This window comes from Odontesthes bonariensis, chromosome 7 (genome assembly GCF_027942865.1).
Source record: "Odontesthes bonariensis isolate fOdoBon6 chromosome 7, fOdoBon6.hap1, whole genome shotgun sequence".
NCBI classification, from domain to species: domain Eukaryota; kingdom Metazoa; phylum Chordata; class Actinopteri; order Atheriniformes; family Atherinopsidae; genus Odontesthes; species Odontesthes bonariensis.
In genome coordinates this window covers 27,687,949-27,747,027 of record NC_134512.1, presented here as the reverse complement: position 1 = coordinate 27,747,027, position 59,079 = coordinate 27,687,949, and the positions used below count along the sequence as shown (strand labels likewise).

Sequence of the window (59,079 nt, the reverse complement as noted above, 5' to 3'; positions counted from 1 at the left end):
GGTATTACAAGTTTATTTATTGTACAAATAAAAGTACAAATGAAACCCTATCCTCTGTCTTTTAATCTGCCGAACAACATAAAATCATCCACAGCATCACAGTGCTTTTTAAAGAGACTAACAATTATTAAATATCATTATTGAAGGAATATGACTGGCAGGGAAAATGGAAACCTGTTGTATTTTATCAAGTTGGACACCCATCTGTGTGTCATCTTCGTTGTGTAATCTATGAATTTAAAACTTGCAGAATGATTTTGCATTGGTTTCCGTGCACTACTAATGTATTATATCGAGGTGATCTCAACATTTCTTTTCAACTTTTTACAAAACATTTTATCTTTATCTTTGTTTTGGGAACCACTGAGTTAAACTACCCAGCATGTTTAAAGAAAAAAATAGAAAAAAAAAGGTCAACCTTTACCAGCATTAACTATAAAATACTCACAGATTCACAACCAAAAGTGTCACATATGAGAATATAATAATCACAGGAGACATCTTACTACAGGAGTATACATTCTTTTCAGGGTAGGTGTACTTTGTTATGGATACTTCATTGTGATGTGGTAGTTAGCCCTATTACCTCACAGCGAGAACGTTCCCGCTTCAAATCTTGGCTGGTGCTTTCTGTGTGGAGAATTAACCGCAGGAGTGAGTATGAACGTGCTCGGTTGTTAGTTCTGTTTCTGTCTAAGTTGGCCCTGTGACTGGTGACCTGTCCAGGCAGACCTGGGTTAGGTCTAACCCCCCCCCCCCCCCCCCCCCCCAACAATGCTGAATAGGATTAAGCACATATGGAGAATGGATGGGGGCTGCATGGTGGTTGGCACCGTCGTCTCCCAGCAAGAGGGTTCCTGGTTTAAATCCATGCTGGGGCCATTCTGTGTGAGAGTGGGTTCTCTCTGGGTACTCCGGCTTCCTCCCACCACCCGAAAACGTTAATGTCAGGCCAATTAGTGTCTCTAAATTGTCCCTAGGAGTGAGTGTGAGCGTGGATAGTCGTGTGTGTCGGCCCTGTGGCGACCTGTCCAGGGTGCACCCTGCCTCTCGCCCAATGACAGCTGAGATCGGCTCCAGCCCTCCTGTGACTGTTGGATTAAGCAGGATGGATGGATGTTCATTCACTTCAGAGTAATTTTAGTTTTAATTTATTCTTTTCCAGTACGATTTATTTCAATCTTTCATGTTCAAATTAAAAGATGAGGCTTTACTAACTGAATGGGACACGGTGTTGTGGAGAAATTAGAGTCGAATCCCGCGTTGGTCAGCCGTCCATTGGGGAGTTTATTGAACAAACTGTTACAGCAAATATGCATACAGAATGTACAAAATGTCCGACGAGCTCATCTTGTGACACCCTTTTATACCGTTTTATCATAACAAGTGTACGTGGCCCTCTCTGGGGGCGCCTAGCTTTCGCACTTTATCATAAACACGCTCATTCTAACTATCAATGATCAACAGGCACAGGATGTAACTAGGCCAGAAGTCATGACATCCTTCTCCCACAACGGCAGCACCATTTAGCAGCATGGCTGCGAGATCTGTGTCAGTCCTGCGGCCTGAGCAAACCTGTCTCTCTATCTCTGGTGCTGTGTCCTTCACATACAACAACAACAAAAATGTTTATTTGAATAGATGTGATAAAAAATGAAAAGTGGTTAGAATCAGATCTGACCTCAAAGAATATAAAGTTATGTGATTTAAATTTTTTTAAGTGTAATTGAAATTAAATTTCCTGATGAATGTGGCATGAGGCGAGAAAAAAAGTTAGGGTTAAACATATATGTCAATCACATATATTGATTGATTGATTGTTACCTTTGTGACAACTTGTTACCATAGCAACGAAGAGGAGGAGCTTAATTTCTTCTGATGCTGACATCATCCAGAACTCTCAGAAGTCTTTATGATGTCATGTTCCGCAGCTCTACTACCCTGAGAGGGGACGCTCGTTCAGTTCACATCAACTCGAATACCTGTGACACAGATCTAAGAATCTCTGAAGCTCGTATTTACGGTCAAGTGAATTTTAAACACAACCAAAAGTCTCTTACAGACATCTACCAAACTTTTTATCCAACGTACAGCCTGTTACAAAGATCTTTAAGACTGTGTCCCTGTTTTCCAGCATCGTGACAACATTTGAAAAAACATGGAGGATTCAACCAACGATTGTCGTGCCTGGCTGATTGAAAAGGAGATCATTGATGAACTCCTTTTCGTCAGAAAGGCCTTAGAGCAGTCTCAGTTAGAGAATAGTAGGCTGAGAAGGGAAGCAGACACTGTCGTGATGAGAAACAACGCCTCACCTGAGCTGGATAATCTGGAAGCAGACAGGAAAGCACTGGAGGAGGTGAAGGAGAAAGTTAGAAAGTCCATCAGGAAACTCAATCAGGACAAAAGAAAACTCCAGATGGAGAAAAAAGAATTCGAGGAGCAGAAAGGGAAACAGCAGATTAGACTGATGGAAAAGAGGGAATTTGAAGAGGAGAAAAGGAAGCTGCTGGAGAAAAAAGAAATGGCTGACGAGAGGAAAAGTTTGGAAGCCGTTAAGAAGGAATTGGAGGAGGCAAAGAGAGAGGTTGAAGAGGCAAAAGAAAAGATGGAGGCAGAAAATAAAGAACTGCAGAAGGAGAAAAAAGAATTGGCAGCAGAAAAGGAAAAACTTCAAGCAGCAAAGAAAGAAGTTGAGGAGGAGAACCGAGTGCTGCAGGAGGAGAAGGAAAAGGTAGATCAGGAAAAGAATAAAACCGAGGAAGTGAAGAACAGAGTGAAAGAGGCCATGGAAAAAGTCAGGGAGGAAAAGACAAAAATTAAAAGGGAGAGGAAAGAAATGGAGAAGAGTGAAGTGGCAAAAGAAAAGAAAAGACTGGAGGACATGAAAAAAGAGGTTGAGAAGGAGAAAAAGCAGCTAGAAGAGGCAAAGAAAAAGGAGAGGGAAGAACTCCAAAAAGAAATGGAGGAGGAGAGAAAACAATTAGGGGCCGAAAAGAAAGAAGTAGTACGCAAAAAGACACTACTGGATAAGCTTATTAAAGATTTGGAGGAAGACAGACAAGAAATCGGTGACGTAAAGTTACAGATTTACGCCGAACAAAATGAAATGAAGGCAGAAAAGAATACACACGAGATGGAGAGTAGAGTGTTACACTGGGAAGTACAAAGACTGGAAGTACAAAAGAAAGACGTGGAGAAGGAAAAGAAATGCCTGCTGGCACTAAAAAGTGAACTGGAGAGGAAACAGATTGAGAAGGAGAAAAAGAGGAGGGGCTTCTGGAGGAGGAAAAAAAGTAAAGGCAAGAAGGAAAAGACAGACAGAGAGGAAAGACAGAAGGCCCCACAAGAAAAAGAAAGTCACACAGAGGAAGAGAAGCAGAGGAAGGGAGGGAGAATCAGGAAGTGGTTTCGTAATGAGTGAAAGTAATGGTCTTCATCTTTCCTCATCCTCACCTCTTCACTTCCCCTCTATCTAACATAACTCTATTCCCTCTCTCAGTGGTGGTCCGACACCAATTTACGCCCCGGGCAAAATCCGTTTTTTTTCACCCTCCCGCGATGCCACCCCGGGCGCCTGCCCGGTCGGCCCGCCCCTGCCCTCTCTACCTTTCCTCCACCTGCCACACCACACCCTTCTTCTCTATTCTTCTTTCTTTATTTTCCATCTTTATTTCTAGCTATCTATTATATATTTATCATATATTTATATTTTTATTCATTTATATTTTGATATGGGCTACACGGTGGTGTGGTGGTTAGCACTGTCACCTCACAGCAAGAAGGTTCTAGGTTCAACTCCTGGCTGGGGCCTTTCTGTGTGGAGTTTGCAGGTTCTCCCCGTGTTTGCGTGGGTTTTCTCTGGGTACTCCGGTTTCCTCCCACTGTCCAAAAACATGCATGTTAGGTTAATTGGTGTCTCTAAAATTGACCTGACCAACAGATTCAGCGGTTATCAAAAATGGATATTTATATTTTTATACATTTAGTTATTTATCATATATTCATATTTATTTATATATCTATATTTTTTATATATTTACTATACATTTGCATTTTTATATACTTATTATAAATATTTATATTTTTATATATAGTTATTTATCATATATTTATATTTATTTATTATATATCTATATTTTTATATATTTACTATAAATTTATCTTTGTATATACTTATTAATTTATTATATATTCAAATCAATCAAAAATAAAAAAAATAAAAAAATCTAATCAATCTAACTAATCGGATTCCTATCGTTCTTGAACAGGATTGATCATGTGTAACAAAGGTTGTTGTTCAGTTTGACTGAACTTTATTGACATTATGTGTTGACACTGCATCACTGTGAACACTGTTGTTCAGACAGAATAGTTCCAACAGGTTGGTTCATTCGTCTAAAAGAAGGAGCTCGTCTGTTAATAAATGAATCATCAAATATTCTGATCGGGACTTCTCTGATTTTTACATCATGTCACTGTCACTGGGAACAAAAAAATGTTTCAAAGTTAGCTTCGTCAGGAGGAGCCTGACTATGTGTAGGCATAAAAGCATGTTTCCTTCTACAGATAAAGTATTTAAACAGTTTAGCTCCTGAGAACCTCTGAAATCTACCACTGAGCATCTCGCCTCCCAGCATTTGGTGTCAGAGTAACCACGTGGTGACAATTCGTTTGAAACTGACTGATTGAATTGATTCTGCAACATGTCAGTGTGACCTGAGAAAAGAGTTCTTTAATGAATGCAAGAATAAACTGCGCCATCACGTGGCTTAACTGTGAGAAAGACCTTTGAGATGTTGGCGGTTGACGTTTTCGCCACAATATCTGAATTCAAAGACAATGTAAGAGGGATTTCTTGTCTAAAGCTCTCAATTTGTAAATTATTCAAATTTTCTAAACAAAAGCAAACATTAAGGCCTCAACTCTGACAAAGTTCAAATCCAGGCAGAAAACTCTACTCAGCTGTGCATAGACAACTGAAAGTATTTAATCTGCACTTCGCTTTTAATTAAATTAATTGATGAATATTTTCATATTCTATGGAATGATCTTATTTGCCTTTCTGTGATTTTATGTAGCAGTAAAGCACTTTGAATCGCCGTGCGTCCGAATTGTGCAAATAAACTTGCCCTCGCCTTGTTTATCTAAAGAAAGAAAAAAGCCCCGATGGGAATAAGAGCTCATCGATCACATGGTCACGACGACTGTGATCTGAAATGTACGATCTTTGTGTTTTTTTTTCCCGGTGGAATGAACTGAACCTGCGCGGTCCAGTTTGTGCAAGAAAATGAGAGACCGGGTCGGCTGAAAATCTGCCGTGCGCACACACGCACAAAAGAGCACTTTTTTATTCAACAAAAATGTAAAAAACAGTGAAACATGTTTGGTTCCTTTTCTAAATTGAGAGAGTTATTTTCTCTAACTGTACACTCTCAGAAAATAAAGTATAGAATTGTACCTTCAGGGGTACAATGGCTTGTCACTGGGGCAGTACCCTCAGAAGGTATAGTTTTGTACTGAAGTAGCCTAACACAGACTGTCTATTGTCTATTGTACCCCAGCATGTAGAAAAAAAAGGTACATATAGGTAATAATTAACACTAGGGGGTACATTAGTATAGACTGTACCTCAGGGGACAAAAAAGGACTCGTACTGTACCCCTATTTCTGAGAGTGTAAATTACGACGTTAACCACACAACGTGGGAAAGATGTGGAATGTGTGCATATATTTTTTAATAGCCCATCAGAGAAAAGCTTAAGTCACGAGATAATCGGACGTGGCACATAAACCCCTGAAAGATCTGTGAGGATGCGTTGTCATCGTGTGACAAAAACAGACACAAACGTCTCCAGCACTAAACTCAAATACCAACAAACCCCTTTAAAGTTACTGCTGACGGCGAGGGTCTAAGTCCTCGTGAGCTCTGGTGTAGCTCACCTGCATGCCCGTCTCTGGATTTGTTGGCATTTCTAAATAAGGCAACATAAATAGGCACAGGGAGTTGGGCAGAAAGCACCAGAAACTTCAGAGAACGTTCAAAGCAGCAGTCCTCCGGTCCGCTTCCCTAAGGGGCGTTGGCCCTTCGCTTCTTCGCCCAAAACAAACGTGAGCGATCAGGTGAGCTCGGCGTGTCTGGTTTGCGGGAGCAGCAGAGCCACCAGTCCTCCGGTCAGCAGCAGGGCGGACACCAGCAGGACCGGGACGGCGCAGTTGGTGTCCACCAACTTGCCAAAGATTATGTTTCCCGTGATGGCCGCCACTCGGCCCACTCCTGTGAAGAACCCGAGAGCCGAGGACCTGGAAGGAGGAAAAGAAAGAGCAGGTGAGAGCGCGTGGGCAGCTGTGGCGTCGGACACCTCGTTTCATTCAGTCTACTCATTCCTTTTCAGCCCTCTGACAAACTACCGTAAGTTGGCTTCCTTGGCTTCTCGTACTACAGTGAGGAGTTCATTTTGATCAGAATTTATCATTTGACTCACATATGAAATAAAATTCATATTATATTGGAATTGGATTATTTTGAAAATAATTATGATTACAATGAATTGAATTCCAATTGGCTTGAATCGGACTATACTATTTAAGTGTCTTGAGATGACATTTGTTGTATTTGGCGCTATATAAATAAAAGATCCATCCATTATCTTCCGCTGGTCCGGGGATCGGGTCGCGGGGGCAGCAGCTTGAGCAAAGAGACCCAGACGTCCCTGTCCCCGGCCACTTCCTCCAGCTCTTCTGGGGGGACCCCGAGGCGTTCCCAGGCCAGCCGAGAGACATAGTCTCTCCAACGTGTCCTGGGTCTTCCCCGGGGCCTCCTCCCAGTGGGACGGGCCCGGAACACCTCACCGGGGAGGCGTCCAGGAGGCATCCTAACCAGATGCCCGAGCCACCTCATCTGACTCCTCTCGATGCGGAGGAGCAGCGGTTCTACTCCTAGCCCCTCCCGGATGACCGAGCTTCTCACCCTATCTCTAAGGGAGAGCCCAGACACCCTGCGGAGGAAACTCATTTCGGCCGCTTGTATTCGCGATCTCGTTCTTTCGGTCACTACCCACAGCTCGTGACCATAGGTGAGGGTAGGAACATAGACTGACCGGTAAATCGAGAGCTTCGCCTTCTGGCTCAGCTCCTTCTTCACCACGACGGGCCGGTGCAGAGCCCGCATCACTGCAGACGCCGCACCGATCCGTCTGTCAATCTCCTGCTCCATTCGTCCCTCACTCGTGAACAAGACCCCGAGATAATTGAACTCCTCCACTTGGGGAAGGATGTCATTCCCGACCCGAAGAGAGCATTCCACCCTTTTCCGGCCGAAGACCATGGTCTCAGATTTGGAGGTGCTGATTCTCATCCCACCTCAATAAATAAAACTGAATTGAAAAAAATTTGACGCACATAGAAAACAGGTTTCTAGGACTGCCTTCTTTCACCTTCGTAATATTGTTAAAATCAGGAACATCCTGTCTCAGAGTGATGCAGAAAAACTGCTCCATGCATTTGTTGCTTCACGATTGGACTACTGTAATTCTTTATTATTGGGCTGTCCCAAATACTCTCTGGAAAACCTTCAGCTGATCCAAAATGCTGCAGCCAGAGTTCTGATGAGAACTAACAGGAGAGATCATATTTCTCCAGTTTTAGCTTCTCTTCATTGGCTCCCTGTTAAATTCAGAATATAATTTAAGATTCTTCTCCTCACATATAAAGCTCTTAATGACCGAGCTCCATCATATCTTAAAGATCTCATTGTAAGATATTTTCCTAACAGAGCACTTCGTTCCCAATCTGCAGGTTTACTTGAGGTTCCCAGAGTTTCTAAAAGTAGAATGGGAGGCAGAGCCTTCAGTTATCAGGCCCCTCTATTGTGGAATAAGCTGCCAGTAAATGTCCGGGAAGCAGACACCCTTTCCACTTTTAAGACCAGGCTTAAAACTTTCCTTTTTGATAAAGCTTATAGTTAGGGATGGCTCAGGTGATCCTGAAACATCCCATAGTTAAGCTGCTATAGGCCCAGCCTGCTGGGGGCCTCATCTATCACACCCTTCCTCACTTTACTCCCCCGTTTAATTTCTCGAATGATATTATGTACTTGTGACATTATTGTGGTCATTAACTCGTGTTTCCCTGTTCCAGCAGGTATCCTTTGAATGGTGTTACAGTGTTTGTTGTCCCCTCTTTTCTGTCCTCTCAAACCCCAGCTGGTCGAGGCAGACGGCCCTTCCTGGTTCTGGTTCTGCCAGAGGTTTCTTCCTGTTAAAAGGGAGTCGTTCCTTTCCACAGTCGCCTCAGGCACGCTCAGGACGGGAGATTGGACTCAAGACAAGTTTCGGTGCAATCTGTTGGTTTCCTTAGCTAGGAAATTGTTTTTTAAATTGGCTCTATGTGAATGAATTGGATTATTTTTAAATGACTTATGATTACAATGAATTGAACTCCAATTGGCTTCAATTGGACTTTATTATTTAAGTGCCTTGAGATGACATTTGTTGTATTTGGCACTATATAAATAAAAATGAATTGAATTGAATATAAAACGGTGCGGCTAATGTGTTTTTTTTTCTTCTTTTTTTTTCATGCCGCCAAAAACATTTTGCCTCGTAACATTAGACCAATAAAGTGAACGAATAGTTCACAGTGGTCCAGTGAAATTATACGATAAATCAAACACACTTACACTTCTAAATTGTTGGAAATCGGTCATTGCTACTCACCCTCAACACGGAAAACAAACGAAGAAATGCATAGAATGCAGCTTTTAAATTAAAGGCGATCAATCTGGCAGAACAAGATGAAGAAGGCGGTCAATGACTTTTCCTGGTAGGCGACTGGCTTTTCTTTTTTTTTTAACCAGCCGTTTTACTGGCGCTGTTAAAAAAAAAAAAGCATTTGCAGTTTGTATTCTTTATGTTAAATTACGCATTTTATTAAACGTTTAAAAATCCTCACGTCACATCTTTCTGTGTAAATATCTCACATTACAATGTGGACACCCGTGGCTTATAATCCGGTGCGGCCTTTACAAGATGAATATACAAAATGGATTTTCTTTTTAAAATTAGAGGGTGTGGCTTGTATTCAGGTGCGCTCTATAGTCCGGGGATTTACGGTACATTCTTCACATGAGGTGTTTGGACATGGAAAACCAATAATAATAGAACTGCCTTTGTTGGGAGCCTTTTGGTAAATTTGAAAATAAATAAATAAGAAAGACAGTCTTTGAGACTGGTTACCGTAGATGGGTCGGATAGAGCTCAGTTCCCACCACATCCAGGGCGTTCCAGGCGATCACAGAAACTCCGCTGAAAACGCACGAGAGTCCCAGACTCTGAGCTTTGGTCTGAACCACATAGATGAGGAAGACGCTCAGACTGGACACTGCCAGGCTGCCGGCTGGAGGACACAACAAACAGGGAGACATTCTTCTTTTGTCCAACATTTGAATGGAGCAGCTGTTGATCGAGCAAGTGCTGATGATGCTATGCGAACGACGCCGCATGGCCCGCCGACTCACAAAGCAGCGACTTCCCTCCGGTGCTGTCCATCACGAGAATGGTGAAGATGTTGCCTGGCAAGTTTGACGCGGCAACGACAAAGCCCTCCATGTACACTGCGAGGTGGAGAGCACACACACAACAAAAGGGGGGAGAAGAGCAGGAGTCTCTTTTCAAAACAGGAACTACGGGTGTTATCTGGTACATGTGACTGTAAAGCTCAGGTTGATGATACTTAAACCAACAAAAACATAAAAAAAAAAGAGGAAACTGATGACTTCTAAACCGTATACATAACATGATATGTTATCATATTACTCATTACTCATATTATGACAAAAAAAAAAATCAAATCTGATTAAATTCCAAATGTATGTTAAAAACATGCTTATTAGAAATAGGCTGGCTGTGAATATGACTTGATGAACCTTTTTGAAAGTTCAGAACTTGCATAACTTGCTCAATTCTGCCATTTTTTTTAATATCCAATCTTCTCAATCGAGTTTCTCAATACCCACAACAGCAGGTTGTCTTAATATTTAAAGGGATAGTTCGCCTCTTTTGACATGAAGCTGTGTGACATCCCATACTAGCAATATTATTTATGAACATTTTGTTACCCCCTGCTGCGTAGAGTGAGCCGAGTTCCAGCTGAGTTTTGGCGTGGACGAAGGTAGTCCGGCTAGTTGGCTGGGGCCACAAAAATAAAGCGTCTTGCTTCTCAAAACAATATGCGTTCAAAAGAGGAATACATTTGCCTCACAAAATCTTTCATCCAGAAAATGTCAGACCTCACAATCGCTTGGCGCTATTTTCTCTCCCTTCCATCACTGCGTGCTGCTGCCTGCCGACAGCCGCACCTGTTACGGTGTTTACTGCTGGGAAGCAGGGGACTGCTCGGTCTACACAGCCCGTAGTGATATGAAGGGAGAGAAAATAGCGCCAAGCGATTGTGAGGTCTGACTTTTTCTGGATGAACGATTTTGTGATGCAAATGTATTACTCTTTTGAACACATATTGTTTTGAGAAGCAAAACGCTTTATTTTTGCGGCCCCAGCCAACTAGCCGGACTACCTTTGTCAACACCAAAACTCAGCTGGAACTCGGCTCACAGGACGCAGCGGGGGGTAAGAAAATGTTCATAAATAATATTGCTAGTATGGGATGTCATACAGCTTCATGTCAAAAGAGGCAAACTATCCCTTTAAGATGAGCTACCTGTATAAACAAGCAGAACATTTTTCTTATAGTCCCAGAAACCCACCTGCAGTCTTGACTGGGTAACAGCTCTGGTTGTGGAGAGGAGACGGGAGGGACACGTTCGAACAAGGAGAGCCACCGTCTTCAACTCGCTCAAATAGCTCGGGGAACCACATCCACAGCCCGTAGTAGCTAAACACACGGGGAAATAAGAAATTCTAGCTTTAGATTCAGAATAGAGGACACAGTTAGTCAGGCATCGTCTTCTAAACAGCCAACTGTCCAGAAAAAGCCAAACTGGAGCCTGCAGCAGGTTCACTGTGCTTCAGTATGAGGCCTCTTTCAGAGCACTTTTTACTGTTAAGGAACATATCTGGCTGTTGAAGATAAAATCCCTCCCTAACAGTTATCTCTCACTGCAGAGCTGCCTGATGTAGAGTTATTACATCAGCCGCGTTCGCCCGGCATTTCAGTCACAATCCCTCCTGGCTGCAGGGCGACACAAAGGAGAACCGCCGGGTTCAGGTCAGAGAGCTGAACCAAAGAGTCACGGCACTGGAGGCGCCCAGAATTCTCACCCGAAAGAGATGCAATAGAAGATGATGAGCAGGACGATGCTTCTGGATCTGAGAGGACCACTGAAAATCTGTTTAATGGGCACCAAGACCTGCAAGTTAAGCCAAAGACATTGCCTGCTATTAACACATCAGTGATTCTAACAACAACAACAGGCACAATAAAGGACATTTTCTTATCATTAAGAGTTTCTTCCTTACAAAACTGTTGACGACTTGTTGATTTAACGCAGAATTGACTGAAAAAAAACAAACAAAAAAACTTGCTGGCCTTCTTGCTTTCATGTGAAAATACATCCAATTATCTTTTATTTTAAGACTGCTTTAAAACCTAAAAAAAAAAAAAAAGAGGGGGATGCAGATCTGATGTTGTAATGCATTTACAACATTTACCCTTTTCAAAGTTCTTGTGAAACTTCTTTGTTGCGGGCCTCGAGCTCTGATCTCCTCCAGTTCCTCTCTTCGCTTGGAGCTTGTGCACAAGCCAAATTCCTTCAAAAAGAGATCAAGATGACGGTCTCTGCACAGTGAGTAGATCGATACGCCGCAGCGTGGGGAAACATTTACAGAACTAAAGCAAACCACATACGAACAGATTACAGACACCACTTCCCCTTTGATTTCCCTGCATGTTTCATCTTTTTTTTGTGCGATTCTTTGATTCATTTCAGTTTTGAGGGGGATTTTTTAATTATTTTCGCTAAATTGCATGGTTCATGTAAAGCAAATGTGTGTTCAAAACTCTAGTAACAAGTCATGTACAGCACATCAGCCTGTGTTGCATACCGGGAAAGCCCTGCCTTTCCCCTTTATGTTCAGATCAAACATCAGTCTGAAGACGTGGATCGCCTCTTCCTCTCGGCCGGCCTGGCAGAGACAAGAAACAAAACGTCTCAAAGACAACTCGGACAGAAAGGGCGTCACGACAACCGAGACCTTTTCATACCTCCATCAGGAACTTTGGGCTCTCCGGCATGAGCAGCTTGAAGAGGAGGGCTGAGGTGATGCTGGGGACAGAGCACAGCACCACAAATAACCTCCAGCTCTGGAAGTCCAGAAATCCCAGAGAGACATGGGCCCAGGTTCTGGGAATCACCATCCAGGCCAAACCTGCAGATAAAGACACACCGAGTCAGTCCTAAAGAGAAACGAGCAAAACTGTTTCCATTTCATCATTCTGGTCCATTTGAATTGATCCTGCTCGTGGAATTTAGTGCTTTAACTCAGGGATGTCCAAAGTCCTGCTGTCCTGGAGGTTTTAGACGTTTCCCTTCTTCAACACACCTGATTCAGATGAAATGGATCTCTTCAAAAGATTGTTAAGTTCTGCACAAGCCTGCTTATGATGCATTGATCAGAATCCGGTGTGTTGAAGCAGGGGAACATCTAAACCCTGCAGAACGGCAGCACCTCGAGGACCGGATGTGGACATCTCTGTTCTAGATCCTTGTGTTTGTTATGCATCAAAATCAACTTTTCCACAGGAAGTTCCAATTGACAACAGCTAGTGGTGATACAGTCAAAATTATTACTGAAGAGATGCTGAAGTTCAAATGGATTATGTGGTCTAAAATCTGCCCCGGTCTGAGTCTGGTAGGACCTCAGTAGCGTTATATTTCTTTCTCTCTCCTCATATGCCGTTTTCCCACGTCTGAATCTCACCTCAACATAAACATAGTACCTAATAAAAACAAACGTAAAAAATAGTGGAAATGTCAACAGAATGAGGCGCTCAAATTGTGACTTTTCAGTCCAAGAACATGGACAGAAAAACCCACGGTGAAGTGAAGCTGAAAAAAGTCCATTCCAACCTGAAGCCAGGATGTTTCCTGCCATCCAGAAAGTGGCGAGAGCGCTGATCATCGCGCCTCTCCTCAAACGAGGCATAAACTCTGAGAAGTAGGAGAAGATGACGGGGATCGACCCGCCGACCCTACGAGGAAACAGCGGTGGGAGTATTTGAACCGTCTTTATATTCTGCGATTTTCTGATCTAAAAGGCCTTTCGTAGTAAGTAACATTTAAGCTTTGCAGGAACAAGGACTCAGTGTGTGGGCTTTAGCTCCAGGCCAAATGACTACATGCGAGTATGCAAACGTGCCGATATAAAAACCCTGTGCTCACCCAATGCCACTGATAAACCTCAGCAGCAGAAAGAGCCAAAACCACGGAGCAAAGCTGGCAAGACCTCCGAACAGCCCGTTGATCGTCAGGGACACGACCAAGACCTTGCGGCGCCCCCTCTGGTCAGCAAGATATCCCCACACGTAGCCACCCACCATCATTCCTAAAAAGGGAAACAATTACAAGCAATACAGTTAAAGTGTGGAACAAAAATATCTGTTGCAGTTGTGTTTTCTTTTCAACTTTTTATTCAGACCTTTTCTCCTGTAGTTCTCTCGTTAGCTTGGCAGCATACACGTCATAGCCTACATTTTTCTTTCAGCGCTGCCTCTTTTTGTAAGGAGATGCGTGTTAAGTGGAACTAATTTTTTTACACAAATGTGTTCATCTTTTCACCACCTAAAAATGACTGGTTAAACATATTGGGAATTTCAGTCACTCTTGTTTTCATTTCTCACATATGTCAGCCAGAGGGTAGCTAGCATGTCTTAGCTTAGCATGTCTTAGCTTAGCATGAGACAGGGAATGTGTGTATTCTTATTCTGTTAGTGGGCTAAAAGTAGAAATCCACCAACAAAAACCTTTGAATTGTATAAATGTTAATGTTATATATGCAATAGCTTAGAAGGGCAAGCACAGGGATGCTTGAGATTTTTGGTAATGTTTGCTTCTACACGACTGTAGTCATAAAAGGTTTTACTTGGTCCTTGGCATGCGTTTGGTGGATTTGGTCAATTTGGCACAGTACTTGGTTGCATTGAGCGGTAGTGCATGTCAATAAAGGACATTCAAACAAGAGCAGGGGTTCAAAAAGGTCTTGTGTGCTTTTGCAACACATATTGAGCAACACAAATAACAAATCGATGAAAGAGAAGTAAAAAACTGCCATTCACATCAGAAAGAACCACGGCCTGTTGGTTCAGTGAGAGCATCAGTAAGAAACATAAAGATGTTCGGTTTACAATGATGACACTGTGTGGCAGAGAAAGAAGCAGAATCTCTCGTTTGAACATGTGAAAACCAAAGAAGTGGGTGTTTTTGCTCTAAACCATGAATCAATTTGAAAAATATAGAGGTTTTTCCTGTTGAGTGGAGTTAAAACGTTTTTGTAAATGATTCACCGAGGAAAATGCTGGCGGTGAGCAGGCCCATGTCTGAGGAGCTCAGCAGCAGATCACAGCGTGCTGTTGGCAGGAGAAAAGACACGCAGAGAATCTCCACGGCATCGCTGGCGTTAGCCCAACCACACACCACCAGCAGCAGCCAGTGGAACAAACCAAAACCTGAAAGCATGACCAGAACAAGGAGTGAACAAACAGAGAGGAAATTTATCCATTTTTTCCCCTACATGACCAAAAAATACAATCCAATGTGGCAGAAAAACAACTCTTCAACCCAATATTTTGTTAGCCGTCATATTTCTGGTTGTTTACAAATCTTCTACTAGATGAAACTGCCATTTGTCATTTTACAAACACAAAGCCCCAATGCCTGCTTTAGACTACCTGTTTCTTCGACTGCTTCCTCATAAGTAAGTGTTCTCGTTTTGTTCCCACGGGCTTCACGTTCGACCCCCGATGCCCTCCTGTCGAAAATGACTTCACCTGTGATTCAGGAAAGGATAGATAGCACAGGCAGAAATTTTTGGTGGACATTTTTCATCATTCTTCAGACTGTTCAATGTGGAATCACGTGTCGAGCCAAAACTTGAGTCAAAATTTTTAATCCTGAAAAAAAACAAACATTCGATATCTGAGTTGATTTCATGTTGTTTACATGGTGTATTTACAGACTAATTTGCTGACTATCTTAAATGAGCACAATCATTAACTGATAAATAAAGACAATGATGCTTTACTCTAGAGCTGAAACTGTCACATAATCTAACTGTCTGTAAAACGTCACAAAAGAAGGAAAAAAAAACAAAACACCCATGAATTTACTTGAAGTCAAAGAAACAACGCCAAACAAAAAAGGTGAACAGGTTGATAAAAAGGCTGGTTCTGTGTTGGGGACTCCTCCAAACATCAACATTTTGAAAAAGGACGAATGTTACACAAGCTGTTACTGAGAACTACATAACACAGTGATTAAACAACAGAGGGCCTTCAGGGAGAGGCTTCTTCAGCTCCACACAATAACAGCCAGTACACAAGGTCATTGGGCCTTACACAACAACTCTTTATGATGACCATTTGTTCTCCTCTAAATTACTATTCACTTGTGATTTATACCCTAGCGATGCCCTTTTGGGGATAAACAAAACACTATAAACTGAAAAAAAAACTGAACTGAATGTGTATATATGTATATATATATATACATATATAACAAAAAAGATCAGCTCAAGTGTAAAGCAGTAGTGGTCATGTGTGGTTGTTTTCACTGAATTAAAAACAAACAAACAAAAATAATTCAATCATAATAATGACAAACAAGACGGAAAATTTGATATTTTTGTGAAATCAAGAAATAAAATAAAGAAACGTGTCAAGAAATATCCCTAAGTTTTAAAAACTGTGTCACGGCAGCCACAGAGACACGATGAGAGAGTCTGGTGGAGGTGGAGGGTGAGAAGTATAAAGCAACAGTTAATCTAAACACTTCGGGATAAGTTCCCCGCAACTGAGTAATAATTTCCGCAGACATTTTTTCAAGCCTTAAAGGTCCTTGTCGCTCGGTACACACGATCGCACAGCACTACATTTATTCGCCCATAAGGGTCACAAAACTCGTCCATCACTTACTGAGCTGAGATGACGTAAAGAGGTGATGGAGTTTACCTTCATCTGAGTCCAGGACGCATGGATCCAGCTGTTCCTCTGCGAGAAGAGGCTGCCGCACATCCACATCCCCGTTGCTCATGTTACGGGACATCCTCCCCCTGAAAGTCGGATGTGTCTAATATGGACACTGAGCTGTGGAAAGGTTAGCTAACTTCTACTGGACCGCCACACCAATTACCCCTGCATCGGTCCCATGACTGCCAAGCCCGCTGGCTAGCTAAACGCTGACGCTAAACTGGCAAGAAGGAGGACCAGGAAGTAAAAGCACAGCTGCAGCTTGCACGTCCTGAGCGGCGTCTCTCCTCCGCTCGTCTGTTTGGTTTAGTGCAACGACGTCGAGTTGAAACCACCACCACCACCACAGGGAGTGACGGAGCTTTGGCCTCACCGGGGTTAACGTTAGCAGCTAACTCAAGGCGACGCGTGCGTTTGTGAGCGGAGGAGGTAACGTTTACCTCCCCTTGTGTTTGGAAAAAAAAAAAAAAAAAGACTGAAGATGGCGACGAGTTCCGAGCGTAGTCCTCCTCCTTTCCCCGATTCAGAAGACCAAGATGTGCTGGACTCTGAAGAGGTCGGCGACCGAGACAGTGATGAAGACGACGGGGAGGACCTTTTCATGAGCGCAGTATGTGTCAATGGAGTTTACGCTAGTTCCATGCTAGCTATCCCGCCTCTGATTTGGCTAACTGATAGGAACTCTCTGCACGGGGAGGCAACAGCTACGGTCCGCGAGGAAAGCTAACGAGGCACTTTTTCGTAAAAGTTTTTTTTTTTTTAGTTGAGCAACATTTTAACATGACTGAAAACCTCAGTAACCGCTGCACACACAAGCTGCTCTCTGGTAATGTTAGTCTCGCAGCTTTTATTGTACCTGTGCAGTCAGAGGTTTTGTTGGAGAAACTCTTTCGGAGCTGCCCTCTGTCACTTTGACTGCTTCAGGCTGCAAACGCCCCAGTTTAATGTCTTCCTGAGAGTTGCATTGTGAACCACACAATGCCGTGATTTGGTTTACAAACCGAGTCATATGAAACTTCCCATTTGGTAAATGATACTTGGGTGTTCTCTGTGCGCTGGCTCTGAGTCGGGGCTGTGCAGACTCCCAGGCCATGCATGGCTGAAGCAAGCAGCAGTCTGCTCACAGAAGGAGATTTCTTAGGTTTGACTGTTGGGGAGCGGGATTATGTTATTTGCGTGTTTTGTCAGTGGGTGAAAAAAATTCTGCCTCTCTTTCAATGAGGATCACAAGCTGGCGCAGGCAGCCTGCTGTCATGTGAGTACGCTGTGGTCACATGGTGAGAACCCGGATGTTTTCCCACTGTCAAAGTTCAGATTGGAAAGTTGCTGCCTTTGAGTTTTTTTTTCTTTCTTCTTTTCTTTAGTGCCTGGGAGGACATTACTCAGCAGAGATGTCACAGTTTACAGCTTCCAGCTGAAGTAGTGTTTTGGCAGATGGACGAGTGCCTCTTTTTTTTTCCATTTGAAGCACATGTTGATGTAGCTGCTGCACATTTGATCCATTTGCTCATTTGTGTTGCTCAAGCAACTGCACCCAAAGCGCACTTTGCTGAGAGAAGAAGAGGTGCCTTTGCGTTTTCTTTCTTTTTTTTTTTTGACGGTGTGTGCCCCAGGGAAGTTTGTAGAGAAGTGAAAACTGTCCAAACCGACGTCTCCAAACGAGCTGAACCACTTCAGTTATAATTTCACCGTCTGTGGGTGGCGCTCTGCAGATTTTAAAAAGGAGACATCCCAGCCATAGTGTTTATGCTGATTGATGTCTTGTAACTCATGAAGTTCCTTCCCTAATTGGCTTGTCCTTCAAGAACATACAGCGGGGATGCATGAAGTGTAGAATATGTTCCAGCATTAGTTTAATAATTCTTTAGCGGCTGTTAGTTATTGTTTTTGCTGCTCTCAGCTAAATGGTACGGCTTGGGAGTAAATGAATGATAATAATGATAATACCTCCTCTTTTCTCCAGAGCAATACTCCTCTGCCCAAAAAGGACACCACAGTATCATCCGCCAGTCAATCCAGCGACACCGTGAGCGACCCTTTAATTGAGCCTCTCAGCATCCAAACGCAAAGTAAAGCAGCCAGCGAGGACGCCGGCGAACCCGCTGAAGAATTCGAGGACCTGACGAACAACGTAAACGTCACCGTCGAAAGCTACGCTGCCGCTGAAATCCCTTCGGAAGAACCCTCGGATGATTTTGTCGACATTCTGGGAGGCGACTCTGAAGAACAGAGAGAGGAGGTGAAGGTTGCTGTTGAGGCAGCAACGGATGAAGGTGAAGTTACCGGCAGCGGGACGGCTCCGCCCGCTGATGGGAAAACGGGAGGCGATCCTATACTGGAAGCGGCTTCCTCTGCTCCAATCATCGACCTCGGCGGCGATTCGTCTGGTGATGAGATTGCTGACCCCCTGGTTGACCCCCTGGTTGACCTCCTCGGTGACGCTCCTTCCACTAATGCCACAAAAGCCAGCGGCGCAGTGATGGATCTGTTCGAGGACGACGGCAGCGACATTTTCGCGGGAGCACAGCAGTCTAAATCTGCCAAGCAGCCTCAGAGAAGCCTCTTCGACGATCCCGACGAGGAGCTGTTCGGTGAGCCCCTGGGAGCCTTCTCAAAGAAAAGCGTCAGCAGAGAGCCGAAGGAGCAGTCCGTCCCAGTCAAAGCCGCCGCCGCTGCTCCTGCTGCTTTTGTCGGGGGGCCTCTGCGAGACAGTAATCCCACAGAACCGGCAGACATCTTCACTGAGGAGGCCCTCACCACGGCGCCAAGCGCCAGCAACACCAGTGCTGTCAACTCCAAGACCAATGGAGTCCACTCTGAGGAGGAGACGGATATATTTGCTGGTGGGTCCCGCTTTTTAACTCTTTGGCTACATTGTTTGGGGATTTTTGGCCAGTTTTACTGTCTTTTCCCTGACCTCAGTGCGTTTTATCACATGTTCAGTTCAAGAATGGATCTTTACACACAGATAGGTTTTATATTTATACGTTTCTCAGGACAACCTTAGTGAGATTCAGTAGGGCGTGTTTATATAGAGCAGCTTCGGAAAGATTTGACTCAGAGGTGTTATTTGAGTGTGATTGGCAAGTTCTGAATTCGCATGTTTGGGACAGGACATTTTGGATTTTCAGCCTGCTCTGGAAGTGAGTTATTAGAGATGCTTTATAATTAGCTTTTTTTTAAAAAAATTAAAAAATTTCTTTTTCTTTCCTGTTACTTTTCCCATTTAACAGAAGCCACAGTGGAGCTTTCTCTCGACAGTCCGCGGAACGAGAGAAAAAAAGAGGCAACTGCCAAACCGTCTGCTTCCGCCTCCACCTCCCTCTCAGCAGCTGCCAGCCTGGCCAAGCCACAGTCTGCTGCCCTGGAAGAGGTACACACACACACACACACACACACACACACACACACGTGTGAGGGAAACTCTTAATGTGACTACAGAAAGCAGCATCCGGCATCACTGGCCATCTCTGCCCATGACCTCCAACAGGAGGAAGTTGGAGCCAGTTTTTTTTAACTTTCTGTTTCATATTTGTTTCAGTTGGAAGAAGAGGAAGAGGAAGAACTGGAAGACAAATTTGACATTTTTGTCTCTGTGAAAGATCCTGAAAAAATAGGTGAGGCCGGCGTATTAATCCTGTTGCCAGTTTGAAAGCTTAACTACCCAAGCTTTATTCAATGCATCACAGTGAGGCTGCAAACTGGTGGCTCCTCCGAGTATGTTTGAGTCGAGTATTTATATCATCTGCAATTTGAATCTTGACTTTTCAAATGCACGTAAACATGGAAATCAGCTTCTCCAGAACGCATCTTTTTGTAGAAACGGTAAAGTTTCGGGTTGTACGTTAATTCCCAGCAAAGCTCCTCCCGTTCACGCATTTTTCTCTTACTGTTGTCAGACGGCCGAACGGGTCTTCCTTTAACTGTAGCTCGGCTCATCCGTGCACGTGAGGAAGAAAGAAAAAACAACAGAGGCTCTTTAGAGTTTTGAGGAACTATTTATCGGATGTGGGCTTTGATTTTCTTTCTTTGTTGTTTTCCAGGGGATGGAATGAACGCCTACATGGCCTATAAAGTATCCACGCAGGTAAAAAAACCAAAAAAACTCCCCAGTAAACATCGTTTTACTTGATCCGACGTTCTGAGGAAGTCGCTGCGGTTACCCTGGGCAACGCTCAGTGTGTCGTAGCTCTTCTTTTAGAAGCAGTAATATGAAGTGCGCTGCTTTGAATCAAATATGTGAATTTCGTCTCCGTTCCAAAAGCTTGGAGGAATAAAAATGAAAAATCTGCCCGTTTCAGACCACGCTGCCCGTGTTCCGCAGCAAGACGTTCACAGTGAGGCGGCGCTTCAGTGACTTCCTCGGCCTCTACGAGAAGCTCGGCGAAAAACACGGACCAAATGGATTGATCGTGCCTCCACCGCCGGAGAAAAGCATCCTGGGTAACGCCGACTGGCACTCCTGTCTCTCCTGTCTCCCTCTTTCGTTCGTTTTGTCCCTTCAGTTTTTTTTTCTTACGCAAGCTTGTGAGATCAGCTGCGAGAGTGAATACTGTCCCGTGCAGGGATGACGAAGGTGAAGGTGGGGAAGGAAGATTCCTCGTCTGCAGACTTTGTTGAGAGAAGAAGAGGTGCTTTGGAAAGGTAAAGAGAGGGAGAATGAGTGTGGATGATAGTCTGGTTCTCAAATTTCTACCAAATTCAAACTGCTACGAAGAAGGCCGGAAACATGAAGCTTTTGGTGTGTCCCCCCCCCGTGTTTTCTCAGGTATCTCCAGAGGGTGGTAAATCACCCATCACTTCTCCAAGATCCTGACGTCAGAGAGTTCCTGGAGAAAGAGGAAGTGAGCCATGTTTATTTACTTTCCCGCCCGAGTCAGTGGCCGCAGGCTTAATGCTAGAAAACCACGCAACACTTTACTGAGCAAACTGTCTTCATCGCATCCAGCAGGAAACGCTCAGACGATGCGTTATTTTCCTGCCTTTTAGCTCCGTGTTTCCTTCCATTTACTTTTTTTTTTTTTTTTTTTTTGACTGCTGTGTGACAATGTTTTAACGCGTGTCTTTAGTTGCCCAGAGCAGTGAGCACTCAGGCTCTGAGCGGCGCCGGCTTCCTTAAGATGATCAGCAAAGCGACGGACGCCGTCAGTAAAATGACCATCAAGATGAACGAGTCGGATGTGGTGAGCTCCGGGCGCTCCTGACGCTCCCAGCTGTTTTTCCTACTACATTTTCTCTGATTTTTGTGTCGGAGTCTATGGGTCTGTTGGGCATTTTGTGTTATTTTGAGGCTTCTCGTGCAAAATGTAACTCTTCGTGTAACCCGACTCGCCGTGTGTTTTCGCTGCAGTGGTTCGAGGAGAAGCTGCAGGAGGTGGAGTCTGCAGACCAGCAGTTCAGGAAGCTCCACGCGCTGGTCGAATCGCTGGTCGTTCACAGAAAAGGTGAGTCGATCACGAGCTTGTTATGAAGTGACCAACAACCACATCCTTCAAAAACCAAATGTTTTGAGAATCATGAAACGCGTTTATGCCCTTTTGGCACGAGGGCTGTTTTATTACCGAGCAGCTAAGCGCTGCGAAGGCTTATTGGATTTCACTATTATTATTATTATGCCGGCTTCTTTTTCTTCTCCATGCGGAATCGCAAATGGGGAGGCCTAAACGTATTCAAAAACTCACCAAACTTTACCCAAAATTGTCCCCTGCCAAACTGCTCTACAGCGCCCCCTAACGTGAGATAGTCCGAACCGTACATCATAGAGATCTGAAACGCGGTATGTATGTAGAACGCTTCAAATCAAGAACAAAAGTCTCTTGGAGGTATGCTCTAAAATGTAGAAGGAGGCGGCCATTTTGGGTCAAAGGGCAAATGTTGGCCATTTTTCAGATTTACACACCTCGTATTTTAACGAACTCCTGCTAGGGATTTTGAGCTACGGACTTCCTCTTTGGTCGGTATGCAGTTAAGGGATGGGGGAGCAAAAGTAATCAAAATCTTGAGTTTTTGAGCATGTTTAGGGGGCTTGGCCAAGCGGCGAACTTTGCGTACTCGCCAGCGTAAACGAAACGCTATAACTTTCACATTTAAATTTCAATTTGCACCAAACTTGGTATGAGTCATCCATGTTGGATGCCCGACGATCCTATGTGGTCATATGCTGATGTCATCTAAGCCCCGCCCCCTCAGAACAGGAAGTCACTTGTTTTCCTTGGAAAGCTCGCTTCGCGTTAACGGTGAACTTGTCCGTCCTCCAGAGTTGTCGTTGAACACGGCGAGCTTCGCCAAAAGCGCGGCCATGCTGGGCAGCGCCGAGGACAACACCGGCCTGTCCCGAGCGCTCTCCCAGCTGGCGGAGGTGGAGGACAAGATGGAGCAGCTGCACCAGGACCAAGCTGCGAACGACACCTTCAGCTTTGCGGAGATGATCGCAGATTACATCCGCCTGCTGGGAGCCGTGAGGGTACTGAGAACATTTCTGTCCATTACCGCCCAAAACGAGCCACGTTTCCGTTCCCCGTTGTTGTGACACGAAGCTGCAGCTACAGGTTCTGATTGTCTCTGCGTGTGGGGGGGCCTGCAGGGGTCTTTTGACCAGCGGATGAAGGCGTGGCAGCGCTGGCAGGACGCTCAGACAACGCTGCAGAAGAAGAGGGAGACGGAGGCCAAGCTGCTGTGGGCCAACAAGCCGGACAAGCTGCAGCTGGCCAAAGAGGAGATCGCCGAGGTACAACACGGGCCAAAAGCACCACACAGAAAAGAAGTCTTTTTCAAACCATGTTTGAGTATTGAAGTCTTGTAGAACTTTATTTCTGGGTTGAGACTCTACGATTTAATTCTCTTTTCAGTGGGAGGCCAAAGTGACTCAGTATGAGAGAGACTTTGACAGAGTTTCTGCAACTGTGCGCAAGGAGGTCGTCCGCTTCGAGGTAGCGATCTCTATCCGCGTTTGGTCCACGTCAGTCACAGAGCGGCTGGAAAAAGCCGAAAAATAATAAACCACCTTTTTTTTTCTCTCAACAGAAAGAAAAGACCAAGAACTTCAAAAAGCAGATAATCAAGTACTTGGAGTCTCTGCTTCAGTCCCAGCAGCAGGTGAGCATCTCTTAAACATGAAGGGTCGACAGTTTCAGCGTCAGATACGCTCAAACTAATCAAGGGTGCAAGTAGGAAATAGTTCAGTGCGATTTCAGTTCAGCAACAGTGAAATATTTAACCAGACGGTGAGGGAAGAAGCAGATGCCACCAGATATAAGGAGCCTTTGATGCGCGACTCATCCCAACCGCCATCTAAAAAGCTCTTTGTTGACAGTGATTCTTCTCATCTGTTCAGAATGCGAGCCTCATCCGCTTGTCTCTCTTCTCTCCAGCTGATAAAGTACTGGGAGGCGTTCCTGCCAGAAGCGAAAGCAATCGCCTAATCCTCGCGCACCAGCCCACGGGACGACAAACAGGCTGCCTTCTTCTTATACACGTTACCTCTTTTTGCCTTTAAACCAAGGAAAATGTGTGCATTGAAAAGGGAGATACAATCAGATTCTTTTCTTCTTCTTCTTCTTTTTCTATTCACCCTTAACATATAGCTCTGTATTCTGTTGTATTAATAATTGTATATTTTCCATTTAACCTTCCACAGATATTTTCTTATTAGAGCAAAAAGAGTGTTTGCATATACAAAGATATGGACAAATGAAAAGAGGGAAAGTGTAGACGAATGATTCCATTGATTTCCACGTGAGAGAGGTGGAGTCGGATGCTCTCAGGGTTTTTCTCCCCCCCGTGCGACCGGGAGCTCCTTCACATCAGCAGTGGTTCGGTTGTTTACTGCGCGGCTGCTCTCTGGGCGGATGCTTCTGGGGACCCAGATGAAGAAGGTGGCCAAAGTCTCGCTCTTTTCTTCTTGTTTACTGACTCAAAGGGATTAAATAACAGTTTAAAAGAAAAAATGAAAAAAGAAAAATAGCATTTATGAGCCCTTCCACCAGCCGGGTGGTTCTACCAGCCATCTTTCCCCCTGCCTTTCCTTTCGATTAAAGTAGTGTAACGTTGAGTGGGAGCGGGTGCGGAGTGATATATGGGAGCAGGATCAACCAGCTGGGGTCGGGTGGTGTTGCAGCACTTGTATGTTGTTTAATGTGCTTTCAGTCTTCATGCAAACCATATATATGTCTGTGCCTTGTGGTCACAATGGTGGTTATTTTTGTCGTAAGCGGGTGGGTGCAGCGCAGACGCCTTTGATCGCACCTGAGCGGACACGGTGACGTCACGTAAACGCTCGAGTTGCAGAACCACGCTTTCTCCTTCAAGACCGTTCTCGCCTAAAACCGCTCTCCCTCTTATCAGGCCGCCCTGTAAAAAAAAAACAACTCTGCTGCACAGACTTGAAACAGGTGATCGCGTCTGAGCGTGTTTCTGTTGCGTCACCGCCGCGTGATGTTGCGAAGCAAGCGTTTAAGCTTCACCGTGGACGGTGGCTGAGAAGGGTCCAGTAAACACCAGGCCGCTCGGTTCGGTTCAGGCCTCAGCAGGTGGTTTGACGGTTTAGTCGTGAGATGAAAGCCGCCGGGGTGACCTAGTCCCTCCAGGAAGTGTAGAGAAACAGTTGGTTTTCTTGTGAATTACTCCCAAGGCGGGGACTGTTTTGTCAGATAGCCCAAAGCAGCAGCTATTTCCCGGGACCGCTGTTGTTGTTTTTTCACTTCTGACAGTGGTGTGTGTGCCCCCCCCCCCCCCCCCCCCACGCCCCCGTATAAAACACAGTTTATGGTTTGGGTTTCACAAGTCACAAGCTGTGTTTTAAAGTCTTTTCTATCCAAGATAATCCAGTCCAGAATCGATCATTTTTAAGTACCGTTTTTGTTTTCTTCAGTCAACCTGGTCTTAGATGGTCTGTATGATGCCCCTCCCCCAAATAAAGGCTTTTTCATTTATATTCACCAAGAGCAACAAGGTTTCGTATATCTCCATGTTAAGATTCTTACTATTTAAGAGATAATCGTAGTGTGGTATAAATGTTTAAAAAAAAAGCAGCGAAATGGACCTTTTGTATCCGAAGCCAACTTCAGAGGTGTTCATTTGGATCAGTTACTGTCATAATGGTACGTCATTCCTCACAGATGATAGTGCAGAGTGGCTTAATGGTGATTGCGGCACCACTTTGCATTGTGAGGTTGTTTGCTGAAGCTTCTGCACATTAGTGACACCGCGGGAAGCGAGGAAGATCTCAGACGTAGACGACTGCCAGCTTGAAATTGCTCCTGAAGTTATGGGGAACTTGTTAGACCTCTAAGATGAACATCGACCTTTGTTTACACGGAATATCCACACGGTTTCTTTCATTTACAGTGAATCAATGAATGTTCTTTCTTTTGGCATTTTGCCTTGAACAACTTGCGTGATTGAATTGCAGTCAGTTGTTTCGGGGGGGGGGAATGCAACATGCACGAACAGCTGCGTGGTCAGAAGAGCCAGAAGGGAGTAATCATTTAACTGTCAGACGTTTGATTCCTTTCTTTTCCCTCTTCCAATTGGGCTCATACTTGTTTTTAACTTGCCGTTTCACGTAATTAAAACCGACTGCGTGGCAGCACGTCACCACTCGACAACGTTCACTGTGTCATAGAGATTTTCTTTTAAAACGAATCAATAAAAGTTGCACTGTTTACACTTTGAAACTTCAGTTTGGTTTCTTGTCTCTCTTACCGGAGTCATTTCTCAGGCTGTGTGAAGCAGAGTTTGTGCATGGTTATAGGTTCAAAGGGCCAGAAATGACAACAACCCCAATTGAGAAAAAAATAAGTTAGTGCTGTGTAAAACAGGAATAAAAAAAAAACAATGAACTGATTTGTAAATCTCACACCATTGTTTTATCACTAAAACATGGGGAACATGAAAAAAGGTGAGATTTTGTCGTGAGAAATTGCTCATCTTGAATTTGATGACACAGCGTCCCAACATTTTTGGAACTGGGGTTGTAGAGATATTAGTATTGAGTAAAGTTTTAAATAAGCATCATTTTTTTCTAATAGTTTAACTTGACTAAAACTCCTCAGAAATGCTACTGCCTGTTAGAGAGGGGTCATTTGGATACGACTTCAGATATGATCCAGATGTATGTGAACTAAATCCTCATTTTCAAAGACGGAACACCATCTCTGTTCGAGGAAACGCGAGTTTGAAATCTTAGCGCTGTGAGACTTCTGCGTGTTCCTTCTTTCCATCATTCTGATACAGGTCGCTCTTCATCTTCAGATCCTCAGTTTCATCTAATCAAAGGCTTCCTTCCTTTTTAAAGCGCAGCTTAAACCGGCCTCTCACTTCTTCAGGCGAAGGAATGGTTTGGACCTCGTGGCGAACCCTCAGCTCCAGTGAGGTGGTCCCTTGAAAAACGTGGGGTTTCATATTAAAGAAGTCTATACCTCTAAGCCCTGCCGACAAATGCGAACAGGAGTCTGCGCTTTAAAAAGAACAGAAAAAGATCCCACATGCTGCAGCAGAGAGAAAAAGGTTCAAACTGTTCGTGTGTATACAGCATAAGATCCGTCTCTGGTCATTTCTGAAGTGAGTCCATTACAGAGCCCTGCTGGCATGCAGTCATGTGAAAAAGAGCACCCTTACTAACTGTAGAACGACTGACAGGAAATAGTTTGGAAATGTACCCTCAGCTTCTTCCCTTGTTACACGATGTCCATTTAACAGAGGCTTTTATCCAAAGATTCAGCATCTTCACCCAAGGATGCAGCCATCTGTGAGCTGTGGATGTTGGGCTGCCCCGGGCAGCTACCTGCACTCTGTAGGTCCTGTGGAAGCAGTCGGGCAGGACTTCCACACACTGCTTCTGCATCCTGGCTTAGTTTGTGTGAAATAAGTGTCGACATGTTGATATGTTAAACTCTAAAATAAACAGAGGCGGATTTCATTTCTGAAGCGACTCCATCACAGGACTCAGGCATTCTGAGGGGAATGGAGGCATTTTAATCAGGTTTCTCGTCTTTTTCTGGATGAAGAAAACGTCGCTTTGCACGAGTGCGTCAGAACTTTTGAGACTTTTCTTTTTTATTTAAAAAAAAAAGTCTTAAACTTCAGCATGCTCACATAATCTGACTGAGGTGCAAGCATTATTAAAAAAAAAAAAAAAAAAAAAAGGCTAAGTGTGACCTTCATACAGTTGACATCGGCTGGGTCATTCTCTTAAAGCTTTGAACAGAGCACTTCATACAGACCACAACAGCGCCCGGCTTTGCTTTGGCATTTATTAAAAACTATTTACAATATGGATGCAGCGATGCGAACTCCTCTCGTGTGCAGCGGAAGTGAACCTGTCGCACACGAGAACAACGGTGCACACTTCAGTCCACAATGTTTCGCGCCGTCACTGATAAAAACCTGCTCCAACTAAGAGAACAAACTGAAGGCAGAAACTGCTAACTTTAAACATCCTGTAATATGAAGCGGAGCTGAAACCCACGAGAGAGCTGCGCTTGTTACGATCGTCACGAGGCACCAAAACAACGAGAGAAAACAGAAGCTCGCCCCTCGCTCCACTTCATTTTGGCAGTTTGGACAAAGCAGAAAAAGAAAAGTTTTTTAACTCTTAAAATGATCAACAGCTACGCCAAAGTTTCAGACTGTTCGTGGTTTCAACGTATGACACATTAGAGTAGTTATCAGGAACTCAACAGAAACACAACTGGCAGAATTTCGAGCGGTCTGTGAAATAAATATATGATGTGGTTCCGGTCCAGGCCGAAGATGATGTGAAGCGTCGCACCGGCTGGATGCTTTCATAATGTCCTGCTGGCAGATAGCAGAGCGCATACACAAAAGGAAAAAAGAAAAACAAAACAAAAAAAAAAAGAAGCTTTTATGTCTTCATTTAAAAACTCAAAACTGCCACTCAGCTAAAGCGCTGATAATAATGTTAATAATCTTAACGACTTGAGGAAATGCAGTTATTCAATTTTTTTTTTTTTTACAGAGGATCACGTGAAAAGGTCCACAGCAGTCGTTCAGTTAGCACCAAGACTGGAGGCGGGCAGCCGAACGGCAGCCTGGTGACACTGGAAAGCTGTTCTGACGGGATGCAGAGTGTCGGCCATCTTTATGAGGGCGGCTCACTGACACCAGGCACAGCAAAAGCAACATTTTTCTACAGTGACAGGTGTACTTTCTGTAAAAGGTCTGATTAAAGAAATATTATCAGTAAGATGGCTAATTCTGGTAATATTTCAATATCTCACTTGGAAATAGAGGGGGGGGTAAAAAACTAAACAAAAAGGGCTTTACTGCACCCTGAAAAACTGTATTCATGCCATACAACCAAGCACCAATTTAGCCTTTTGAAACAGGATAAACAGAAAACAATAACACTCTCCTTACATCAGCAACAAGACACAAAAGACAGGAAAAAAAATCTCCGTACTGAGAGAAATCCGATTTTCTTCTTGCGTTTGGATTGATGTTCATGTGAGGTGAAATGCTGCCCTTGCCAGTGCTGAAACATCTGTGCGCAGCAACTTAGAAGCGGCTCGTGTAAAGGTCTTAAAAGTGATGTTCCATAAGTCTGTGGACACTAATCCAGCTCAAACTTACAAGAAAAAAAAAAAAAAAAAGAAGAAATCAGCCTCTTTTCCCCCCCTTCCCCCGTCCAGGCTGAGGACTTAAAGTGAAGACGGCTGCTGCTCATGGACATGGAGCACATTCAGCCGGGTTGAGTCCAGGTCGCAGGCTGGTTTTGAGCAAAGTCCGAGCGACGTACCTAAGAAGCCCTCCGTGCTGGAAGAAAACAACGTCCATCTCGGAGTCGAACAGCGCGGTGACAGAGAAGGACGTCCCTTTGCTGGTCTGCAGGAGGACACGGAAACAGAACCCGAGTTAGAACCCGCTGGCACCGCGTCAGCCCGTCGGCGCCGTTACGTACCTTCACGGTGAGCTGCTGCCTCGGACTCAGGCTCTCTGGCAGGATGATGCTGAACCTCTCCTTCCCACTGAGCTCCAGCGAGTCGGCGTTCTGGCCGGACAGAAACTGCAGCGGCATGATGCCCATTCCCACCAGCTGGTTCTTGTGGAGCTTCTCGAAGCTCTCAGCGATGACTGCGCGGACCCCCTGCGGGCAAAGAGGTTTAACACCCAAAACAACAAGTGAATTAGTGCTGTGACCAATGTTCCCTCTAATTTTTCATGTGTCTGGGCATACACACAAGCTCCCTGAGCACACTGAGGACCACTGTGAGCAACATCAGATGTGCACGCTGTGGCCACACACCAGCATCACACCTGCTCAAAACCTTGGATCATAGCAAGTTACACGGCTTATTAAAAGAATCAAATCAGAGCAGCGATTTTCATTAGTTTACTTTTAATAGAAGCGATTTGGCCCACTTAAAAAAGAAAAAGACAAAAATCTTGTTGTTCATGAGATGTGTAGTATGTTATATGTTATATGTGAAAGTCATGCTTTGGCCAAGGGAAGAGTCATGCTTGCAGCCTTGTTTTGCAGAGTAGACCTTTCTCCCTCGAAAAAGAAAAAATTTCACCCAGTTTCACCGCTTCTTCTTCTATTTGCACATACTCAGACAGCCATTCCATCCTAAAAGAACCGTATTTCTTTTTTTACTTTGGCTTGGTGAGTGGATGTGTCGCTGGCGCTGCCCGTTCGTTTCGCCCTGATAAGGGGCGTCTCCTAACTCGCACTGTTGTTGGCTAGCTAACCTGCACGGCGCGTATGGGCAGGGCATATATGCAAACACTATCAATGCTCTGATTGGCTGCATAGCGTAAGTAAACCGTATGGTATCATTGGCTGAACACCCGTCACTCACTGCGTTACATTGACAAATGGTACAGAAAAACATTAGGTCTGGTATTAGATATTAATTAAGGTTGAATTTTATTTTATGCGCTGCATAGATTTTCTTTGGCGCAGAGAATGTGCGAGCAGTGCGCGATTGCGCAGGCGCGCGGCTTAGCGGGAACATTGGCTCTGACTGCTGAAAACGGGGGCTCGAGCTGCTGCTTAGGAAATGAACTAATAATCCAATCAGTCACTTTTCGAGGGAAATCCATTCTTCCTTGTAAGATAAAACTACAGGAATGCAAATGTGCCACATTAATGGAAATAAAAACTTAGGCCAAAGCCAACTGAGGACGCAGCTCTTTACCAGCAGGTATGGTCCTTTGGCCACCCAGTCCCTGGAGTTTCCAGAGCCGTAGTCTTTGCCAGCCAGAATGATGAGGGGGGTGCCGTCTCTCTGATAGCGGTCAGCTGTCTCGAAGACGTCCAGCTGGCCGCAGGGACGGGAAGAGGAGGAGCCGGCAGCAGCAGCAGGTCAGACAAGGCAAAGACAACAGGCTGTTAAACTGGGCAGAACCTGCAGCTTCCAACAACGCTACACACACGCTGCCGCTCAAAGGTCACAGATTTGACCGCGGTGTTGTGCAAGAGGCGTGTAAAGCCCTCATAAACACATCTGCAGGCTGCCGGTCTGCTTCGGTGTGGACTCACTGTCTGGCCTGAAGGAACGTGCAGAGTCTTTGGGCCCGGTCTGCCGATGAACCGATTGTGGAGCTTGATGCTGGCGAACGTGCCTCTGGTCATCACCGCGTCGTTGCCTCTGCGAGCGCCGTACGAGTTGAACTCCCGCGGCGTCAGCCTGAGGGGAAATATTCAAAGAGAAATGAAAGTCCAGTTGAACTTGTTCTGTGATAAACAAACGGTCCTCCGTGGGGACCTGCGTCTCTGGGCCGTGCGGTCCCTACAGCAGGAATGTGCCGAGCGGTTCCAGGTGCTTTGAAACATTCACCTGCACGTATATTTAGTGCCCCCGTACATCTGCGGGAAAGCATAAACGCTCCGACGGGGCTTTAAACTGACCGTTTGCTCTGCAGGTACTTGGCGGCAGCGCTGACTCTTGCGATGCTTCCTGCTGGCGAGATGTGGTCCGTGGTCACTTTGTCTCCAAGGAAGAGTAAGGCGTGAGCGTTTTCTATCGACTGGGGCGGCGGCTCGTCTTTACTCTGAGACAAAGAAGATTTGGAGATGGAGGAAGTCAGATGGTGAGCCACGTTGGTTCAGTGAGGACAGATTTCTTTCATAGTTGAACGATTCCAATACTTTTCTGGAGCTTAATTCTCAGGCTCATTTGTCCTTTTTGGGGGGCATTTTGACATCTGCGTACAAACATCTGCTCCAATGGTGCGCACGTATGTTACATTCTGACCACGTATGTTACTTCGTGGCCAAATCCTTGCCAGAACGTTGCGGTTTTAGGTACTGAAGCTCATTCAAACCAATCCACTCCATTGTATTCAAACTGACGAAAACAATACATAAATGAATGAGATCCTCCCCCAAAGAGGATGTAAACCACTGGCTCTGCCTGTATTTCTGTTCACTTCTGCTTAACATGATGATATTTTGGTTCCCCCAGAATGTCTCTTTTGTTAAAAAGAAAAAAGAACCAAAAGTCTGTTATGAAAAGTGAAAGATGAATATTTTCCTGGTGTCGGTTAAGTCTTGTGTCATCCTGGTAGTAATGGAACCTACGATGAACACAACCATAAAGCTTTCAATGACATCAGCCGACTCCCCCACACAGCGAAACAGCATTAAAAACTAGACCGCATCAAGGCTGTTTTTGGGTTAGATAATTAGTTTTTCAGATTTGGAATTCGGTCCACATTGTCTCCCATAGTGTCCTTTCCACAGGACTCAAAATGCGCCGTTTTAAAAATCAAAATAGCGATGGCTATAACGCTCAAACTGTTAGAAACCCCAAGAAGTGCCATCATGGTGGCCGACTCCATCCAACTGCCTTTTATATTTAACATATGTGAAAGAGGCTTGCTTGCTGGAACGAGCAAAAGAGACTTTTTAATAATATTTTTCCTTTTTCCAAACTTAAAGATCTGGAAAACACTGAAAACTAATTCCATATGTTTCAGGACTGCGTGGGGAACCCTGCAGAGAAAGCCACGAGATAAGACTGTGATCCACCTGCAGCCGGAGAGCGTAAACCAGGAAGAGCGGAGGACTCACCAATTTGCTGAAGAACGGCGGTGAACGGATGTATGTGGACTTGGGATCCCACGGGAAAACAACCGAGTCTGGACATTCAATGTTTTTCCAAAACGTGTTCCCTTTCTGGAAAAGAGCACAACGCACGGAAACATTGATTTCCTTGTTTCCAGTAAAATCAACAACAAACATGGAATGATGAAATCACGCAGTCCTGTATTTGTTTTTGTCATGTTTGTCAGAATTTTTTTTTAAATGAAAACAGAGTCCTCTATCCGTCTCATCTCCTAACCTCCATCCTTCCCCTGAGATCCTTAAAGATGGAGGAGATGACTGTGTCCTCTTCAGTCTGCTGGACCTCCTCTCTGGATGGCCAGATATCGTGGAGAAACACCTCCTTCCCCTCTGATGTCAAACCTGTACAAACAACAAAATTGAGTTATTTCTGTGTGAACTCTTCAGGAGGTTCACAAAGATTTCTGTAAGACATTTCTACTATAAAGATATCTGAAGATTGTCATTACAGAAGTTCTGTACAGATTCTAACGAAAAAAACAACAAAAACAGCTCTTTTTCGCCCTGTTGATACCTGCCTGCTCGGGACATTGCGTCACTACTTGCTCACACACGCTGTAATCAGCCAAATTCCCCAAATCCCCAGATGATCTTCAGCCTTAAGACAAACAGCTTAAGAGAGCCTCCCCTACCTAAAGGCTCTTTCTCAAAGTCGATTCCCACAGTGCCTGCAATGGCGTACGCCACCACCAGAGGGGGGGAGGCCAGGTAGTTGGCGCGCACGCAGTCACACAGGCGGCCTTCAAAGTGCCTGTTGCCGGATAACACGCCGCAGGCCACCAGATCCCCCTGAAACCACAGAGAGTAGAATAACTTCTACTGCTTATGAAACACTAAAAACAGACGGAGATTGGCAGAATACAGAGGCTACTTCCATGAAACAGTGGATAAAAGAACTTTCAGAGTGCATTGGTCTAGAAAGACTAACATATATTGCTAAGGGAAAACTTTGTTCATCTTTGGGAACCATACATGAGCATTATAGAATATGGAATGTAATGTTTGTTTATTTACTTATTATTATGTGTGTGTGCGTGTGTGTGTGTGTGTGTGTGTGTGTGTGTGTGTGTGTGTGTGTGTGATACTGGTTCTGTGACGTGTTGTAGTCACAGTTCAAGTGTTCTGTAAAGTAATAAAACCCAATAAAGATATTTGAAAAAAAAAAGAGACGGAGAAAAGGCTCACTGCCGCAGCCTGCAGGTTTTACCTGTTTGATTGCATCCACAACACCTTCGGGTAACGGTGCCGTGTTCCCCACACAGGTGGCACAGCCGTAACCGATCACCTCAAACCTGGGACGGAAAGGACACCGTTTGCCGTTTTAACTCAACTTTAACTCAAACCGAGCTGCAAACGCCGGTTTATCCCAGCTGCCTCGGTGATAATCTGGCGTTTGTGTGCGCGTTGTGTCCAAACGCTTACCCCAGCTGGCTGAAGTAAGGCAGGACTCCACTGGTATTGAGGTAGTGCGTGACCATCCCACTTCCAGGAGCCAGGCTGGTCCGAATGTAAGGCTTGACCACGAGCCCGGCCTCTACGGCCTTTTTGGCCAGAAGACCTGAAAATAACAAATACATGTTTTACACTCATCAGAGCAGAAGTCCATATGGCATAAAGGAATTCAGTCTCTTCCCTCGGCTGTTTTACCTGCGGTCAACATGACAGACGGGTTGCAGTTGTTGGTGCAGCTGATGACGGCGGCGATGACCACCGAGCCGTGCGCCAGCTGGTACTCCTGGCCACAGTGCAGAAAAGGAACGCGAGTCTCCTGCTTCTCCTTAGCGATGTGGAAGCCTTTAAAACCCACCTGAGGCGGCGCAACAGACAGATTTTTACCGTCTTTATCGCACTCAGCAACCGGGAAACAAACAATGTCAACAAACAGTATCTCCCGCGTAAAAAAAAAAAAAATACTGATCTTATAGTTTTACGAGGTCTTCTTTGCAGGTTACCTTCTCATTAAGACAACTCTGGAAGTCTTCTTTCATGCTGCTGACCGCCACCCTGTCCTGAGGCCTTTTTGGTCCGCTCACGTAGGGCACCATGGAGCTCAGATTGATCTCAATCACCTGCACAGACATCAGTTCAACTCAGTCATTTATATAGTGCCAATTCACAACAAAAGTCATCTCAAGGCACACTAACGATGCAGTCACTGGCTGTAGTTCATCTTTTAATGCTCCAAAATGGAGCATGTTAGATAGTCATTCATTCTTTTCTGGGCAAACAACACAATTTTCCATTAGAATTAAATTAATCTTTAATCAGAAAATGTTGTAAACAGTAAAAAATTTAGACAGAAACATGTCTCTTTTTGTTTTTTTTCCAATGCTATTGTCAGAGAGGAGCAGCTTGGATTGAGCTGTGGAATTACCTCAGAGTACTGGAGGTCTTCTGAGGTTTCTTCATAGCTTCGGAAAAGTCTGACAGCCTTCATGTAAGACTCCAACAATTCAAGTTTTTCCTGGGTAAAATCTGGAAGGGTCAATTATGAGACGTTAAAGAATAAGCCAAAGGATCCTGTCACAAAACCTGGGGATGCAAATGCCTTACATGGCCTTTGTTTAAGCCAACAATTCTACATGAAACCAAGACATAGAGCATAGCACGTAGAGCTTCTACAGATGTAAATTCAGACAGAAGCTAAACAACAGGAGAGGGCGCACCCAAATCTCGCAGCTTTGAGGGAAAGCTGGTTAAAAGTGCAGCACTTGGGCGACTCACTTGTCTTTTTAAAGTGCTTTAGCGTAACTTGGTCGACGGGAAAGAAGCTGACAGTAGCGTTGTACTCTGGGCACATGTTGGCAATGGTGGTTCGATCGGGAGCTGAGAGCTGGGAGACACCAGGTCCAAAAAACTCAACAAACCTCCCAGCGATTCCAGCTTGTCGCAAGTGCTGAGAAAACAGAGACAAAAATAAGAACATACAGCTCATACATACACATTAAAGGGCAGGTTTGGTGTGTTTTTACCAGGGCTGGGCGAGTTAACTCGTTTCTATCGCGTTAACTTGTTAATTATTTAACGTGGATAAATATTTTATCGCGCATTAACGCAGGTTTTATGTGTGCAGCTCACGGAGCTAACCGACGCTACTTCCTGTTATACTTGTTTCAACATAAAAGCCCGTATTTCAAAATAAATAATTAAAAAAAAAAAAAAACTCCTGCATTTACAGCCAAGTTGAATTGTCTTATCACCGTAGTAGTTCCGGTCTAAAATATCACTTAAAGGCAAAACACACAAATGATACCAGGAAGTCATTCAACGAGACAGACAGTGGAGCGAGGCTTCTACATAAAAACTACATAAAGATGCTGATGTTAAAAGTGAGTTTGCACAACAAATGTTATGGCACTTTCATTCATATGGCAGCACATTTAAAATAAAACTAAATGCTAAAAGCTATACGCTCCTTTTGAATTCATTTTTGGATTTTGCGTATAAATGCGATTAATGTGATTAATCAGGGAAATCATGTGATTAATTAGATTAAAAATTTTAATCGTTGCCCAGCCCTAGTTTTTACGTATGGGTCCAGAAACATAACACGTTCAAGAAAGCGGGAGCGTTACCTTAGTGATGCCGAGGACTATGTCTATAGATGTGGTCATGGGGTTAATGGAGCCCACCAGTTTACAGCCCACCACCTGAGGAAGGGTCAGAGAAACTGGCTGGCCTAACATCACAGCCTCCGACTCAATTCCCCCAACACCTGGTGCAGGATAGAAAAAAAAAAACTTTCAGCACTCCGAACTGCGGAGAGGTTTGACTCACTCTTAAACGGAGCGCTCTCTCTTTCAGCATTTAGTCAAACAGTTCTAGATTCCTTATAATAAGAAGAAATAATAATAATTAGAATATATTTCGAAAAAAAGAAAGAAAGTCAACAGCTGCTGGAAGTGTCAGGGTGAGGATGCTTTACCCCAGCCGAGGATGCCCAGGCCGTTGATCATGGTGGTGTGAGAGTCGGTTCCCACCACGCTGTCGGGGTAGATCAAACCGTCGCTGACCTGCACCACCCTGGACAGATACTCCAAATTCACCTGGTGGACAGCACCGACGTCCGGAGGAACCACGTTCACGTTCTTAAATGCTTTTGAACACCACTGTTTGGTAAACACAATAAAAACGTTAACATTCAACAGAAAAAAAAAGAAAAGAAAAAGTTAACAGACTTCTTAAGATTTAATCAATGACAGTTTTCATTTCCTAAAATCTACCCGTTGAGCTTCTTTCTGGCAAACTAATTTGCTCATGTCAGCAGTGCGTGTGTTTCATCTATGTCACTATAGAGTGAGTCTCTTTGGTACCTTAAAGAACTTCAGCCTCTCTTTGTTTCTAATCAGTTCCATTTCCTGGTTCTTAACGGCTGTGTCAGGTCTGCAGGACAAAAAACACAAAGCCACAGTGAACTTCCTAAAATCTCCTTTGCCCTGAGTGAGAAAACAACTGATTAACATGTGAGTCATCCAAAAATAAAAAATAAAAAAAACACACAGGGACAGATTAAAAAGCTGCATCACTTCTTCACATGACTCATTTTAGTCAAACTGCAACGTTGCAATCCGGCAGACTTGGAAGCAAACGAAGATGCGAACAACACGAGATGAAAACAGAACTGCTTACATCCTCTTCACAGACAAATATTTTTTTCAGTTTCAAATGAATTACCGTAACATCCTCGTTGCCTTTCAAAACTTACTCGGAGACGGGCTTCAGGTGGAAGGGGCAGAGGAGAGGTGTATTCTCAATCTGCTGGACAGAGGCTGGAGGTCGGCCCGGTTGGCCCGGGAGGTCGCTGCAGGCCGCTTTGCTGCAGGAGCCTCGCTGTCCTCCACACTGCGAGCCGCCTCTGGATGGAAGCCTGGCGGGTACTGAACGGGACGGAGCCTGGCTGTGGTTCGGACTCTCCCCTCCGCCGGGGTTGGGAGCATTCTGTATGGCACTGTGAGTAGAACATTCGAAAAAGAAACATTTAAAGACAAAACTTATAAAGCAGAGCAGCGTCCTCACTATAGAACCAATATTCTCAATACTGCTTTAAACAACCAATAATCAAGTCATGTGTGTCCAACTTCTTCCATGATGCTCTTATTTCTTTCAGCTGATTACAAAAGGAGGATGGCAAAGTAAACACACCATTTGCTAAAATCGATCTGTAAGGAGTGGTCGACTATGAGGTCCGTGGGACATTTAGGGTTGATCAGACCAGGGTCCACGCCATGTTTGGCAACAGCGTCGCGCATGGCTGCCAGATCCACCATGGCAGGAATACCACTGTTAATAGAAACAAGGGGGAGAAACAGAATGAACCTCCCTTCAGAGCTTTATAGTACCATAAATATGAAGAACCCAAAGCTGCTTCGTACTCTCATAACTTACAAATGAATCAGCTGGTGATGACAAAGCCAGACTATGATGCCACATATCAGACAAGGCTGAGCTAAGTCTTACAGCACTGAGGACTGTTGTTGAATTAAAAGCCTGAGAACTCACGTGAAGTCCTGCAGGAGGACTCGCGCCGGAGAGAACGGCACCTCGGCTTTATTCTGCTGCTGCTGCCAGTCCAAGATGTTCTGCACGTCCTCCTCTTTTGTGTAACAGCCATCACAGTTGCGAATTGCCGCCTCCAGAAGGACACGGATGGACAGAGGCAGTTTGTCTAGGCGGTGCAAACAAACAAGAGGCGATGCCCTTTAATTGAACCGTTCATTGTTCGTGCTACGCAGCCGTTCATTTGCTCTCAATTTGCTTCTCAGTGTTCATTCAAGAGCAACTTTGGCCAGCAGGTAGGTTTACAACAACTGTTCTTTAAGCCTTCTCACATGCATACATGTTTTAACAGCCATCCTGGGACACGACAGCAGGAAACCCAAACATATAAAGTGTCTCCGAAGCAAATCTTAAAAACACGTCTTGCAGAAGTCTCCTGTGAGAGGGCCTGAACTCACCGTATCTCGGATCATTTAATTTATGTGGATTGAAGAACTTGATCCCGCCATCTTCCAGTGTGTCGATTAGATGGCCGTACGGGTGCTCTGCAGAGGAGATATAAACATTTTTAATCAAAACACAGCTCTGATTCCAGCCTCGGCTTTACAAGTTGAGGAAATTTCCAGCTGGAGTCACACTAAATATGAGTTTTTATCTGCCTGGACTTTCAGGTTAAACAATCAAACGCTCTCATACTAACATAAAAACTAATATTCTTACAAACATTGAACCAAGGAGGTACTCTTTAAAAGCAAGTTGGCTTAAACAATTTTGATTTAATCGACTGAAGGACTGCATTTTAATAATGGCTCAAAATACCATGTCATATAAGTGATTTCATTCAGTAGCAGCTGTGGTGTCCATCTTAAGCGATGCAACATAAAGGCAACTGGTATTATCTTTAGTTTAAATCTGTTTTTTTTTTTTTTTTTAAAGTGATGTATGCACAAACATGAAAAGCTTGGGGCGAAAAAAAAAGAGGCTAAAGCTCCGTTAAAAAAACAAATTGTTGTATTAGTTTAAAAATCTTTACAAATGGTCTTGAGTAAAAGTTCTTCTTCGTACATCGGCTGCTTTTTCCCCCTATTTTCAGTCCAGTCTTTTTTCTCCCAACCATTTTCAATCAAGCATAAAACAAACAAAAAAAGGGACGAATCAGTATTGCTTCTACACATAACAGAAAACTTAAAGAACTAATTAGAAATTATATCTTTAGGCACTTTGTCATGAGCAGTCCGTCCCAAAGACGCACCATTCGTTCCTATTTCTTCGTTGCAACTTTGTAAACACAAAAGTCCCACAGTTTGACTTAAATGGAGTAGTAGTTTTGCACCAACGAGGTTTATTCCAAAGAGCTAATAGCTGAACACTGCACATATCTCTGCACGGTGTGCAGTTTTTCCTAAAGATTTTTTAGGAAACTTGACAAGTGGAGGAAAAAAGAAGAAGCGATAGGCCTAATAAAATATTATCTACTCCAGATACACTAAACATTGCTTTTGGCTCACATACTGTATTTCCCTTTTTATTGACAATTTGAGAAAAAGGACTTTGGCATAATACTGTAATTTTGGATCAAATGCAGGGAGCTGATAAAATCAGATTGTAGCTGTTAAATCTTGAGATGTGGAGGAAATAATAATAATAATAATAATAAAAAGAAAACCCTAGCAGTGCAAGTGCTGAATACCCACTAATCCTTCGACCCTGGCAGATCAGATCTCAGTCTCTCAACAAGACATCGAGCAGCAAGTTCAGCTCTCACGTTCCTTACTTTGATATCGACACGTTTGTGGACTATCACACACTAAATATCTATTTTCGTGCCTTAAATGATTTCTGACCAGATGAATACAGTAAAAGAAGAACCCCAAGGTGCAGATGTGAAAGTCAAGTCCTTCAAAAGAATCAAATGTAGACGCATCAACAGAAAACTGGTTACGCAAAATTCCTCCAAAGGAGATGGAAGGCTGATATAATATGAGAGACATACACTGAGAGGGTTCCTTCCTCCCTCATTTGCAGCATTTCCTCTTAACACATTCAATAGTGGAGCAGAACTGCAGCAGGAGCATGATCATCGCTGCTGAGGGGGAGGGAACATGAGCCAAAGGCTGTAATTTAGCTCAATTAACCCAAATTCACATGAAACAAAATAGCTTTTATTGTTGTGGAATCCCGACAGAAGAGCTGTTTGCCCGCAAAAAAACGAAGATAAGATATTTACAACAGATAAAACAATGTACCAGACTCATTTGTATCTTTATTTTTTATTTTTATCCTTTTAGTCAGAGAGTTCCCAATCCGGCTGGAGACAACCAGCTACTCTGTGTCCGACTTAGCATCTCATTTTCCTGCAACACTGACAGGCTTTTGTCAGGCCCGGCAGCTATGCCCACCACTTCTTAATAACTGCGTGCGAAAATAATGCTGCCCATAACCAATGCAAAGCAGCCAGAGTGCAAAAATTGGCAGAAGCATCATACACCATTCGAGCGATGCAACAAAAACACAAACCGATGAGCTGTAAATCCCTCTGAAGACGCATCTTTGCAACGCCCTCACTGATTGAACAATGGGCCGTGCGAATGGCTAAAACAGCATATCCTCATTCAATAACTTAAATGAAGATGTACAACCAAGATTAAGCTTCAAGCTTCCACTATAATTTCAGTAATTTTCCACCTCAACACTGTCATTTATAAGGAAAACGTCTGCACATAATCAAAAGATCGAAACAAATCCCCCGTTTAGACACAACAAAAATTGACACAGAAAAGTGCCCATCGGCAAGTATTGCCGTCGCTATGACACTAAGATCTGCGATCACTTTACATTTAGTCGTTTTGGCACGTGTCGTAATTACAAGGTGAGCAGGAGAGGTACAAAGCTAAACAAGGATCAAGCTAGCGAAGAACACAGGTTGTCATCGTAAGGCACACTTGCGGTTAGTTGTTATCGTGCGACTGGCTGAATGTCTTAAGGAGATAACAAATGACACGGTAGTTAACATAAAACATACGTTTAAGAAGTGTTAATTGAATTTGTGACATTAAGACTGAAGCAAATACAACAATATCTTCCAGCACTGGCTTTAATTTACCGGCTATTGCTAAGTTGTAAGGTAAGCTTCATCAAGCTAGCTAATGCTAGCTTTCACGTCAGAGTGAGGCCGGTTCAACTCCTATAACGTTAGCTTTAAGCAAACGAAGGCCGTTTTGGAGTCAGGACGCCATGTTAAAACGATTTTTTGCCCGTTAAATGAAAAGGTGTATCGAATGACAGCTTTCTGTGGAAGGTTCGCAGAAGACATCCCTTTACCTTTGATTGGGGCAGCGAGCGCCATGATGACTTCTGAAATTAACACGACCCGTTCTCACTCCTGCACACGGAACCGACCAATCAGACCACAGAGTTGTAGGGCCACGCCCACCCATCGATCGCTAACGAAGTAAAAATGTAAACATTTCTTAAACGAGACAGTCAAACTAAAGACGTTTATAAATCATGATCAGGCACAAGTGATCACATTATGGCTCACCTCACTCTTTCTGGAACCAATTTACTCACGCTCTCGCCATATCTGACAACAACTAATTTCATTTATGTGGCTTTTTCTTAAGTTGTCCACAGCTTTTCACCCAATAAAGTTGAATAAATCTATCTTAGTTACAAAATTAGAAAATTATTACAACAAATACTAAGAAACTGTCTTACTTCTGACAGTGGATGCTATGATCTCAGTATCTTCTACTATCATATATGGCAGTGTTTCCCAACCTTTTTTGGCCTGAGTACCCCCTCACACATACAACGCGTGCGATGATTCTCCAAAAGTAGAGCAACACAGTGGTTATCACATGAAAATCATTTTATTTAATATCCTTAACTTGAACATACAATTCTCAGGCGTTCTCTCTCTTTTTTTTAACCTCAGTTGAATTCAACATAAGAATAAAATATATTTTCTTGAAATATAAATAATTAACCAAAATAGTATAAATACTAAATCAAAATAATCTTCCTTTGTTATCTAACTTAAGCAAGTAACATTTCTCTTTTTTCAAAATATTTAAAAAAATATTTAAATATTTAAAAAAATAAAAAACTCCCCGTGCGCCGCGTACCCATATTATGGCACACTGTAACTTTAAAGCAATACTATGTAACATTTCTACCTTAAAATAACAGCTTTAAAAAAAATTTGCGGCTAGAATGAGTTTTAATATTACGATTGGCCTGTCTCCTATGCCCTTCGGGGGTCTGAGTTGGAAAAACTACGCTATGTAACTTTGCTGGACCGGCCCGGGAGCTGAGCGGAAGTACTTCGACTTGCTTTCTGGCACACCTACCGCAAAAACAAATAGACCCCTCTCAAGCTCCCCGGAAGGTTGGCAGTTCGATTCCCACTCTCGCCACTCAAAAAAAGACTGGTGGAACTGATAGCTGGAGGGGTGTCAGTCCACCTCCTTGTCACAACCTTGAGCAAGGCACCGTACCCCCCCATGCTCCCCGGGCGCTTCATGGCTGCCCACCGTTCCAGGTTGGCATCTGTCTCTGAGTGTGTGACCCTGTGCGTGTGCATGTGTGTGTCAAACAGGTGCCAACCTGGATGGGTTAAAAGCACAGGACAAATTTTGTATGTATACATGACAATCATTGTCAGTACGATCATCATGGCAGAGGCACCGAAGAAACAGAAGAACACATTGACTGATGAAGCAAGGAAGAGAAAGAGAGAGGCCGACAAAGCAAGAGACCGGACTAGAGTTGCTCTTGTTGGCGAGAGCTGAAAGAAACATTTGGATACAAGTTCGATTCAGAGCTAGCCATCTTTCTGCTGGATTAGAAAGTAGCTTATTTGCTGCCATGCTTTGTGCTGTGTTGTACTTGCTTGATGTTTCACTGTGTTCGGAAAGTGACTCGCTAGTTTGTTATAACTGAGGAAAACTATTTGTATTTACGACAGTGTCGTAACCGTACATTACCTCCAAGCCTGTAGGGGGAGCCCCATAATGGGCTTTTTGAGAAGTTACATGCTTTAAAAGTTCTGCAAGACCCACGTGACACCATTCTGCTTTGTACTCGTGCTGCCTTCAGGGTCCCTTGGACTTTGCAGCGCTTGGCAGCAGTTAAACGTCGTTTCTGTATAAAGAGAAATAAAATATGTATGCATTAAGTGAAAGGAAAATTACATCGTTTGGTTCCGATGTTTCTGCCAGCTGACAATTATTTTATTTTACATTAACGTTTAGCAGGCAACACTACACGACGTTTAAGGCTTTTAATAAACGAAAGTGATCGCGTTTGACGAAATATGTGACAATATAGATGAATAATTATGAACACATGTAAAGAATGGACAAACTGAAGAGCGGCTGTCATGCTTTAGCATTTATCTTTAAAATTTGGCACGTTCATAACTATGCTGATGATTAAACACAAGTTGGATGTTAATGAAGTCCTAACGAGACATAATCATACTGTGATTATTGCAAGCTTTACTGTAACAAATTATCCATGCGTTTGTTATCAGGTGGAGTATTTTTGAAAATCCTACTTTTATATTTTACATGAATGCATCATCGTCGTCAAATAAAATAAACTGCTTGTAAAGTAAACATTCAAGTTACATGAACGAAACAGCTATTTTGTTGCCATGTATATTTACCTATTCATTCGTTCATTCAAGGAAAAATATTGGACAAGTTTAGAAATGTTGTACTGACACTCAGCCTATGACCTTTTACCTTTGACTATGTTTGTTCGAAGCTTTCATGGACGGGAGACATAACCGTCCCAGTAGTATTTAGCAGGCCGTCTGAATCTAAACAAGCAGCTCTGTTTTGCAACGACTGCAGACGCGGAGGGTGAGCTACACAACCTCTCAGGTACGTTCACATTGTGTGTTTTCGTACACATATCTCCTATTTGTAATAAACAGCAAAATACTTTTATCATGTATGTTATTGGCTAGCTAACACACAGCGCGAGTACACGCTGTGACATTGCACGTGCTTCCTCTTTGCATCACCAGCAGTTAAATAATTGATTGACCTTAATAGTTTCACGTGGCGATATTATCGCGCACTTCCAAGTTGTTGCCGTGTATTTAGTATCGTGTCTGGGTTTGTTTTGCTGCCATTTTCAACACACTTGGCTGTCAAACTTCCCCTTTACCTCCTGTTTGCACACAACAGCGTTACGGAACCGCACGTCTTGTGTAAGTCATTTGACGGCTCCGCGTTTATGCAGCCTGTGGCTCAGTCTTTCTCGCTCCTCTTGGCGAAAGACTGATATATGGAAGTTTTTCTGTGCCATCAGAGTTTGAATACGAATTTCTGATATCGAATTTTTACAGTATCAAAATCAGACTCTGAATTTGAATAAACCAACATTTGAAAAAAAAAAATTAAGTGGAAAAAAATCCAACTTCCAAAAATTCAGTGGAAAAAAAAATCCAACTTCCAAAAATTCAGTGGAAAAAGAACCAGACTCAACATCCGAGTAAACAGGGAGAAGCAATCGATCCCTGTCTCAATTCATCCAACGGCAGCCAATCAAGTTACGCTACATCGGACAGATCAGCCATGTCCACCAACGCGGGTGATGGCGCTTCGGTGACTGAGTTTACTTTATTTGCCATTTGTGTTTAGCCTGGCTGACGTGTCCACATCTCGATGAGATGGTTGTCTGGGAACTAGGTGTGCATTTTCTCGTATTTGAGGCGTGGTTTACGAATGCTATAGCCGTTTATTGGGCGCTACGAATGTCTATCGAATGGCGTCTGGTTCTTCCCATGCTGCTTTGCGTGCAATTCATAGCCAATTGTATCACTTATACTAGATGACGTATGTAGAGCGACAGAAATTCGACGAGCAAATGCATCCTTCTTGTCAATGAAATCTTTCAACGCCAAACGTTGCTCTTTTTTAAAAGTAAACTTGCGTTCTAAGCTACTTAAAACACTTTCTAAGGCTGCATCGAACGGTAACGTTGTGTCCGCTGCCATGTTGGATTAACACTCTACAAGCTTCGGTGTAGCGCATAGACGTCGTCATTGTCTTGCTGCCCCCCCCCCGGTTCTGTGATTATTTCCCTAACTCAGGTAAAAAATAAGTGTGGTGGTTTCCAGGCTGCCTTTGCAGTGTGAATGAAATTGCGCGCAAAGCAGCATGGGAATTCCCAGGCTAATTTGTGTTTGTAAAATTGAGTACAAGATATTACTCAATATCTATTGAGCTGATCTGATGAATTGAGACAGGGATCGATTGCTTCTCCCTGTTTACCCGGTCTGGTTCTTTTTCCACTGAATATTTTTAAGTTGAATTTTTGGTTTTTCAAATTCAGAGTCTGATTTTGATGCTGTAAAAATTCGATATTAGAAATTCATATTCAAACTCTGATGGCACAGAAAAACTTCCATACTGATATGTTTAGCAGATACTGAAAGCCAACTCGTAAATGTCTCAAGGATGTAGTTGTGTCCTAATGTGAATTTCCCCCAGGTCCTAATATGTCCCTTTCCTGCTGTAGTGACTGAATTCGTTGGCAGTTTATAGAATGTTTTTTTTTGTTTTCAGAATTCAGACGCTTACGTGTGCACACTGCACAGGTTTCCACTGATCTCAGTTTTAAAATGCTCTTTTGTGTATTTGATGAAATACCGCGTATAATGTATTTATAAAACATTAGGCAACAAGGACTTTAAAGGGATGATTCGGAGTAGATTCACCCTAGGGTCATTTGAACTGTGACATCCAGCCAAGTAGCCCACCCGAAGTTTTTCCGATCTTGGCCGAGCAGCAAGGCTGCTCTATTTCTCCATTGATAAAATAAATTCACAACTCTACAACATAAAAATTCATGTAGAATATAACATATACTTTGTTGTCTACAGTAGTAGATCAACCCTCATCTTACATTGAAACTCCCAGATCAAGGAAGTGACGTCGACGTAGCTTTAGCAGCAGAAAAGCTATCAGGCTTGTGTTGATAATAATAAACTCCTGGACTATGTACAAACTTCCAAATGCATCGTTTTGTGAGTACAGACCATATTTGTACTACTGTAGAAGTTTGGTGTCATGGCATGTGATTTTAGTGTGGTAATTTTGGAGATACTGCCAGGGTCCATTAGCGCTTGTACGAAGCTATTAACTCAGTAACTCAGCTGATGTTCGGCCAAGATCAGAAAAACTTCGGGTGGGCTACTTGGCTGGATGTCACGGTTCAAATGACCCTAGGGTGAATCTACTCCGAACTATCCCTTTAAGGCTGAGTAAATCAGCCTGCATAAGACCGCAACGGGGAGGCGAGGCTATGACCCAGGTTATTGTAACAATTCACAAAGCTTCACACGCTGTAACAATACACCGTGATATAGACAGCATTGTAAATGATAAGTGTGTCAAGTGATAAATCGCCACATCTGTGAGTCATCTGATTGGCACACAGTTACACTCGGCCCACACTAGGCATTCTCAAGCATGGAGCCATGTTACAACACTAATAATCTCACATCCTCCTTTCCAATAGTAACTGTTAGGCAATTATGAGAGATGTTGTGGCCCATTTCCAATCGCATGCTCCAGAGTCCGATTTATGTTCGATCCAGGAAAGCTGGAAGTACATGTCTGCTCTAAGGGTCAGTTGAACTGACTCAGTTCACAACTAATGCCCAACTCTGAGCTCAGAGTTCACCTGGAAGGGCTCCATCTGTCCCAACTAGCAGGCATGTAAACATGATACAAGCTCTTTTGGTCGACAAGAGGCTGTGATGAACCTCAGCAGCCTGCACCACCCAGAGGGACCCCGAGACCCGTCAAAGTATATGAATAAAACCTGTAAAAAGGAAAGGCAGAAAAAGTTGTAATTGAGAATTAAACTTAAAAGTTGGAAACTTGCTCAAAATACCACAAAACAAAGACTCGCATACTTAGCTGAAATTAAATTGGCGCATGTGTGATGCGATTCTTTTTCCTTGGTTCCTTGACGTGGCGAGCTGTCATGTCTGGGGGGTGGGTGGGGGGGCAGCAGTAGCAGAAACACTCTTGTGCCTCTGGTCAGATGTGAGAGTACTGGGGCTTCTGTGATTCGTCACACAGGAGTTAACTCCTCAAAGGGAGATGACAGGCACGGTTTGAAAGGGAAAACCTATCCCAAATTTGATCCAAAGAGCTTTTTGGTTTCACCTCCGGTGTGTTTATTATTAGGCCTCCTGACAGTCATTTCTGGTCCAAATCCTGAATGAAGGGACTGAGATTCCTCTGTCTGATCACGATAAGGTTTCATGTCTGTGGCTCTTTCAGGTATGGTGGCTGCAGCACGGCTGATGACTGCAGAGCTGCTGCTTTAGGGCTGACGTGCTGCCCTGACCGGCGCCATGCAGCAGAAAGGCGCCATCCAGATTATCGAATGGGAGGACCTGGACAAGAGGAAGTTCTACTCCCTGGGTGTGTTCATGACCTTGACCACCAGGGCCACGGTATATCCAGCCAGCCTCATCCGGACCCGCCTGCAGGTGCAGAAGGGGAAGAGCTTGTACTCTGGTACCATCGACGCTTTCTGTAAGATCCTGCGAGCCGAGGGTGTGAGGGGCCTCTACCGAGGCTTCATGGTCAACACGTTCACGCTGGTCTCAGGACAGGCGTATATCACCACCTATGAGCTGGTGCGCAAGTATGTGTCTCAGTACTCGCCCAGTAACACGGTGAAGTCTGTGGTGGCTGGAGGGGCGGCGTCCTTGGTGGCCCAGACCATCACCGTGCCTATTGATATAGTGTCCCAGCATCTGATGATGCAAGGACAGGGGGAGCACCTGACACGCTTCAAGGTCAAACCCAAAACCATGCTAGCCACTACCAAGCGCCGGCTGACCTTCGGGCAAACACGGGACATTACGGTGCAGATTTTTGCAGCCGATGGTTTCAAGGGATTTTACAGGGGCTACGCGGCATCGCTTCTCACGTACATCCCCAACAGCGCCCTCTGGTGGCCTTTTTATCACTTTTATGCAGGTAGATCAAGCGAGTACGTAACTGCGGATCGGTAGTCCCTACGAAAAAGGTTTTGGCCTCACACTGTGAAATGTTGTTTGTTTTTCCAGAGCAGCTCTCTTTATTAGCACCGAGTGAGTGCCCCCACCTGATTCTGCAGGCTTTGGCGGGACCAATGGCGGCGGCAACGGCCTCCACCATCACAAACCCCATGGATGTTGTTCGTGCAAGAGTACAAGTAAGCACCAGACGTAACCACTGTGTACCTCATGTGTACTTCAGGCCTCGTATGCAGAAATGGAGGTGGAAATGACAAATGGCCGTTAAAACAAAATGATACTTTTATTGAATATTTACTGATATGTTATTGATAATAGTTTCAGTGGTTTGTGAAATCTATCTGCTCATAACAAAGAGGATGTGTCCCCCTCTTAAAGGTGGAGGGACGATCATCAGTCATAGGGACATTCAAGCAGCTGCTGGCAGAAGAGGGCATCAGGGCGATGACCAAGGGACTGTCGGCCCGCATCATTTCCTCCACGCCCACGTCGGTGCTTATTGTGGTCGGATACGAGACCCTGAAGAGGCTGAGTCTGCGTGCCGAGCTGATTGAGTCCAGACACTGGTGAAAGACAAGGAGGGCGGGGGGGGACAGGACAGCATCTGAGCAGAGACGGTGACCCAAATCTGTCACCAGTCTTGGTAACCGCTCTGCTTTGTAGCTGTATCCACACGCCCTTTTTATTTTTTTACGTCTGTGTATTTGGGTACATTTGGGAGCTACTGCACAGGTATTATTACCCTGTGATTTTCCGTTGGTCAGATCTGTTTCTGGAATGTACGAGCACCACAATTCTGCCAAAAAAACAAACTAGATGGACTCTGATCAACGCGATTGTACCGTGATTTAATTTGACTTAGTGAAATGTGACATTAAGTTGCTTCTGAAAAGACTGCAGAACGGTCTTACACTTTATATTACTGAGGACACTGAGCAGCTCTCCCAGTTTTATTTAAATGAGCAAAGAAAGCACCTGCAGAAATTCTGGGATTTAATTTGCTGCAGCGAGTCCAGGAGGCCTTAGCTTCCGAACGTTTTTATGCATAATTTCGTGTCGGATTTTAAAATAAGAGACGCGTGCACATGACAGTCAGTTGGGACTCTGTATTTTGATATGATAGCAGACAGAGTAAGTTTTCAAAGTGCCACAATCTGGAGACATAAATGCCATGTTTCTGTCCTAAAAAGCACCTGAAAGAATAGAAGAGAGCTTGATATTTGAGTGCATTCCAGTAAAAAAAAAAAAAAAAAGAGAGACTTGTATGCAGAGGCTGAACTGTAAAGAATCAATGCTCCAGCCTTAATGACTGCTATTGGTTATAGCTTCAAATTTTTTAACATTAGGCTTAATATCTTAAAGTATAAGCTGCAAAAAAAAAAAAAAAAAAAAAGTATATTTCACTGTAAAGCCTTTCTGTAAGCCGTGTCAGTAGCTTGGGTTTTGTTACACACACGAACGCCATTTTGGGCCTATCAGGTACGCGCTTCTGCTTCTTTCCTCTCTGAGCATTGTGACCCCACAAAAGAAAGTGGAGCTAGTTGACAGAAGGAGACGAGATTAGAAAGGAGGGTTGAACTTTTAAAGGAGAAGATGTAACCGATTTACTATACCGTAGACAAATGTTTGGAATTGTCTCAGCGCCGAGCAAGAATACTCTTGACTGCGCCGTGTAGTGTGTCAGGTTTTAGTGGGAATTGACGCCAGCTCAACAAAATCATCTTCACTCTTGGACAAAACTTTGAGCAGGACTTTAGTTACACGTGAGAGACACGTCTCTTTCAGTCATGACACTAGGTGTCAGCTGACCACATCTTTGCAGCCGTTGTGGAGTTTTGAGACCAATTCCAAATATGAATGACTTTTTAATACCCTAAAAGATAGTGAAAGGACGCCTAGATTCAAAACAAAATATTTCCTTTTGTTACGGCTGAAGAGTGAGAACAGTATTTTTTTTTATTTTATTTTATTTTTTCATGGGCAACTGCTGCCATTAATCATTCTTTTAGGGTTCAGATGACAAGGGATCAAATTGGCTGCCAATCGGGTTATAAGGGTGTCCCCTTATATTTTTTTTGCTGCCGAGGCCAGACAAAGGAGAAAAGGCGGCAGCATCACACCAGCACACAAAACCTCAACCGCACAGCTGCCCTCAAGAGTTGACCACTCACGTTATGCGAGGTCAACCGGGCCGCTGTGGGTAATGACTGCAGTCATGTTCACACTTACTGCCAGAAAACACACGACACTGTGTGTCTGTTTTTAAAGCTCACTCGTGTCTGTAAAGGTCACCTACAGATTTATTAGTGTTCATGTGAGTAAGAGGGGTAAAATTAACATTTTCTCCAGTTTCTTGAAATGAGAATTAAATGGGTTGTATGGACGAAGTCTACGCCAGAATGTACAGTCAACCTGTCAATAAAGATCTGTAGAAAAAATAAAAGAAAAGCAGTTTGAAATGTTTCAAACGCTGACAACCTGTGGATGTTTGATTTAAAGAAGTCTGAATCGTTTCAGTGCTTGATGACTTATGTGTGAGTGCATCGGGTCGTACACTAGATGGAGCACTTTAACAGCCAATCGTAGGGCTCCCCATCGAAGCTCATTTATTAAAAGCTCGAAGAGATTCCTTTTATTTTTACCTGCCACACACAATTCTGTTAACAGATCAAATCATAAAACTAAAATATGTCTCCACCCATAAGCTAAAAAGAGAAAGAAAAGTTTAAAAAAAAACAACAGTTTTTATTTGACCGCACTCGGCCAGTGCAAAACAATCCATCGCATTTACAACTTGAATCCAACTCCTCCCTTCCAAAAATCACCAAGTTCAACTCCACAATCGGTGTTTGACTCATGAGTTAGTCAGCTGTGGGGATGTTCTCCTTCTCCTCCTGCAGCCTGTTCTTCATCACATGGGACAGTCGTAGATGTGGATGGCGCGGTCATCGCCAGCCGAGATGATCTTTGAGCCGGTGCTGTTGTACTTTACGCTCCACACCTGAGCGCAACGAGACACAATGGAGATGGTATCAAAAACTTTACCCACTTATAGCCTCAACGGTGAAGTTAATGGTTAAGCAGCACAGTATTACAAGTCTTTAAAACAAGCTCTTTACAAACACCCCAAATACGCAGCCAACCCTTTCATCTGATCACAAACTGAGCACTGCACAGAGCTAGAAAGCCAACACGGGAGGAAAATGCGCTCTAAACACAGGAACAAAGCAAAGCTGAACAGTTAATTGGCAGCAAATTGTCCCTGTGGATTTTCTGGTTTTCCAGTCGCATAATGACGAGGCTGATGAAAAGGAAAAAACAACATGGCAGACTGTGCTGCCTCTGATCTCGTCCCCAAGGAGCCGTGCTGCTCCAGGAGAACAGATCAAACTCCAAACAGGCCTCTGCAAGCAGGGATCTAATGATAGCTGGGCTTATTGGTTTTTGACCGATGTTTAAACATCAGAGAGTCTACAAGAGCGACCGCTCCGTGACATCACGTCAACACACGGCGCAGATCTTCTCACTCTGGATTAGAAACGGCTTTGTCACCTGGTCTTGATGGTCGAAGAAAGTGTTGATACAAGCTCTGGAGCTGGCGTCCCACACCTTCACACTTTTGTCAGATGAGCTGAGGGAGAACATTTGACACGTTTTACAGTTGATCTCGGAAGACTTGCAATGTAAAAGCTCAACTCTGTTGATTCTGTATGTTCAGGAATGCTATTTACTGGCGTCGAAGTGCTGCTTCTACGTATCGGAGCAACATGAAGCTGAACGTTTCACTTTACCTTGAGACAAAGTGGGTGTGATCCGGGGAGAAGGCGACATTAAGAACCCAGGATCCGTGGCCGCTCAGCGTGCCGGCCAGAATGGCTTGTTGCCTAGGAAACAATTGTTGTTGGCTTAAGTAACACATACCTTGACCCACTATGCATCTGTATTGATGCAGTTTGTGAGCTGCAGCAGAATTTCTCGCACATCTTAAGCGCAGAAACAGAACACGGCATCGCTGCTTTTTATCTACTTATCAGAGAATAAGAGACTCACACGTCGTATATTTTGATATAGCCGTCGTCGGAGGCTGTGACCAGCAGCTGGGAGTCCGGGGAGAAGGTCAGTGATCTGATGGGCATGGCGTGACCTGTGGAGACGGGGAAAAAAAACCACTCCTTAGCACGAAGGTCCTTCTCATCCTAAAGTCTGAACTAAAAAAAAAAAAAAAACTGGAATACAATGGACTTACGAATCTCATACAACAATACGTTATTAATAACGTTACACAGAAAATATTTATAAATTTTTTTAAAGGTGAAAAGTGAGATATTTGACCATTTCATGAGAAATAAAAGCTCATCTTGAATTTGATGGCAAGAAAACATTGGGGCAGGATGTTTCCCGCCGCGTAGCGTCTCAACTTCCTTCATCAACAGTCTGTAAACATCTGGGACTCTCCTACCAAGAAGCCGCGCTGTATCGTAACAGATGCACTATTCGGTTCGGCGCCGTCTTGCTGAGATACGCACGGCCTTCCCTCATAAAGACATCACCTGGATGGGAGCACAGGTTGCTCTAACTCCTGTACATAGCAGTATGTTTAAAAAAGGTCCTTGGAATAGCTTTTAGCATTGGGAACTTTACCGAAAGTGAAGAAAAAGGGAATATTAGGCCGTTTTCCTGTGGAACACTGAACTGATATTTAGCCGTATCACCACTGCTTCTGAGATCCGCTTCACGTCCGTGTTGCCTGGAGTCATCCAGCTTCTGGCGCCCGTGAGCAGATATTCCAGCCCGGGACGATAGGACGACATCCCACCATTTCTCTGCATTTCTTGGTTTTGCCTCAGAAGCTGCTTTTTTTTTTTTTGTGACCCCACAACTTTCCAGTCGGATTAAGGTCTGGCGACTCCGTAACTCTCCACGTCTTCGTGGTTTTGGTTGCCGTTTTGAAGCATTTAAGATAATTTTCGGCACTTCCTTTGTATGTTTGCCCCTCTCCAATCAACCTTTTAAATAAAACTATGCTGTTGATCTTAAAGTCTGAAACAAATCATTTTATTTAGGTCAGCATGTTCAACATTTGCTGCATTCGTCCATAAATAAGGGCCACCTGTTTGACACCTGTTTGTTGACAGAATGAATGACCTCGCTAATTGAACTCCACACTATTATTTTGAACACGCTCCAGAATCGGCAGCATGCGCGTCATGACTGCTGGTTTTCTATTATGCTACCACAGGGACTGTACTTTTATAGTGCTTTGCTAGTCTAACTGACCACTCAAAGCGCTTCAACCCTTCATGCCACATTCTCACATTCGCTCAAACTCATACAGCACATCTTACTCTATAACTAGGTGCTTCCTACTCATTCACACACCGATGGACGCATCGGTAGGCGACGTGGGTTTCAGTGTCTCGCACTTCGACATGTGGCCTGGGGAAGCCGGAGTTGAACCTCCGGAAAAAAACGATTGGTGGGCGCCTGCTCTTCCACCTGAGCTACAGCTGCTGTTTCCTTTTCGCACCACTGACTTTTCCAGCATTCTGTCGCCCCTGTTGCTGCCATCAAACTCAAGTTGAGCTACTATTTTTTTTTTCATGAAATAGTAAAATGGCTCACTTTAAAAAATATCAAAATGTTTTCAATCTTCTATAGTGAATGAAATTCATAGCTTATAGCTTGGAGCCTTGCTCGGTGGATTATTTTGGAATGATTGATCTAAGAAAAACAAAAATAAGCTGCCGTGCAGGGAAAGCTTTATCCACTTATCAAACAATCACAACAAGTTGCACCTCACCAGCATAATGAATGCCAACTGTTCAACCTACCTTCCAGTGTGTGGAAAAGCTTTCCAGTGGCAATGTCAAAGATTTTGATGATTCCATCGATGGCTCCGCCGGCCAAATACTTCCCATCGGGGCTCTGTGGAGCAAAAAACGGATTTAACTAATCAGTTTAAAATGGGGATTTACAGCTAGATGAGCCATTTCAATACTTCTTTATAAATGGAGAGCGATTTAACAGTTCTACAAAGAAGGAAACATTGGCATACATAAGCTATACTCAGAATGAATTTTCCTCGTGTGTCCAGGGAATATTCCTTCTTCCCACTTTCCACACCAAAGATGTTGAGCTTGCCGTGATGGCTTCCTGTGGCGATGTATTTAGAGTCTGGGGAGAAGGCAACCGACCAAGCGTCAACTAGAAAGGAAGGAGGAGGATAAAAAAGACATGAGAATCTGTCGCCTGTGCCACTTAAAGCTGCAGTCTGCAAGATTTGTTGTTGTCATACGTAAAGTTCTAATTTTTGGCATTTTAAGAGTTTACATGATCTATCAGAACGCTTGAAGTTGAAAACGGTGACCTCCGTAGTCGCAAAATGCAAGAAATGCTTATTTTTTAACCGAAAAATAAAAAGTTATTCAACTTCCTGTCCCGCCCCTTCAAAACACATGAGAACTCGTGCACGTCTACGTGCACGTCAGATGCGCCTACACGACTCCTCATTCATCAACTCACCTGTCATTTGCGATCATAAGACACAGTAAGTAGACTAGCCCGAAATAAAGTTCAATAGTCTAGATAAATAAGCGTGAGGACGAGCCTACCTTGTATCGCGCGTGCACAATCGGTGATTGACAGGCAGCAGAGCCCAGCTCGTAAACCTGATTGGTTACCTTTTACCGGTCCGGTTTGCAATTTTGTAAACAAACCTGCTGGCTTTGGAGGGACCTAGCGGGACATATAGGGGACCTAGAGAACTCATTATTATTTTGTATTGGGGTATTTAATGTACTACTTTCAGAATCCCCGGACAGTTCCAGGCATTATGCTTGAAAAAGAGTTGCAGACTGCAGCTTTAAGGTAAAAACGAGCTAACAAATTGTTTTTTTTTAGCCACTGGACAAACAGAGTCGGAGTCAAAGCAACTGCTCACAGTTTTGCATTGATGAATAAATCAGTCCTACCTGGTCCAGCGTCCATGGACTTGATCTGTTTTCCAGACTCCAGGTCCCAGAGACGGATGTGCGCATCTAGGGAGCTGGAGGCAGCGATGGCTCCGTTGTGACTGATGTCCACTGACACCACGCCCAGCTGGTGGCCCTCCAGAGTCCACTGCAGCTCCAGCTTCTCATCCGACCTGCGCAGAGAACGCCACGCGGGGATTACTGGGCCTTGTCCAGCCGAATAAACTCGCCTTTTAAAAGTGAAGCCGAGAAGCTCTTAACATGCAGAAGGATGAAAAATTAATAAATAAATACAATATTTGAACCAATCAATTTCATCTCATGTCACTAAAAGCTAAGATTTACAAAGAAAAAGCAGCAGTGCGACATTCACTTAATTCGATATTTTCATTTTCAGTAACTGTAAGCTGTTAAATGTATCGTTATCTATATTTGAAGACCTGGACATAAACTAATCTAACTTCTATTGAATATAAATAAGAATCTTAATGGCACATAAGTCTTATATATCCTGTTTCTGATGAAATAATTTTTCTAACTGACCTGAGCATCAGTTTACATGTCAAGTCAAGTCAAATTGTATAGCACATTTCATGTACAAAACAATTCAAAGTGGAAGAAGCATTAAAAATACATAAAAGAATTTAAAGAGAAACACATAAAAGAATTTAAAGAGAAACAAATAAAATTATTAAAATGCATTAAAATTATTAAAAACAAGCAACAGTCTAGATAAATTCAAATATATCGTGCAGATTTCATGCATACACATGAGAAAAGAAATGTCTTTAACCTGGATTTAAAAATGTCTCCATTTGGTGAAAGTTTAATCTCCACTGGCAGTTTGTTCCACTTGTTGGCAGCATAACAGCTAAATGCTGCTTCTCCATGTTTAGTCTGGACTCTGGACTGGACCAGCTGACCTGAGTCCTTGGATCTAAGAGCTCTGCTGGGTTTATATTCTCTGAACATATCACAGATGTATTTTGGGCCTAAACCGTTCTGGGATTTGTAAACCATCAGCAGGCTTTTAAAATCTATTCTGTGACTGACTGGAAGCCAGTGTAAAGATTTTAAAACTGGTGTGATGTGTTCAGATCTCTTAGTCCAGGTTAAAACTCTAGCAACAGTGTTCTGGATGAGCTGCAGATGTTTAATGCTCTTTTTGGGAAGTCCAGTTAAAAGAGCATTACAGTAATCGAGTCTACTGGAGATGAATGCATGGATGAGTTTCTCCTGGTCTTTTTGGAAGAGGAAACCTTTAATTCTTTCAAAAAAGTTTGCCATTTTTTTTTCTTTCACATCCAAAGAGGCCAAACGGTTTGGAGTGTGAACGTCTGGCAGCTACGTGACCTTAACTGCAGCTGTCAAATGTTTTAACAGAAAATGTGCGTAAAGTGATGCTGGCAGACCAAAGGCAACAAGCCAACTTGCTCTGTGAAGCTCAACTCAGGTACAGAGCAAGCAGAGTTTTGAAATGCATGTTGAGAAATCAGAGAACACCGGCTACTCGAGTAACGGCAAAGCTTTCTGAACCGGCTTTGGAGCGCAAGCTGTGCGTTGGAAATCCTTGCGAATAACCCAGTGTTGACATTCAGAACTAACGACAGTGTTTTGGTTTAGTATAGCCTTTAAACACGAGGACGTCCCTTTGCTCTCCAGCTCGACAACATGAATCGTCAGCCTATTTCTTTGCACATGTTGTGAAATCGAATCATTCATTGAATTCAGTGAAAGATCACATCAGAAAAGAAGCACATACCATTTCCACACTTTCACCATATCATCTAGTGAGCCTGTGACGATGGTTTCCGAGCCGTCCGCTTCACTTTTCCCCCACGCCGCTGTCCAGATGGCATCATCGTGTGCTAGGAGGAATACAAGATAAAAACTCATTTGAGCATAAGAGGTGATTCACCAGGCAGCTTCACACTTATGTTCAGACTATTTTGTAATAGATGCAGCTAGAGAAATTACTTTTTTTTTTAAAGTCATTAAATAACTAAGAAAAAACCTATCACTCATCACCCATCTCTCTCTCCTGCGGCACTCAGCTTCACGATGTATTTGTATATGCTGTCATTTAATTTTCTGCTAAACTTACTTTTATTTGAAATTATACACATTAGGTGCTATAGTGAGTACTTACAGTCGCAGGATGCTGGATGTAAACAAATTAAAAATGAACTATAATATATATTTTTTAAAGAAACAACACAGAGGGCAAGGTGTGACTTACTACTAATGTGCTCACAACCGTATCTGAAAAAGAGCGGAGATCTAAGAAATAAGTTTTTTTTACGCACGCACAAAAATAAAGAAAAGAAGGCATTCAAAAATACAGAAGATCCGTTTATTTGATGCTTTTTGTCATTTTTGAACCAACTACTGGTATCATCAAGTGTGTGAACAATATGCAACCACACAGGTTACAGTAAAGGGGGAAAAATGTGAAGAGTAATGTTACTCACCGTGTTCTTGCTTGAACAGAATACTGTACTGAAATCAAAGCACAGGTTCAAACTTAGTCTTTGGTGAAACAAATCCAAGGCAGAATATGAGGCTTTCTGAATTTAACTCTTACTTGAGTACTCATTGTTTTGGTCCTGGGAGTAGTAGAGGCCAAGCTACTTCTCTTCAAACTGAAATAAACATGCTCGTGAGTCAGGCACAACGCACTCAAAAGTAAAATTATCTCAAGAAATATGTTAGTTGCAACTGTCTCTGAACTCTTTAGCGCGTTTAGCGGCCGAAAACCCGACTCACTTTTAAACTGAAGAGCGTGTACGGTATTTATATATTTAAAAAAAGTTTTAAAAAAGCAGTGGACCGGAGGTTTAACAACTGTATTCATGCACCAAACTTGTGCAGTTGTAAAAAATAAACAGTGGGAAAACTACAGCTAACGCTGGCTAACTCCTGCTAGCATGTAGCAGGTTAGCACTGCAGGCAAAGACAGTGTTAGCAGGTAGTCGTTCAGTATAACAAGCTAGCTTTATTGACAATAAATTAGTTATCCATGATAGTATGCACCCACGTACCTTGAAAATGCCTACCACACAGCCAAAGCTAATTTTGAAAGCTCATTGATTTACATGTGAAACGCCATGACAACATTTGATGTAACTTCCGCCCTTCTCGTTCTTCTTCTTCGACTGTGTTTGATAGCGCATAGGAAATAACCAAAGAAGCTCCCGATCGCCAATAGCGGTGGAAATGTTTTAGAACATTTTTATTTGATTTAAATGTTTTTAAAATGATTAGATATTTGAGATATAGATACTTGACCGACATTTGAATTTGTAATGCTATTTCTTATAATAAGTCAATTAGCTCAGTGCATAGACTGTAGGTGTGATGATAAATATGTGCATGAAAACAAAACTAGATGACAAGGAAAACAAATCATAAGTTACACACAAGCATTTCTGAATGAAAAACAAACACAAAAAAAATAAATCAGCGATAAATTAAAATTAGAATAAGAGAGATAAATTACTACTGGGGCAATTTCCATCTTTTTTTTCATGAACTGTATTCTTTATATCCGTGTATAAATTAATTTGCATGTATTAAATCTGCACTGGTGTACTCTTGTGGCTTGTGTGTCAACTTTAGAATTTAAAGACCCCAGTTTTACCATCTGAAATGCCTGGATGGCCCCAAAAAAAGGAAAAGATAAAAATTGATGTATTTTTGATGAGACGTTTGGCCTTGACTGCCATAATATCAGGCTAAAGTAAAACCTCCATGCGGCTGACGGAAGGGAAACCTTGTTCTTAAGACTAAGCAGAACCATATTGCAACATTTTGAAAGTTGTTGCAGCAGCAGCAGCAGTCTAAGCTCCTCTCTCCCAAAACGCCAGTCAAAACAAAGTTTCAAAAGAATCTTACGAAGTAGAATAAGGCAAATATACCCAATGTGTGTTAAAACTCAAAGTAAAGCAGAGATGGCCACTTGCAACAAAAAGAAGGACATGAAGTGGTTCTGCTGACGGTTCAGGACTCGATCCTGGAAGAGGTGCCTTGTTTATAATACACTGCGCACAGAGCTGTGCTGGAACTCTAGCATTGGCCACAGTTATCCCGCAGTGGATATTTGGTGGTGATGGCATAAAATCAAATGCTCCATATTCACAGCTGTCAGATTTTTGAGCCATGGAGGCACATTTGTTCTATTCGCCAGTCAGGTCGTGGTATCGTTTTACTTGACCGAAAAAAAACAGAAGAACTGACAAATAAAAAGCTAAATACCTCATGGGATTCTG

At 43.5% G+C, this 59,079-nt stretch overlaps 5 protein-coding genes across 6 annotated transcripts; 2 read left to right on the top strand and 3 right to left on the bottom strand.

Moving 5' to 3' along the window:
- Positions 1–5,308: 5,308 nt before the first annotated feature.
- On the bottom strand, positions 5,309–16,858 carry sv2 (synaptic vesicle glycoprotein 2). The gene is made up of 13 exons (XM_075470382.1): positions 16,180–16,858; positions 14,902–15,000; positions 14,518–14,679; positions 13,397–13,559; positions 13,085–13,206; positions 12,220–12,383; positions 12,060–12,140; positions 11,667–11,765; positions 11,277–11,365; positions 10,763–10,890; positions 9,518–9,613; positions 9,237–9,396; positions 5,309–6,303 (listed from the first exon to the last, which is right to left on the bottom strand). Exons 1-13 carry the CDS (start codon positions 16,271–16,273, stop codon positions 6,120–6,122), a joined length of 1,641 nt encoding a protein of 546 aa, XP_075326497.1. The 5' UTR covers positions 16,274–16,858; the 3' UTR covers positions 5,309–6,119.
- snx1a (sorting nexin 1a) lies at positions 16,217–25,871 on the top strand. Its single transcript, XM_075470381.1, has 15 exons — positions 16,217–16,807; positions 18,161–19,040; positions 19,431–19,570; positions 19,739–19,814; positions 20,241–20,284; positions 20,499–20,640; positions 20,763–20,841; positions 20,966–21,041; positions 21,267–21,380; positions 21,548–21,641; positions 22,455–22,660; positions 22,781–22,924; positions 23,046–23,126; positions 23,221–23,292; positions 23,568–25,871. The coding sequence occupies exons 1-15, from the start codon at positions 16,679–16,681 to the stop codon at positions 23,616–23,618; spliced, it is 2,328 nt and encodes a 775-aa protein (XP_075326496.1). The 5' UTR covers positions 16,217–16,678; the 3' UTR covers positions 23,619–25,871.
- A 2,606-nt stretch (positions 25,872–28,477) lies between these two features.
- Positions 28,478–41,157, bottom strand: ireb2 (iron-responsive element binding protein 2). Its single transcript, XM_075470380.1, has 22 exons — positions 41,105–41,157; positions 38,242–38,328; positions 37,787–37,952; positions 37,430–37,567; positions 36,993–37,235; positions 36,601–36,670; positions 36,213–36,396; positions 35,863–36,002; positions 35,012–35,183; positions 34,662–34,762; positions 34,240–34,356; positions 33,935–34,094; positions 33,710–33,845; positions 33,495–33,579; positions 32,920–33,076; positions 32,505–32,629; positions 32,234–32,338; positions 31,070–31,212; positions 30,701–30,848; positions 30,357–30,479; positions 29,117–29,302; positions 28,478–29,040 (listed from the first exon to the last, which is right to left on the bottom strand). The coding sequence occupies exons 1-22, from the start codon at positions 41,127–41,129 to the stop codon at positions 28,879–28,881; spliced, it is 2,973 nt and encodes a 990-aa protein (XP_075326495.1). The 5' UTR covers positions 41,130–41,157; the 3' UTR covers positions 28,478–28,878.
- A 2,222-nt stretch (positions 41,158–43,379) lies between these two features.
- On the top strand, positions 43,380–50,589 carry slc25a44a (solute carrier family 25 member 44a). The gene is made up of 4 exons (XM_075470377.1): positions 43,380–43,674; positions 47,095–47,802; positions 47,892–48,019; positions 48,219–50,589. The coding sequence occupies exons 2-4, from the start codon at positions 47,169–47,171 to the stop codon at positions 48,408–48,410; spliced, it is 954 nt and encodes a 317-aa protein (XP_075326492.1). The 5' UTR covers positions 43,380–43,674; positions 47,095–47,168; the 3' UTR covers positions 48,411–50,589.
- On the bottom strand, positions 50,565–57,965 carry skic8 (SKI8 subunit of superkiller complex). Of its 2 annotated transcripts, XM_075470378.1 has the most exons (11): positions 57,853–57,965; positions 57,396–57,453; positions 57,283–57,310; positions 56,574–56,679; positions 54,812–54,984; positions 53,896–54,044; positions 53,672–53,765; positions 51,891–51,984; positions 51,632–51,724; positions 51,393–51,471; positions 50,565–50,841 (listed from the first exon to the last, which is right to left on the bottom strand). In XM_075470378.1, the coding sequence occupies exons 2-11, from the start codon at positions 57,405–57,407 to the stop codon at positions 50,752–50,754; spliced, it is 918 nt and encodes a 305-aa protein (XP_075326493.1). In that variant the 5' UTR covers positions 57,408–57,453; positions 57,853–57,965; the 3' UTR covers positions 50,565–50,751. The 2 variants fall into 2 exon arrangements, with proteins under 2 accessions (XP_075326493.1, XP_075326494.1); XM_075470379.1 differs by lacking the exon at positions 57,853–57,965 and having other exon boundaries at positions 57,283–57,305.
- Positions 57,966–59,079: the final 1,114 nt, after the last annotated feature.

Bases quoted from the DNA above. Each gene is read 5' to 3' on its own strand.
- sv2 (XM_075470382.1), bottom strand. From the start codon at position 16,273: ATGTCCCGTAACATGAGCAACGGGGATGTGGATGTGCGGCAGCCTCTT. The intron at 13,207-13,396 runs GTGAGCACAGGG...GTTTCCTCGTAG, and splicing joins AGGTTTATCAGTGGCATTGG to GGTCGGCGGGTCGATCCCCG. The intron at 11,366-11,666 runs GTAAATGTTGTA...CTTAACTTGCAG, and splicing joins TCACAAGAACTTTGAAAAGG to GTCTTGGTGCCCATTAAACA.
- snx1a (XM_075470381.1), top strand. From the start codon at position 16,679: ATGGCGACGAGTTCCGAGCGTAGTCCTCCTCCTTTCCCCGATTCAGAA. The intron at 16,808-18,160 runs GTATGTGTCAAT...TCTTTTCTCCAG, and splicing joins AGGACCTTTTCATGAGCGCA to AGCAATACTCCTCTGCCCAA. The intron at 21,381-21,547 runs GTGAGCTCCGGG...TTTTCGCTGCAG, and splicing joins AGATGAACGAGTCGGATGTG to TGGTTCGAGGAGAAGCTGCA.
- ireb2 (XM_075470380.1), bottom strand. From the start codon at position 41,129: ATGGCGCTCGCTGCCCCAATCAAAG. The intron at 36,003-36,212 runs GTAAAGCATCCT...ATCCTGCACCAG, and splicing joins CCTGGGCATCCTCGGCTGGG to GTGTTGGGGGAATTGAGTCG. The intron at 30,480-30,700 runs GTGAGTCCACAC...CCCTGCGGCCAG, and splicing joins ACGTTCCTTCAGGCCAGACA to CTGGACGTCTTCGAGACAGC.
- slc25a44a (XM_075470377.1), top strand. From the start codon at position 47,169: ATGCAGCAGAAAGGCGCCATCCAGATTATCGAATGGGAGGACCTGGAC. The intron at 47,803-47,891 runs GTAGATCAAGCG...TTGTTTTTCCAG, and splicing joins TTTTTATCACTTTTATGCAG to AGCAGCTCTCTTTATTAGCA. The intron at 48,020-48,218 runs GTAAGCACCAGA...CCCCTCTTAAAG, and splicing joins TTGTTCGTGCAAGAGTACAA to GTGGAGGGACGATCATCAGT.
- skic8 (XM_075470378.1), bottom strand. The intron at 56,680-57,282 runs GTGAGTAACATT...TATTCCTCCTAG, and splicing joins TCTGTTCAAGCAAGAACACG to CACACGATGATGCCATCTGG. The intron at 54,045-54,811 runs GTAGGACTGATT...CTTCCTTTCTAG, and splicing joins GTCCATGGACGCTGGACCAG to TTGACGCTTGGTCGGTTGCC.